A 55,900-nucleotide genomic window follows, 5' to 3' on the forward strand; every position below is an offset into this window, starting at 1 on the left:
AGGTGTAATAAGAACTCTAGTCTAAATAAACTGAGCTCAACAGATTAAAGAAGACTGCTGAATATGTACCTCAAAAAACTAAAAGTCCTTTATTTTAAAGTAGAAAATAAGTTTCACCTATTCTTCTATACACTATTTAGAACAGTACACAAGTGGTCCACAATTACTCTTTACATCTCTCCACATTAACCCTCCGAAATAAAGTCAACTATGTCCAAGCACTGTTTGATTAAAGTCCCCTATAATATGTTGAAATTAGTTCATCAAACCTGTTCGGACAATATCCTAAGTCATCATGGGGCTGTTTGTTTTGGTTTGGCATATGGCACGAAACCATTATAGTCATAAAGCATAGTAGATGAAAAGTGTGGTTTTCTCAGTAAACTACAGTTAAGGGAAACATACCATGGTGTGCAATCCTAGTCTCAATTTAATTTTTTTAAAATTTTGTGTATTTGTATCCTGCCATTATTATTTTTATACATAAGTTAAGGTGGTGAACATTTCGAATACTCCAGGGGTGTCCAAACTTGGGAACTTTAAGACTTGTGGACTTCAACTCCCAGAATTCCCCAGCCAGCATGGCTGGCTCGGGAATTCTGGGAGTTGAAGTCCACAAGTCTTAAAGTTCCCAAGTTTGGACACCCCTGGAATACTCCTTCCTCCTCCTATTTTCCTCACAACAACAACCCTGTGAGGTGGGTTGGGCTGAGAGAGAGTGACTGGCCCAAAGTCACCCAACCGGTTTTCATGTCTAAGGTGGAATCAGAACTCATGGTTTCCCAGTTTCTAGCTTGGTGCCTTAACCACTAGACCAAATTGGCTCTCAGTTTTTATACATTCACTTTTTACTTGTGCAATATTTAATATTCAAATATATGCCTCAATGCACTAAATTGGTCAGTTTCTCTAATGTGTTCATTTCCTCAGCCTGAATATTGCTGTTATGGATAATAATATCAGTTCCATGCCCTCTATACAGCCCTATAGGAGGCAAAGTTAAGCCCATCTGAAAATCACTTTCTAGTCTACCATGTTTCCCCAAAAATAAGACAGGGTCTTATTGTCTTTTGACCCCGAAATAAGTGCTTGGCCTTATTTTCAGGGAGGTCTTATTATTTTTGAGGTGCAGGAGGCGGCGAGCGTGGTTACCTCATGGCTGCTGCTGAGTTGCAATATTTTCAGGGAGGGATTATTTTCGGGGAAACAGGGTATATAGAAATGAAACCTCAGTGTAATAGTTGCTATGAATAAACTTAGCCTATTGAATTTAATACAAATTAAATGATATAATGATACAAATATTGGACAATGATATAATGTGTTGTCCTGGGGAGGTTTCTAATAGACTCCACAGAATTTAGTATTCACGCGCATTTCAGAAACAGCAGCAACAGAAACAGCTTTTTGAAAATTCATGAGAAAAAAAAACCCTGAAATTAAATTTTCTACATACACAGCATTCAACATTTTGATTTGTTTGAAGCTTTAAAAAAAATAACATACTTATCTCATTGTTATGAATAGCATGCATTCTTATGGCCTTATACCGTCATAAACTATTGGTTGGGTTTAGAATTTCCTGCCCTGAGATTTCAAATCAAATAAATAACAAGAGGCTTGAAAAAAATCCAGGTTGTCTCTAAGACACTGTTCTTATTGAAGAACATGTAAACATATCAGCCATTTGTCATTAATCCTACAAGCAGAGGACAGCTTTTCGAAAGCATGGCAGAACTCTCATTCAGGATTCTAGAGTCTTACGTTGACTGTATCCATTCCATGTACATTTCCAGTTGGTGATGATTTCTCGGGAAAATTCGAAGCACTGATTTGCATCCGTTTACCTCTCAAAATGTAGTTTAAACTTCAGTGCTCCTGTGTTTATTCCTGAACAGAGGAATGGTGGATGGATCTATGATAATCTTCCGAAGTGGTTATCTGTTCTGATATATCGTAGCCTCTCAGAAAAGGTCCGGTGTTTTGCTGGGCAAAATAGTACAGCTGCCTAGCAAACACTGGTTCAACCTTAACAACAAATCAGAAAATTAATCAGTTTAAAGGGTGACTACTGGAATAGTAATGTTCTTTAATAATAGTGTTCTGAAAATTTATTTTATCAATTTTATAGCAAACAGTAATTCATAAAAGTCTCAGCACAAGTATATAAACAAATACGTAGCTTGCCAAAACAAAGAGAATATATTATGATAGTAAGTACCATAGATATAGTTCTGGCAAATTCCAAGACTAAATGTATAGGGTTAAGAAAGCAATGTTGTACATTTTCCCTCTCTTGTATATTCCTAATCTGGTGTAAATGAATGAAAACAATAGCAAGTGATTGTCTGAGATAAATGCTTATAGCTTATAGTTAGAGTGTATTTATTTTTCAAGGATACGACCCAAGGAGAAGGAGAATTTGCAATGCAGAGCCATTGCCATCCTCTGAAGTGGGATGGGAGACAAATGGTGAAATGTTTGTGACATCTTGAGAAAAAAAATAACCCTAGTAATTTATTTACAGGGTTGCAACTGACATTGGTGTGCAAGTAAAGGCTGGGATTTGGGGATATATTGTAGCACTATTCCCTCATTGTACTTTGTTCTGGGTATCTATGACTAAACTCTTCCACAACAATGTATCTGCAGTTCCACTTTGTTTTTCTCCTTAGTTTCCTGGGATAGAGACTGGGGAGTAGTTTACAAGTGACATTCCTGGAGTGACATTTGTTCACAGTGACATTTCTGGAGCGAAGGATTAGCTGCCTTGCACTCACATACATGTGGTGATTCCAACTCAAGTAGACTGATTTCAAAACTGGGGGGGGGGGGGTTGGATTTGATTTTGTCATTTGACCAATGAGGATGAAAACAGCTAAACTACAACTGTCATGAATCTATTGCAGTGTTTCTCAACCTTGGCGACTTTAAGTCCTGTAGTTGAAGTCCATAGGACTTAAAGTCGCCAAGGTTGAGAAACACCGATCTATTGTTTCAGGGGTTCATTTGCTGAATGACAGCCACAACAATGACTATTGTCAAAATATGCTCAGTTTGCTACACAATCATGCATCCTTAACATATTGTTTGAATTCTCAATTTGTAAAATTGAATTATGTCTTAGCATGTTACACGAATGCAGCTCATAATTAAATAGAGAAATCACTTTTTAATGGCTCGTTGCACCCAGATGTTCAGACATAATTTGGCATTTTTATCCACCTATCGAGTCCTTTCCAAGGACTTGGGATAGGCAAATGTTGATGTTTTATGATGTTGGAAGTATCGTTGCAGGATGTAAGCCATTCCAAGTAAAGCTGCCTTTTGCAATGGACTGGTGGTGAATTTGTCAAAGCAAATGATGTTCAACTGATACTTCTGTTTCTTGGGGATTGCACCGAAGGCACCATTTTATTATTTTTATTATTACTATAACTTTAGGGGACACATCTAAGCTATCACCTGGATTACAGTGAAAATGTTTAACCTGTTTGCAAATTGCAAATTCAAACACACACACACACACACACATACACCAAGGATCAAGTGTAGTCTTTATTAAGCTATTCATTATTATTAATTTATTAAGTTATTCAAAATTATTTTTAGGGAACATGTTAAAAATAAATCAATCTAAATTTGGTGATTTCCAGTAGTGCAGTTTGAATCTGTAAGAAAATCAGCTGCAAGCTCAGACAGAGCATGGAATACATGATAAGTTCCATGTAAGGAGGTTGCAGTTTGGTGCCGATTTATTATCTGAAATTTCAAATTGTTTCTAAACATATGTTTAGCATTCACTAAAAGTGAAGATACAATTGTCAATTATATAGGAATTAATATTGTGTATGCATGGCAGTATAATTAGAGAAATTGTGATTATATTGTCACGCAATCTTAGTTGTATACATCTGTCGCTTTGAGTTGAGGTTGACCTGATGGTTTTAGAAGAGCTGAACATTCCTGAAACTGAAAATCATTTGTATTCTAAATATCGATTCATCTAGCATTTGAATATCGTAAATCAATTTCATAAAGCATTTATCTTAGAATATACTTACATGGGCTGTAATTTGCTTTCTCTGTCTTTGTGGATCAAGATACTCTTCTCCAAAACTTAACACAATCTGGAATCTAGGTAATGGACGTCCATGGTGGGAAAATATTTGCAGTTCTAGAAAATCAAACAGAAATATTATACTTTGGAGGCTAAATTTAGGACAGTGGTGCAATAATGCATGAAAAATAATCTTAAATAGATTCATCAGATTAAAGTTTTTTTAAAAAAATAAACCCTATTATCTAGCTGGGTTTGAAACAAATTGATAAACCCATTTCAGTTTGTTTTTTCTTCTATCTTAAAAAATATTACAGTTCCCTTCATCTTGTATGATTTCAGGGCAATATACAATAATAGAAAACATACTTTTTTCTTATAAAAAGAGAATAAAACATCCTATAGAGCAGGGGTGGCGAACACGCGGCTCGCGAGCCGCATGCGGCTCCCGGCCAAAATAAATGAGGCTCTTTGCCTCTTATCATTATTTAGTATACTGTGGCTCGGATCGCGCGTTAAACCCGGAAGTACGGTCGACGCGACGACGCTTGCCTGTGCTCCACCAGCTCGGCTTCCGTTCCCAGCCGAGCTGGTGGAGCGCAGGCAAGCGTCGTCGCGTCGACCGTACTTCCGGGTTTAGCGCCGAAAGGGAGCGCGCGATCCGAGCCTCCAGAAAGTCATTGTATCTTGTAAACCTTGCATTGAAGATAATAGGCAAGCTTTCATGTGAAATTGGCAGTATTCAAATATTGCAATTACACATTTGTATGATTGAACATCTAATACTGGCTGGGGAATTCTGGGAGTTGAAGTCCACCTACCTGAACATTGCTGAGAGTAAGAGATAGTGCTCTATATTATTCCCTAATTTATTTAATCTCTATCTCCAAGTTTTTTTCTCTCTCTGACTCTCACAGTTTAAAATTTTGGCTCTTTTTGTCGAACTTGTTCGCCACCCCTGCTATAGAGCTTACAGATAGGTAAGACAAAGTTAATAAAATTCTTAGAGAATGCAACAATTAAAACAATTTCATTCTTTAAATTCACATTCTTCGCAATCACTATTATAGCCAGATAATGCATAAAGTTCTAGGCTAAAGGCAAACTAGAATCAATAACATTATTTAAAATATTGTATAACATCCAATAATCACACTAATAGTTTTTTTTAATAAGGCAGTTTGGGAGATTATATATGTAAGAACAAAACTCAAAGTAGGTTATGAAGTAGATATATTTTCAGCAAGATATCCCAATTCTTTGTGACGCTGATAACAAAAACATCAAGAATTCAATAATTTTAATAATAGACTTTATACAGGAAGAGAGTACCTTGTAAATATGTACAATTTTAAGAGAGTGAGATCCTTGAATTTAGTCAAGAATTAATAGGCAATCCTGGGTAATTGGTTTAGAATTGTGTACTGTAGTTACATTTTGGCTAATAAATTGTGTACTTAGGTGAAGTTTATAAAAAATGTTTACAGGCACTAACACATCACAATAAACTTCAAACTAACAGATCATGAATAATAAAGACAAGATTTTAACTCTAAAGACAGCACTAGCTAGCAATCCATCATTGAATTTAACAGGACTTCTAGTAGCAAAAATTGGATTTCGGAATGTGCCTAAAATATGAATTCCTCTTTCAAGAGAAGTGTAACTATATCTTAAAATAGAGGAACTCAGCAGCTACAAATGGAAGAACTACCTGTTTGAAATTCTCATCAGTATTCAGCTCAGAGACATCTGCAGGTGATGGAGGACAAGTGGAGTGAATGACAAAATTATTAACACACTATTATAGCCGTACGGGTCTGGATGGATGACAACCGACTCAGGCTCAACCCTTCCAAGACGGAGTGGCTGTGGGTTTTGGCTCCCCGATTCAACCAGATAATTCCATCTCTGGCCATTGGGGGCATTCAACTCGCCCCCGTGGAGCGGGCGCGCAATTTGGGCGTCCTCCTGGATGCCAGGCTGTCCATGGATGAATATGTGACAGCCGTGGCCAGGGGGGCGTTCCACCAGGTTCGCCTGGTGCGCCAATTGCGCCCCCTATTGGACCGGGACGCCCTACGCACAGTCACCCATGCGCTGGTGACGTCTCGCCTGGACTACTGTAACGCTCTCTACATGGGGCTTCCCTTGAAATGCACTCGGAGACTGCAGTTGGTCCAGAATGCGGCCGCACGGGTGATTATGGGGAGTACTAAGTACTCCCATGTGACACCTCTCCTGCGCGAGCTGCACTGGCTTCCTGTGGTCTATCGAGTGCGTTTCAAGGTCTTGATTACGATCTTTAAAGCACTCCATGGCTCAGGACCTAGTTACCTGCGGGATCGTATTCTGCCCCATACATCCCTACGACCCATCCGCTCACACAGAGAGGGACTTCTCCAGGTGCCGTCCACCAGACAGTGCCATGGGGCGGTGCCTAGGAGCAGAGCCTTCTCTGTGGCGGGCCCAGCCCTGTGGAATGACCTCCCCCCGGATATTAGGACCACTACTGACCTCCGCTCCTTCCGTGTCAAGCTCAAGACCCACCTTTTCCAAATAGCTGGCCTGGCTCAACCATAACTTCGTAACGCTCCTGATGGGTTTTTTAATTTAGCAATTTTATTTAAGGGGATTTTAAATTGTGTTTTAATTGTCTTTCACTTATAAGTCAACTCTCCTCCATGCACATATGTATATGTCTCTGTTCTTTTTGTATATATGTTTGTCTTATGTGTATTTTTATTCGTTTTGATTGTATGCCGCCCCGAGTCCTTCGGGAGAGGGTTGCGGCTAATCAAATAAAATTATTATTATTATTATTATTATTATTATTATTATTATTATTATTATTATTATTATTATTATTATTATTATTATTATTATTATTATTATTATTACTACCCAAATATTCCCCTTTGTTCCATAAATTCTGGTGTCACATATATGTGTGAAAGGGACAGAGCTTGTATCCTAATGGCATCATGCTGCTATTGTAATTTTGACTAAAGCTTTCAACACTGTGGACACTTTAATTTAGCTGTATTTTTTGGCAGTCTCTGGTTCAATATGGGCACTAGTCCACCTCCTCCTTTCTTTTTTTAATAAATTTTATATCAAAGCTTTATTTGAGCTCCACAAGGTAGGCCACACCAGAAAATCAATTTTAAAGAAGGCTACGACTACTTTTATTCACATTGGTTATAACGGAATTTTGAAAGTCAGATTGTGCTATACCTTCTTCTTAAAATTCAGTGAATTATAGAGGTATCTGCCTGAGATACTTCGATATATTATCTCATAGATCTGGGCTTAAAAATGGTTCAGACACTTCTGCCTGGATAACTCTTTTTGTTCATCTCCATTAAGGTTATCCTCCTTGCTCTCTACATTTATGCATTAATCTTGGCAAAAATAACCAATAATGTGAATTATACTGAGAAAATGCAGAACACTATAGCAGAAACAGGAGATTGGCTGTATTAAACTTCACAGAAAAGGAAGAAAATGAGGCCCTTCACAGTTATTTTTCTGTGATAACCATCTGTTCACCTAATAAAGATTTAGCTAAATCAAAAAGACTATCCTCAAAGAACATGTCTAATGTAATATTTATCAGCTTCTAAAAAATGAATGTGACAATATATTTTAAAAATTTCTTGTGTACAATGCAATATATTGGAAAAAGGATTACATTCTCTTAATTCTAGAATCATCTGTTTCTGGGGCATAATAAGTCTTAATCAGAGTAAGAGGTTCGCCATATCCCCAACAGGGCTGGGTTTTAAAATAAATCTCCAAATTCTAACATCTAACATCTAAATGAAAATCAATAAATATTTAAAACCCTGATACATTCTGAATGTATGTATGCAAACGTCTGCCAACCTAGCAGTTCAAAAGCATAGAAAAATGCAAGTAGAAAAATAGGAACCACCTTTGGTGGGAAGGTAACAGTTCTATGTGCCTTGGGCTTTTAGTCATGCCAGCCACATGACCACGGAGACGTCTTCGGACAGCGCTGGCTTTTCGGCTTTGAAACGGAGATGAGCACCGCCCCCCAGAGTCGGGAACAACTAGCACATATGTGTGAGGGGAACCTTTACCTTTTATGCAAATGGGTTTCTCCACCACCAAAGCAGAGAAGCCGGGGAAAGGGTAAACAGAGACTGTGGAAGCCCAGAGGCTGGAGAATAGGATGGAGCAGCTGCAAATTCTATGTGTGGTTAGAGGAAACCAATATTTGAAACAGCAAAAGAACCAATTTTAAGGTCAAAATCCTACTTGCAAGAACAATGGTAACTTATATTTTTTTAAAAATTACCTGATAAAAATTTCTGAGTGTCAAAAAGCTTGCACGTCTGCTCTCTTTCCAGCTTGTTAGGCCGGTCATTGCAAAATGCCAGAGGCCCATCCCAATATATCCTGCTTTGACAAAGTCTCTTAGCATAGAGGCCATCGTGGGTCATCCAGAGTATTACTCCTCTTTCCAGGTGAGAAAGCAATTTTTCAGTGGTTTTCCTCTGGTTATGATCTTCTGGATAAGGGAACATAACTTGGTCCATGCCGGTGACCTCATAGCTATGACCGTGAGATATCCTACAGCCCTCAGGACTTGAGGTTGTGACTTCTTTTACAAGAGTTTCATGATAATACAAACAGATGTGCAATCGACAATCTGAAAATATATTTATGCAAAATTATTTTTAACATTTGGTATTGGACATCTGCATTTCCTATAGTTTAGCAGTATAATGAACTTGAGATATAAGTTTTCATCCATTCCTGATTTACTGAACAAACATTATAGCAAAACCTATCAGAAACAGGTCCCATTCTATTCAATGGAACTCAGAGAAAATAAAAGGCATAAGGCCCTATTCTGAATCTCAGGCTAACATTTACTGTGGAAATTATAATTATTTCTCCTTCAAAGATGCTGTGATAGAGATTATAGTGGATAAATAATAATTGAGTTCAAACATTACATAAAGTAATATTTAGTTTTGGTATAATTCATTGGGTGAACTCAAAATACTGTGGCTTACTCAACAAATCATTGTTAAGCATACTTTACCTTAGTATGAATACAATGAGTATATGTGCGTGTGTGTGTATATAATTACATGTTAAAATAGATAAACTATTCTATACAATATTTAATAAAGCTAACCACTGCTAAATTCAGTAATGCCAATTGGCCGTATTGTGTGGCCGTATTGAGTATAATTTCTTGGTTTATTAAGAACCACGCTATGGGCTCATTCACAGCACAAATGAAAAACGACTGAGCACTATCATGGCTTAAAGACATGTAGCCAAAGAAAATATGAGTAGTGTGAGAATAATCATAGCTTTGAATACTGCTACAAAGTAAAGGGCCTAAAATCCATGAAAAATGATTTCCTGCTCATTCACCAACTGACCTATTCAGTAAATATCAATTTTCCCTGTTAGGCAAGAGTGTAAACAGCTATGAACCATATTCTGGGTAATAAGAAAAGATCTATTTGTAAATTAAATTACAAAATTGCCAAGCAGAAGGAGATTACATTAGATGAATTGCTTCAAAAACTATGGTTATCTCAGAGTTCTGGACAAAATTGCATACTTAAGTAGGATCTTCACTTTCTGGTAGACTACAGAACAGCATTTATTTCTAATATTATACATTTTAATCAATTTAATATGAATCCTGTGTAAATAATATGTATATATATATATATATATATATATATATATATATATATATATATATATATATATATATATATATATATAATGTTGTATTTGTACTGATAAATAAATAAACAACATATATATATAAAAAGGCAACATTAAAAATAAAAATATGGGTTTCTGCCTGGATGGTTTTCTGTGATGAGCCGAAGGGACAGAAAGAGGGAGGAGTGAGCTCCCTCCCATATTAGGTCATACCAGGGGTTGTAACACAAACACACACACACACACACACACACACACACACACACACACACACACACACACACACACACACATATATATATATATATATATATATATATATATATATATATATATATATATATATATTCATAGTTTACAATCCACTTGCTCCTAGTAAAATCAGCTTGTAGCAGTTAACAGTATAAGACAGCATCAGTAGTAAATGCTAACAATTACAAAATAATAATTATATTCATAAAATGCAACATAAAATGCACCAATAATATCAAATAATAGATTTTTTTAAAAAAAAACTACAAGCACAATCCAATCACCATCCATAAAACCATAATCCTAAAGGGGGGAAATGGAGGTATGCAGGTAGATTTTTAGCCTCTTCTTGAAGGGAAGTAGGACAGATAGGAAGTGATCAGTATTACAAGTGGAAGGGAATGCCACAAAGCAGGTGCCCTTACAAAAAAGGCATTTAGCCCTGTATATTCCAACCAATCTTTAAAGTAGTCTTTCTGGCCATCAACCACAAGAAGCCCTTTGAAGATTCCTGGCACTTCTAATTTGAAATATAACATAATGTAATACAAATCTTCAAATAACTTAATCTATAATTACAATTTTCACTCCCCCCACCCAAATGTATTCATTTGTATCCTACTTTTATTATTTTTACAAATAATTCAAGGCAACAAACATATCCAGCACCCCTTCCTCCTCTTATTTTCTCCATAACAACAACCCTGTGAGGTTGATTGCGATGAGAGAGAGTGACTGCCCCAAAGTTCACCCAGCTGGCTTTCGTGGCTAAGGCTTGATTTGAACTCCCAGTCTCCTGGTTGCTAGCCTGGTGCCTTAACCACCAGACCAAATGTACTATGCATTCCTTTCTAAATTCTATCTGACATACAGAGTAACTTTAAGCCAGTTTTGATGCCTGTCAATTTTAGAGTCAATTTTTGACTCTGACAACTGCCTGGGCTAGCCCCTGCAGTTTTCTTGGCAAGATTTTGGAAGTGGTTCGCTATATCTAGCTTCTTAGGGATAAGAGACTGCAACTGGCTGAAGATCACTTAGCAGACCTCCTGCCTAAGGTGAGACTAGAACTCATGGTGTCCCAGCTTCTAGCCTGATGCCTTAACCACTACACCCTCTTTCAATTAAAAGTGCATGTATTTATATACAGAAGAACAAATGCAGATGAATATTCACTTTTCCCCCTTCTGGGCTGGTAGGGGAATATTTATGAGCATTTTTTTCAATCAGAAGTTCACTGTGATTCATTCGATTGTGATGGTGTGCATACCTGAGGACAAGGGAAGAGCTTCACTAGATCTGATGTTTCCCTCTATTGGGATTCCAGAAGTCTGCGTCTCAGGTGGTGCACAAGCATAAAAAGTCCCAGTTACTTGACAACCTACTTTCATACAAAATAAATAAACAAATGTTTTCACAAAGCAAAATGAACACGACCGAACAGCCAATAACACTCAAAACTTTCATATGCTAGAATGGAAACAATTATCAATATGTAATACTCTCATGCCTTTAAATATTTTTGATTGTTCATTCTTAAGATTGGTACATTTTCCTTATAAAATCATGGCTTCTTTGGTGAATCATCTGAAGAACTTCCCACTAACTGACTGTGTGAAACCTCTATAAATCATAATGCTTTTATCCCATCTGCACAATATTATGAACATAAGAATTGGGGTGTTGGGTAATGGGAAGAGTAAGTAAATAGGGGCACTTTATCCAGTTGAACTCATATTAGTACTATATTCATAACAAGATTGGATGGATCTTCTCCTTCTCTACTTTATCACAAGTAAAGGTCTTTGGAGTGACTTTCCTGGCATAATTATAATTGTGACAACTGTTACCTCCTGGAAACATATTCTTACCTGGTTATTTATAGGGTACGGTTTTAAATTTAACTGATTTTAGGGTTTTTAGAACCAGATTTATATTCTTCCGTACAGTTCTTTTTAAATTTTTAACCTCCTCCTTGTGTGTATTTATATCTGTATTTATATTTGTATTTGATACTTATTGTTTGTTGTGTGGACTGTACACCGCCCCGAGTCCTTTTCGGGAGAGGGGGCGGTCTAGAAATTCGAAGAAAAATAAAAACTTAGAGCTACCGCCTGCTTCAGAAGATAATGATTTGCTTTATGAAAATTATTTTAAGTTCAAGGGCTTCTGTCCTAGTATTTCAGTCTAAATGAAATCAATTTGCATAGTTTATTAGAATACCTTAAGTGTATATGCCAAAATTTGCCCCCATACATTGAAGGCCAATGAGTAGAATAGAATTCTTTATTGGCCAAGTGTGATTAGACACACAAGGAATTTGATTCTGATGTGTAAGCAATCAATGTACATACAACAATATAGATCATTAACATAATCTTGTCAAATACATTCATCATTAAAGATTAGATACAACACTTAGTCATAGTCATGGATACTGAATAAGCAATCGACATCAATCATACTAGGATACTAAGTAAACAATATAAATTGTAAGATATAAATCATAATGTAGGGTTTTACAGAATTATATTCTGTGCATTCTGTATTTTTGCTAACTTTACGAGCAAGTAGCTGGCCAAATGTAAAGACATCTTGTCTCAGTTTAAACCGGGCTGTCAAAACTTGGGAACTTTAAGACTTGTGGACTTCAACTCCCAGAATTCCCCAGCCTGGGGAATTCTGGGAGTTGAAGTCCACAAGTCTTAAAGTTCCCAAGTTTGGACACCCCTGGTTTAAACGATACAGCATGCCACAGAAGACTGAAATGGGATCAGGTGTTGGTTCATATAGGAAAGCAAATATTTTGGCACATTGTGTAAACATGATAACCACATTTAGTCATATTTTATTGTTGTGGCCTAGCATGTTACATGAATGTGCACATTCTTTACAAGGCTTTAGAGTTTAGCATATTGTATGAAGTCAACAATTTTTTTAACCTAGTGTTGGCTGAGCACCAGGATGTTCACTTTAAATTATAATTTGTGTCAGTTTTGGAAGCTTTTTTTTTTTGCTTCCTGACTGCCACGTATTTTAGCCTGGGAAATTGGGAGGGGTTTTTTTGTTGGAGCGATGGAAACTTAGCCATAACAACATTCCTTACCCTAGGAATGTCAAGGACATTGGCCTGCACCAGGATGGGAGTGACTGACGATTGTCTCCAGTGGAGTCTGAAGAATGGATTGGACCATGTGAGGAACCTGTGGGTGTGGGGGCAAGATCTTCAACTTTTAACTGGGTGGGGGAAACCTGGAAGCTTTCATATTTGGGGTTTCCCAGGTGTGCCAACGTGGCTTTCTTAATAAATCGGAACTTTGAGGAATTTATTGCCTTGGAGTTTTATTTCATTGGGGGTGTTTTTTGGAACCCTGACAATTTGCACCTTTCAAGCATTAAAGTGAAATTCCCAGAAAGCCTTGATTTTAGTTACAGATAGATTGTAAATGCAAGGATTGGTAGCAAAGTTCCTTTTCATCGCCATAAGTGTCAATGGCTGCTAAACAAGGCAATTGCTAAATGAGAACTACCTGTTCTTGATGCAACCACTTTTCTACTTGCAATTCTTCCTTCTGATAAATGGAATCTCCATATTTGGGAAGTCAGAGTGATATTAATAGGTGACAGTTCCATTAATGGCAGGATATTTGTCTTATACAAAAAAATCATGTTTGAAGCTCTGGGTGGTAAATTCAGACTGCAAGTGTCCATTTTCTCACCCAATAAAAGCAGAACATAGCATCATTTCTTTCCAGAATCCAGGAAATCTGTACCTTACCCAATCCTCCATTAATCCCTTATCATAAAATTTGCAGTTCGACTGCAATGATGGAGAAGTGCATAAGTATAAACCATTCACAAAGAATTATAGCGTTTCATTAATATCAGTCAAAAAATTGACAAGTAATTTATCAGTCACTAAAATCCATGCAGTTCAGAATTGCTTAATTTTTGTTGCACTGTGTCTAATGCTAGTTTATTTGTACTGCATTAAAAATGATCAGATCTGTTCATAAATAAGCATATAGAGAACAGATAAAGAAAGAAACAAAGCATTATTTTTGTCTATTCAGTTTTGTGCAACTTTTTAAACTTATGAAGGTAAAGAATAAATGATTCTCATGGTAACTAAAAACCTTGAATACATTCGTAATCAGCTGTTCTTCCTTATCTGCTTTGTCTTTTATTTTATTTTAGATTTGCACAGTGAAGCACTCCTATCTTCAATGATAATATAAAATTTGTTTTATACATTTGGTTGTCTGAATAATATAAACCACACTTAACTGTTTTAATAGATTTCAGGAGGCTAAACTAATTCAAGTCATTTTCCTTTCTCTGAAATTTGATATAAAAACACAAACCGAAGTATGCATGGCATTCTACAATCTGCTGAAGTCAACAAATCCAGTTTCTTAACATTTTTCTTTTCCTGGCTTAGATGCAGACGGAATCCGAAATCAGGAACCATCCGCTATTTATTTCATAATGTAAATAAAAATGCCCTGGCTGTAACTCTATTGAACACAATAAAAAAAATTCTTACCATTCTGACATGATGGACTTTGCCAGTGATGATTACGAGGTGGAAAAGAGACACTTGTACACTGGTATGGAAGATCAGGATGGGACTGCTCCGGTACGTATTCCCTCCAGTTACGGTCATGAGGTACCATGTAGTTTGGAACCTGCATATTTTATTAAAATATCACATGTCTTATTTACAGCTATTTACTAAATTAATCAGTGCTAAGCCGTTTTCAGCTTTCTAATTATATACCCTCTTCAGTATATCTGTAAAATGAAAACTCAGACAAACACAGTATTGAGCTTGCTTATAGGTCCGTGATGGGGAACCTATGGCACAGGTGGCACTCAGAGCCCTCTCTGTGGGCATGCCAACCATCGCCACAGCCCAGCTGCAGCGTGCATGTGCACGCCCCTCCCACCAGCCAGCTGGTCTTCAGGTCTCTGCCGCGCTTGCGCAGGGGGCGGGGCACATACACATTGCATTTTAGGGCCTCTCAAGGTGTTCCTGTGCTCTATTTTGGCTTCCAGGTTGGTGCAGGCTGCTTTCCAGGCCCAAATCAGGGCGTGGGGATGCGCGCCCCCCCATAGTCCGCTTTGACTTCCAGGTTGGTGCAGGAGGCCTTCCTGTACAGGGGCACATGCACGTCCCCCCTCTGTGGCCCATTTTGTGCTTGGAAGGTTTTCTGCACCAACCTGGAAGCCAAAACGAGGTGCAGCGGCACTGCACGAGGACCCCCACACCCTGTTTTGGGCGTGGAAAACCTCCTGCACCAATCTTAAAGCCAAAAAATGGGCGAGTGGGATGGGGCACATGGGGGGGTGTCATGCACACATGTGCAGGGTTGGTGTGCATTGGGGGATCATACACACGCATGCGCTTTCAGCACACGGCAACAAAAAGATTAGCCATCACTGTTATAGGTAATAAAGAGTCTCTGGAGAGACACAACTATATATTTCATTGATATACAAGCTTATGGATGTCTTTTCAAAAGTAAATCTTACTGCATTCAGGCACATACACCCCATTGAAGCTGAATCCAGATAATATCTAATATATCCAATCCAGTGAAGTCTCAATAATTCCTGAAATTCATTATGTGCTTGGAGAGAATAAACCTTTATTTTCCAGATGACAATGTTTCATTTCCTTGTCAAATGGTTGCTCTTTCTGTGAAGGCCCAGTTTACTGTAGAGATATTTGTAATGTACAGGCAATCCTTGACTTGCAACCACAGTTATGCCCAAAATTGCTAAGTGAGACATTTATGAAGTGAATTTTGACCCATTTTTTTCTTGCCACATTTGTTAAGTAAATCATGGCAGTTGTTAAGTTAGTAACACGGTTGTTAAGTGAATCTGGCTTCCTTGTTGACTTTGCTTGTCAGAAGGTTGCAAAAGGGGATCGTAGTGCAACTGTCTTAAATATGAACCAGTTGCCAAGTATCTGAATTTTGATCACGTGACTATGGGGATACTGCAATGGTCAAGTGTGAAAAACGGTCATAAGTCACTTTTTGCAGTGCTGTTGTCACTTTGAACAGTCACTAAACGAATCGCTGTAAGTTGAGGATTACCTTTATGTGCAGGGTTTCATGGAAATACAAGGGACTCAGAGGGGACTTTAAACTTATAATGTATTGAATATATAAAGTAAAAACTGCTGACAGTGAAGAATGTATTGGAGCAGTTGAACTATTTATGCCATGAATACAACTGCACAAATTCAATGCTGTTATTGAAATAACAATAAAACACTTCAGTTATAGTTCTCTAACAGGAGAAATGAAATGAAATATGGTAAGAGTTCTAATACTAATCAAAATCTATCACAAGAACATCTACAAAATCCTTGCAAAATATTAGTTTATATAGGATATTTTTGGCCATTTGTTTTCATCCTCATCCTCATGGTACAAGGAAAACAAACATGTCATCTCTACATTTTCATTCTCCAAGACACAAAGCTAAAACAAATTCAAGGGTCATACCTGAGGCTGTAGTGCAGAATATGATGAATTCAGAGGGAAAGTGTTGTTCATAATCATCTGTGGATCCTCCATGCTAAGTTGTTTTGATCCTGTAAATTATTTGTAGATGGAAACACCGTCATTTATGTAAAAAAAAAATAGCATCTTGGGAGTATTTAAAAATGAAATCCCTACTGTTAATTTCTAGCAGAACTAATCGTTCACACTTTGTAGATACAAAGTTCATTTGTATTGTTACAAAAAAGGATGAAATTTAAAAGTGTGCAATGAGAAAACCTACGTACATACATACAAATAGACATACCGTGTTTTCCCGAAAATAAGACAGGGTCGTATTTTCTTTTGACCCCCAGAATAAGCACTTGGCTTTATTTTCGGGTTGCTCTTATTGTTTTTGAGGTGCAGGAGGCGGTGAGCATGGTCACCTCATGGCTGCTGCTGTGTTGCAATATTTTCGAGGGAGGGCTCATTTTAGCACATGCGCTCAAAAGCCTGATTGGGCTTATTATCCGGGAAGGTCTTATTTTCAGGGAAACAGGGTACATACATATATACATTTATCCTCATCACATTTGACAAAAAAATCCGGTTGAGTATTCTTAGGTTTGGAATCCTGAATTTATTAAAACTCTGTTCACTCTTTCTTTCCCCTATATATCCTTTCTCACATGCAAGGAACTAGTAGAGTCATATATGTCCCCATCATGTCTTATAGGGCATCCAATCATCTTGGAAAGCTAAGTTAATTAACTAGCAGAGTTAATTGGCTGACCTCTTGTTCCACTGCAATATTTTACAGTGCTTTCTGTGATCTATGAATTGGGTAACTTTCTTCTCTTGGCAAATCCTGCTTCCACAATTCTTTCTCCTCTCCCTCTTCTAGAAGGTGGAGATTCTCCCCACTCTCTTTGATCCAAAAAACCTAAACATGCTGAGATTAAAAGCAAGGGTGTGGGCAATGTGTTGGGTAACTTGATGGGTTTGGTTTTTTTTTATATTTGGCTGGCCCAAGGAGATGAACTGCCGGGTGGAGAAAGCATTGGTAGAGCACTGTATAGTGGCACAGAAATTATTGTTATGGGGAGAGAGCAGGGGTGAAATTCAGCAGGTTCTGACAGGTTCTGGAGAATCAGTAGCGGAAATTTTGAGTAGTCTGGAGAACCAGCAAATACCACCTCTGATTGGCCTGAGAGTGGGGAGGGAATGGAGATTTTGCAGTATCCTTCCCCTGCCATGGCCACCAAGCCACGCCAACGGAACCAGTAGTAAAACATTTTGAATTTCACCACTGGGCGAGAGGTAACGCTGGTGCCCATATGGAAGAGGAATAAGACTCCAAATGTCTATGGAGATTCTCAGTCATCGAGGTCATGGTTGTCCCAAAGGTGCTTTTTGAACTGGACTTTCTCATTTTTCTTTGAAGACGTTTCACTTCTCATCCAATAAGCTTCTTCATGAGAAGTGAAACATCTTCAAAGAAAAACCAGAAAGTCCCAGTTGCCTCTTGAAAAAGCACCTTTGGAATAAAACTTTGAAAGGGGGAAAGCAGGTATTAATGTAACAGTATAACAGAGCTGGAAGAGATTTTTGAGGTCTTCTCGTCCAAACCCCTCCCTCTGCTCAAGCTGGAGACCCTGTACCATTCCAGACAAATGATTGTCCAATCTCTTCTTTAAAACCTCCAGTGTTGGAGCATACACAATGTCTGGAGGCACCGTGTTCCACTGATTAATTGTTCCCATTGTTGGGAAATTTCTCCTTGGTTCTAGGCGGGGTCTCTATTTAATCAGTTTCCATGTGTTACTTCTTGTCCTGCACACAGGAAATGGAGAGTAAGGTCAATCCCTTCTCCTCTGACAGCCCCTCAAATATTGGAAGATTGCTATCAAATCACCCATAGTCCTTATCTTCTTTAAACTATAGTTCCTGCAACCATTCATTGTATGTTTTATCCACCAATCCTCTAATCATCTTTGTTTCTCTTCTCTACACCCTTTCTAGATTATCAACATCTTTTTTGTAGCTCTAGGCTATTAACTAGTGTGGAGTATCATATGCAAATCCCCAATGAAGGATAAATAGTGACTGCTAGACGTTTTTAAAGCTCAGTTTAAGGTGCTGCCCTACCTTTTTTTGCTCCTTCCGGTACTATTCTATATACTTTATATGGATCTGATATGTCCAGTTGGCTTCTTTCAACCAGTTCTTCAAAATCATTGCTCTTGTTCAAAGCACAACGCAGTCTTGTCTTCCAAGTGGGAGGATCTGGTTTATCAATGCCTTCTTTGAACTTCCCTTTAAACAGAGCCCAGGCCTGAAAATATTTGCAGAAATTGATCAAAAAACCTGAATCCTCCAGAACAGGCTGTGGCATAATAATAAATATATTCCATATAAAAAAAATTCATAGAACTAACATGGAAAATGCTATGCGGTTTATACTTTCTTTCTGGTAGTTCTGTCTAGAATCTAATTGTCAGTGTAGGACAACCCTTGAGCAAATTCAGCAGTAAGGTAATTAGACACAGTTTCAAGATTCATTATATCTATTTCACTTCTATAAGAACTAGGTGGTGTGGCATTTTTCAAAGCTGAGTATTTGTGATACACCCTTCACCACTTCACTTCAAGTTTTCCTTGCAGGGATATGACAACCAAAGTAGGCACAGAAAACTTACAGCATCTTGTGTAAATTGTGTAACATCTAAACTAACCTTGAACCCAGATGGCAGAAAGTAAAAACTATAATAGAGAGAAAGCAATGTGTACTCAATAAACAAGTGTACTAATGTTAAATGTGATGGTTGAATAACTAAGGAGAAAGATTGTGCCATATGAATTCTACCAGTAGGGTATAGAATCGCTTTAAAAAAAATACTTACTATTAAAAGTAATTAGCTGAACTCATTTTAGCAGAAATTTAACAGCATTGCTTCAGGTAATACTCCTCAATAACAATATAAACAAGGGAGTTTTAGAAATAAATTCTTACTAAACAGTTATGGTGCTTGCTGAAGTTAATGAAAAAGTCTGTAATCCTATTCAAAATTATACACAAGTCCAATTGATATCTATGGGATTAAAGTATATGCAACTGTGATGAGGCTTGCAGACCTAATGAATTAAGCCTTGGGGCAATTAATCAAATGAGAAAAAAAGAAATTATACAGCGTGGTAGGAATCTGCCAAGTGTGACAGAAAAGCATTTTACTTCAGCAACATCTTGGATGTAAGTTGAAGAAAGAAAATAGGATAGTATTGTCAGTAATTTAAGTTAAGGGTGAGATCTCCCAACTGGAACTATATGCAAAATAGCAGCTCAGAAATAAGGGTGGATGCCCACAGAGGATTAAGGAGCAAGGCAGTTCTAAGTGCATTGCAATAGAGGAAATTGTTTTTAGCAACAAAACTGAGCTCATGCCACATTCATACAAAACCCATATCTAGTCCCCTTCCCTCAAGCTTTACTCATTAAAACACCCTGATGTTGAGGGTGATGGAAGTGCTATAAAGCCACCTGAAACTCAAAAAGGCCCTTTTGATCTACTGCAAATCTTAATCTATCTTTTTCTTGTGATTTCCATAACTTTTTGCTTGCAAGAATTGCCCTAAATGTTTTTTTTTAAGTTGCTTACTTCTAGTATTTGATGAGATTTTTTTTTCTTGTTCTAATGTGTACTCCTGGACAGGTTGTATTGTAAATACAATTTGTGACAATTCCCATTTTAAGCCCACAGTTTTGGAAAAGGTTTTGTTATATTGGGAAATTAATCTCACAATTTGAGAAACCTGGATTCAAATCCCAGATAAGTCATTTAATTTATTGGGTATCCTTTGTTAGTGAGCCTCTCAGGTCTTCTATCTTGTTCTGGGCACAAAAACTGGATTCATTCTTTGGGCACACTGAATTCACACCCATGCATGTGTGTCATTAGATATGTGACTTCTCTCCACTGGAAAATGTGATGTTTTATTATAGTCCCTGTGTGAGGGACATACAGGTTGAAATGAATCCTAGATTTCAAGAATTAACTCTGATGATCTCACCATTATTATTAAGCTCCATTTTACCTCTACTGCCAAGTAGATAAAAGCTGCAAGTCCCATAATCTCATAGGCTTTCTTTCTCTCACATAGAGTTAGTAAGTAAAGCAATCAGTTAAACTGACTGGCTTTGTCGACTCCAACCAATATCAGAGTACCTGGCCTTTCTCTTTTCACATTCATTTTTGGGTGCAAGGATAAACAAGATCCACCTCATGAGGGGAAAATAGAAGTATCTCATTTTCCAAAGTCTGTTGAAGGAAGATCATTCACCTACATGGACATTGTTCCCAACCAGACTTCCCAAACAGAGACCACCTCCTTAATGCCTTGAACTATAACTCCCATCGCCCCCAATCAGAACGAAGATGAGGCTACTACAGTGAGGAGGAGTACTCACTACTACTTCTTGGGGGAGCGTGAAGGGAAACCTGCAAAAAGGGAGCGATCTGACGCAGGTTGATCAAGACAAGAAAAAAGAAAGGAAAATTATAAAGAAAGGAAAAAATCAAGACCAAAGCCCAGAACACAAATAATTAAATTAATCTCAAGGGCAGCTTTCTGAGAATTAAAAAAACAACAACCCTGTGCTTTATAATAAAGAGCACAAGGTCACTGTAAAGGTAGCAGTAGAGAGCCAGCTTAGAGAAGGGCGTTGAGGGACGTTGCCTCCAACTTCTAAAAGCAGGTGCCACCCGGCTCCCACAGTCCTACGAACTCAAGTGGGTGGCCTGGACGAGCGATCGATTGACGGCTTCGGGCACTCCCCGTTGCCACCCACCCCCGCCCCTCCTCTCCGGTGTACCTTGAAGAGAGCGGCGTCTTCCTCGCGGTTGTAGTCCTGTTTGCCCGCGTGCTTCCAGGGGATGCGAAAGATGCTCTTCTCCTCGTTCTCCCATATCAAGCCCGGGTATTTAGCGCTGTCAATCTGCTCGATCAGCCACTGGCGAAGTTTCCCGTTGCCGCAGCTCACCGAGCTCATGCCGCCGCCTTCGATGCTGCTACTGCTGCTGCCGCCGCCGCTGCCTTCTAAGTTCATACCAGGCGCCCCGCTAGCCACGGCTCCGCCTGCTCCTCCCCTGACGAAGGGAGGAAGGAAGGGAGGGGGGAGAGGAGGAGAGAGTGAGCGGCCCCGCTCGGTCACGTGCCGAGCCTGAGCCCGGGCGCGCACGTCAGTTCCAGACAAAAGTCCGCCGCGCTTTCCCGCTCGCTGAGCCGCCTTTCTCCACACGGAGGCGGCGGCGGAGCTGCCGCCGCGTGCGAGAGAGGGAAAGCCTCGGCGTCCCCCGATTTTACCGTTTCCAGGAAAAGCTCCCCGCGCTCTCTCCGTTTCCGCCCTTCCCCTGTTATTTGCTGGGCCGCCTCGTCTCTGCAAGCGCGGTTTCAGTTAAAAAAACAACCTCGCCACACTAAAACCTCGCTCGGCTGCCGGGCTGGGAGCACTTACTTCATGGGCGTTGCGGTTGTGTGTCTGTGAGGATTCGAACTTTAGGGTTCGAGCCCAACAGGCTTCCTCTACCTCTATAATAGCCTTTGACCCGCTTGGGTTGGTGTTTATGGGACAAGTAATTGGAAAGGCCCGTCAGAATCCGTGCGCCTTAACAATTCACTTGACCGCGGCTTTTCGGGGCTTCCGAGCCAGCCTTGGTGGAGCTGTTTAAGCACCAAGCTACGTGGAAACTCGGGAGGCCGCGGGTTCTAGTCCCGCTTTAAACACCAAGCCAACTGGATGCCAACTTGGGCCAGCCGCTCTCTCTTTCTCTCAGCCTTAGGAAGACGGCAACAATGGCAAACCACTTCGGAAACTCTTGCCAAGGAAAACTGGAGGGACGAGTCCAGGCGGTCGCCAGGAATAAATAAATAAAATGCTAAAAAAATAAACCCAGATTTAGGCATTTCCTTCCATCCCAAAAAGACAATCTGGAGAAGACCCGTCCTTGACTCTTCTACGTGTAGCTGCCCTCGCTAAATCAGGCTCGCCTGGTTCTCTAGATCTACAACCCTGTGTAATGAGACGCGCACAAACACACAACAGAAGTCTTCAGGTTAGTTGGTGGTTGGCGCGATTTTCTTTTCGCTATCCCTCTACACTAGTGTTTCTCAAACTTGGCGACTTTAAGTCCTGAGGACTTCAACTCCCAGAATCCCCCAGCCAGCATAGCTGGCTGGGGAATTCTGGGAGTTGAAGTCCACAGGACTTAAAGTCGCCAAGTTTGAGAAACACTGCTCTACACTACAGCAAAGCCTCCGCCCCAATGAATCAATCAATCAATCAATGAGTCCAACCGCATCACCCGTCCTCCTCTTATTAAGTTTCAACGACCAGATCCATAGCTGTTTCTCTCCTCTAGATCCCTTCTTCCAGAGGCTGCAGGGCTTCCTTCAACCACCGGTTCCATCCCCACCTTCTCGCTCTGTAGGAGTAACTCGCCCTTTCCTGAACCGTCGCTTTCTTCTGCGCCTTTGCTTCTCCCCCCTCCTCTCTTTCTCTTCCTTCAAGTACGAGGAGCAAAAGACTTACAGTGGCAAAGGTGGTGCCCTAGCCCAAAAAAGCAAGTTCTGTTCTGCCGGGCAATTTCTGCTGAAATCCAGACTTTTTGCTTGCAAACCTGCACCGACGAGGCTTCGGCGTATTCCTCGTCTCTTAGCCTTTTTTCCCCATAGGGCGAAGCACTGAGCGCACAGTTCCCTCCTCTCCTACACACACATGCAACTTCCTCTTGACATACCTTGTTTAACGCTAATTCTCTCCTGAGACCTGTAGTTGTTCCTTTTTACCCCGGGACGTAAACACCCCCCTCTTTCTAACCCATCCACCTCTTGTCGTGTGTCAGTTTCTTGCCTCCCACTCTTCACCATTCCTCAGACAGAGCCCAGTTTTTCTCCCTCACTCACTCTCTTTCTCTCCCTGTCTCATTCTCTTTCTCTCTCTCTCCCTCCCTCTCCTTCCCTCTCACTCTCATTCTCTCTCCCCCCCATGTTCCTCTCATTCTCTCCCTCCCATTCTATCTCTCTCCCCCTCTCTTTGTCTTTCTATCTCTCTCTCTCTTCCTCTCCCTTTCATTCTCTCTCCCTCATTCTTCCTCTCCCTCTCCCTTCCACTATCTCCCTTTCTCTCTTTCGCTCTCCCTTCCTAGATTTGCAGGTCGCCCTTCTCTGTTTTTCATCCGCCAACCCCAGCCGCCGAGTCTCGCTACCTCTCCCTTCCCACGTACTGGCTTCTCTGCGGGGAAACTCCTCACATTTACCCGTCACAACGCCGACCGTCAATGCCTGTCCCTACTCGCGTGGTTAGGAAAGAGTGGCGGGGCTTCTGCCCTTTTCACAAAGCACACCTCCCGAAAGCGCCTCCGCGAGTCTCGTCCCCCTTCAGGACTCATTTCCTCGCAAGAGCCCGAGACTTCGGGGGATTCTCCGCTGCGGCTTTAGCGCCTCTGCCCCAGCAAGCTTGCCTTGGGGGCATTTCGGCCGAATTCGGCAAGATGAGTGTCAGGACTCGCTCCGCTGCAGGAAAAAGTGACAGGCATGTACCATCCGGAGCGCATCTTTACTGCGAATGTGTCAAAGGGGCAGTCCAGAAAGGATCGCAGCCCGCGTAGACACCGAGCACTAGGTTAGGGGGCGCTCCAGCCTTCCCCATCCCGCTCCTTATCAAACAGGGCCAAAATCTTGGCGGGACGGCTGATAGAGACGCGAATTTGTTGTCTCTTCGAGGGATTTATAAAAGCACGCATGGCTACGGCTGCAGTTTATAAAGCAACAAAACCCAGAAAGGGGGTTGGATTTCAAAGCAAAGCCCATTTCAATGGGCAGCTAGATACTTCGAAAACCTCGGTCTCTCTCTCCCCCATCCCACGCCTGAGTCCTTGGGTGGCTATTAAAAGGAAAGTTCTATCCGTGAACGTGGGAGGCTGCCCGATCAAAGTCAGAAGACTTCGGCCGCCTGAGTCGCCTGTGCGCTTTGATAGAGCCGCCTATCCTGAACAGGCGCCTTGCCCCATCAGGAAACCAGGATGGCGAGCTATATAGGAGGTGGGGGTTGGGGTTTCAACTTTGCAGCGAAGATATTATACAGCATTAAGGGAAGCCATTCTGGGAGTGGGAATAAACAGTTAAGAAGAGGCTGCCATCCTGTCTTTTTTTAAATCCTAAAACTCTGTGGGCAAAATCGGGGGGAGGGAAAGGAAAGTATGGATCAAGCTTCTTACACGGAGCAAATGGCAAGCAAGATGGCAAAGATATCTGTAGTGGTGTTGGTTTTGGGCTATTCCAAAGCCTTTTCAGTCCCCAGACACTTGGTTTCGGCCTGGGGCTCACCGCTTTTCTCACCCTGGGCGCTGCGGGGACTGGATTTCACCTTCACTATCCCAGGCCTGACCGCCTGTGAATTGGGGGCCGGTTTATTCATTCGTCGGTAAGGAATTCAAACGGTCGTGAATTCCACCTAGGATCATGGTCTATGAGGCGCTTGGGTGCGGATTTGGTTTCAAACACCCCTAACCCCGAGTTTTCATTCTTTCCTTCTAAAAGTTTTAAGTTCGCCCTGTTCCTACAGAGAAGGGAGAAAAGCTTCTGCCGCAATCCAACAGAGCTCTTTGAGATAGAATCCAAACTCACTCGGTCCAACTTCGAGTCAATTCCCTTCAGAGGTTCTGTTTCACCCAGCCCAACAACATGCATAGCGCCTTGCCTTCTAAAATAACTTCCTCATCCCAGCATATCCATACCTCCCAGATGGACTCCCAAAACATAATGGAATTATGGGAACATAATTCCAGTTAATTTCTGGAAGAATTGGAGTTTCACAGCTGGATTTTCTTCCAGTTCAAAACCTTTCTCCAAAGGAGCTCAAATTGGGCTTACAAGAACATCACCTCTCATTTTATGCTTTGGTGAATAAGAGCGACTCGCCAAAGTTACCCATGGCCAAGTAGGAATTTGAACCTGGCTATTCTGGAACTCAGTGGCACCGAAGAAAGGAAGCAGTATGGATTTCTTCTGGGTCTCTACAAGACTTCCTACATCTAGTATCTTTTTTCTGCCAGACGTTCTCAAACTACCCCAGGTGTTTTCTGGAAACCTATAAGCAGACTTGGAAACCAATTGTTCTCCCACTGTTTCAAGTAACCAATGAAGCCCAACGTTGGATGAAATCAGGCACCTATTCCATGGATTCATAGAACTCCGTTTCAAAGCCAGCGCTTGATCAGACTGATGCAATGGTAGCTACAGACAGAAAGTGCCTCAAAAAAAATGTCCTCACCTTACTTCGTGGAGGAACAGGATAATCTATTTATTAATATTTCTGCTGCAAATCGCCCAAAGAACAACAAAAAAAGCTATATCAACCATGACCGACACCTTTATATGCAACTGGATTCCAAAAGCTGTTGGACAGACTGCGCTGTTTTATTACCTTCACCTTGGCTTGGCCGGGCTTAATTATTGAGGGAGTGTTTCGATTTATTTTCAGAAAAAAAGTTTTGGAGATCTCTCACTAATATTTCTGGATGTTTTTCTTCCTCCTCCTTTCCCTGGGTGGAGGAAAAGCGATGGCTCCTCTCTGGCTTCTTCCATGAAAAGTGGCTAGACCCTGGCTTTGCATGGAAATTCATGGAATATATGCCTAACTAAATGGACCGTCCAACTTTGATATAGTTGGTTTCCAACCCTGCTTATAGAAAACATCTGGGGTTAATGGGAGGCCGCCTGGCAGAAAAAGATACTAGATGTAGGAAGTCTGGTAGAGAGGCAGGTACAAATCCATACTACCTTCCTTGCTTTGGTAGACGAAACCAAGCGAGGTGTGAACCCAGTTTAGTGACACAAGAGAATTCCAGATTGGGATTCATCCTTTCCTCCAATAAGCCTTACGGGCATACCTGGGGAAGCGCAGAAGCAACTAACTCTTCTTTCAATGAAATGTAGTCCTCGGCAGAGACTCGGTTATCAATAGGATGAACATATTAAGGGAGGCTATTTTAATACATTAAGTTCTTAATTGCTGTCGATAGGTCACACACACACATACACACACCTTCTTCGCTGTGCAGATACATCAGCGAAAGCTAATGACTCAGAAGCAGTAAAAACCCTTGAAGATCCAGTTTCCCGGAAAGCGGAGATGGGATGGATTACAAGGCAATACTAGATCCCTCTTTGGGCCAGTCGGGTTAAGTTTCAGCCCAACGCAATAAAATTTGGAGCAGCACGAGTGCCTCTTTCAACGGGCAGGAGGGCCTTTTGCATGTCAGAGTAAGTAGCGAACTATTCAAACCTGTTCCTTTCGCGGGATTCTGCAATTGTGGCTCAGAAAACTGCAGGAATCCCGAAAGGATCCCGAAAGTCAATTCGCCAACCTAGGAGATTTAAACCAGTTGTATAGATTGGCCATAAATGAACATGCGCGCGCGCGTGTGTATTCTCCTATGTTCCCCTCAACTAAACACGGGGGGCGGGGGGGATTTAGTATGCACAATATCATATGCGTTGTGCCTTGCCGTCCTAGCTTAGTGAAGGGTTAATTTGGTTTCTCCAAAAACTAGCAAGTTTCGGAATAACCTAGAATAAAATGTAGCCCAATTCCCCATTTTTTTCCAAGGAGTTTTAGAATCACCCTACTTGCGTTTGAGAGAAGAAAATCTTGCCCTGATTAAAACTCCATGCCCCCAACCGTACACATGTAAAGAAATAAGTCCCACTATTTTATGGGTCTAAATTTATGGGCTAACTCGACTGAAACAGGCGTGCAGACTGAGATGATATTTTGCAGGCACATCCCTGCAACTTTTCTGATTCTGCTCGGTTTCAGTTGTATATTCAATTTCCATAACCAGCAAAGTTGTCTAGAAACTGCTAGATCTGAACTCCAAAATATCCCGACGGGGCAAAATTAGCAAAATTATCTTAAAAGTAGCGGGGACCCAAACCGCCACCACCACCATGGACAAGGTTCCCTTCTGCGAGTTGAAAATTAGATTTAAAGCTGAGCAGAAATTCACCTCCAAGGGCGTAGATCTACGCTCACATGGACCAAGGGGGAAACTTCATTTCGCCCCCGGCGCCCCTTCCCCTCTTTTTAAAATAACTCCCACCACCAGGGACGGCCGTCTTGAGGTCCCTAATTCCAGCAAGTTGGAGCGCCGTCTTTTCCAGCCGGCGCGGATTCCTCAGAGTATCTACTACTCTGTTTCATTCATAAAACGCAGCGCTGCTGACCAAGGAGGGGGAAGTGAGCGAAAGCACTAAAAGAAGGTGTGCAACAACCTCGGAGGGGTCGCACCCGAAAGAAGCCGACGTTATTTTAGAATTTGGGATCAGGAGCCAAACTGAGCGACTGAATAATTTCACACCCCGGTACGAAATTAAAAGACTGATTTAAAAAAAAAATTGGGGTAGACCACAGCAGGTCTATAATATGAATCTGTACACCACCGAGCAACGCTCTGTTTTTGACCGAGCTGGGCGGCCCGTAGAAATGGAACAAATAAAATGCTCTGCACGCCAACTTCTCTGCGTCTCGTTTTTAATGCTCATATTATTCTCTCCCCCCCCCCCCACCGCGTGCAGGGAAAAGAACGGAGAAACCCGAAAGTTTGCAACTATTTTGGAAATTTTCGGCTGACACCCCACCCCTTCCATCAGTATGAAGTTCGAATCGGGCCAAACTTTTCCTTTCTTGAAGAGTAAGGAGAATTAAGAGTAAATGCCTTTGCTCGAAGAAATGGAGCAAGACCGCCTTCCCTTACCTGAAATTAGGAGCGAACAGGGATTCCCACCGTCCTCGGGGGCAGTTTCCCAAATTCAAGGCGGAAAAGGTAGGTGGGTTAACCTCAGCAAAGGTTGTTTTTTTTCCTGATTACAGGTGAAGCCGCTAGTTCAATTCTGGGAAGTGGGTGGGGGTTGGGAGAAGAGATCCAGCAAAGGGATCGACAGTTACAGGATCCTCTTTCTGGATCCGATAGACCTCACGATTGGTTTTTCTCTCTTCAGCCCTCAGTCCGTCCCTTTTGCACGTTTTCCCAGGGCTGGGATACAACTCGCTCTTGAGAGAAAGTATTCCCGCGTTTCCCCCAAAGCCCCTTAGCATCTCACAAGGAATAACTCTACGCGTCGCACCTCTCCCAGCCACCCCTCTCCCTATATATCAACCCAGGTCCTCATTTTGGTTGCTCCCATCTCCGGCTCTTCTCAAGAGGCGGTTTTTTCTCGATTCCCACTTTCCCGATCCGAAATAGCGGCAGAAAGTAAAGTCCCTTACCTCCGTCCCTTTCGCTCTCACACTCTCTCTGTTTCTGTCTCTCTCTCTTTCTCACTTCCTTTCCAAATTCCGGGAGGATGCAGCGTAGCGCCGCTTTCTTAAGACGATTTAAGAATGGGGGCAGAGAGGATGATGGGATCCGGTTTCAAATAAGAAAATGAGTTAGCGAAGCCCAAGAGGATCTTTAAAGTCTGAAGCGACAACGTAGAGAGGGGAGGGGCCTGGGGGCGGGGTTTGTACCCGCCTTCGGCCCTGCGGGGCAAGGAAGCGCCGGAAGGGTGAGGCGGAGTCGGTCTTCGGATGGATGGATGGATGGGGACTGAGGTGGGATGCGCTGGCCAGATCCTGAAGGATGGCAAGAGCTTGGTTTCCAGAGGAAGGAAATCCCAAAGCTCTTAGGCGAGCGCTTTGAAACGGAACCACGCGCATACCACGCGTATATTCTCCTTCACGCAACTGTCCAATTGTCTTTCCCGCACCCTAATAATAAGTCAGGTTTCAAGAATAAGGGCAACGGGGTTAATACTCTGTAGAACGCACGTTAGAGGGCGTACCAACATCACCTGATGCCCAGGAAGGCAAGAAGCTCCCTCAAACCCTGTCAAAATGCCAGAGATTGTGAATGTTTCGCTCTTCTCCCTGGAAGAGATGCCATTTAAACCCTCACCCCTCTCCCCCCCAAAAGTGGGTTCTCGTGTGTCTTGATGATAGTGCTATATTAGTGTCTTGAGACGATCTACAGCTCTGGAGCATCTCAGGAAAAAAACCTTTTTAGAACTTCGGGCAGCATAATTGACAGCAGAATTTAGTCCCCACTTTCAGTCGACTGAGTAGAGCAAAAATCTAGCGGGATACTCGGAGATGTCAATTCTGCTCCGAATTAACGTGAAAGCTGTCTTTTAGAGCCCAGTCGTGCTGCTCGTAAATTTTTAAGGGTTTAAATTAGTCACGTTTCTTCTTCTTCTGAAGAAGAAAAAATCCTCACAGCACCTGAACTGGAACAGCCGCCTTGCATAAAAAAAGCCCCTCATCCTCTGCATTTAGTCAGGAAGAAAATTGAGGGCAATGGAGGTGTTTTTTTTTAATGAATCATGCACATATTCTTCATTGTGCAGGATTGAGCCCCTCGGTTCTGCAAAGGTTTTCTAACTTTCCCGGAAAGAAAACAAGGAATATTAAAGTTATAATGTAGAATCTGTCTTCATCAGTAAGAGAAATATTCGGGGAAGGTATCGAATTCTGGTTCCAATTTGTTCATTTAAATCGATCAGCAAGGACCTTTCTTTTGATCCTGACCTGCTTCTTTCACATAAGGAACTCCTACATAAGGAAGTCCAACTCATGTCATTCCTAGCCAAGATTGCCCTGCTGAAGTCTGGAATATTATGGGGGCACTGAATTGGATAGGGCAGGGGTCAGCAACCCACAGCTCTGGAGCCACAGGTGGCTCTTTCATCCCTCTGCCGTGACGCCCTGTCGCAGGTCGGCTCCACAATTTGATAGGGCTTTCGGTTAGGACAGGTAGAGGAAAAAGGAGGCCGTGCTAGCAGGAGACTATGGTGGTAGAACCGGACTTCTGGTCAGCTCCAGAATTGAATGGGGGGAGGCTTCCGGTTAGGACCTTTGTGGCTCTTTGAGTGTTTAAGGTTGCTGACCCTGGGATGGGGGGAGGGACAGATTTTGACGCCATGCAAGGGAGAAGGTAAAATGGGAGATGGGAAGGAAACTTTTGGCACTTCATATGAACAAGAGCCCCATTCTTAGTATTGGTGAGTTTAAAAGAGAACTGGAATTGAATCAAATGCCTCCGTGGAGGTAATAGAAAGTGTCTACCGTATTTACCCTGAAATGTAAAATAGAATCAATTGTGCCTAACTTGAATCAATTAGTTTGACTCTTGAAATTAAAATGGTCTTATTCTCTTAATCTTTCTTCCGTATATTCATTGCACATGATTTTATAGTCCCACGAGTCCCATGATGTACATAGGATGGTGTCACCTATTCATCTACATATATGCAAACTGAGCCATTCAGCTGACTTGGCTGCTTTCCAAACCAGCCAAATCAGCTTTTCCAAGCCATGGGGTGGGGGTGTGCAAAGAGAGAAGGTGAAGGTCACGGAGGGTTACGAAATAGCTCCTCCTTAATGATCTCATACACATTTGTGTTCAGAATCAGAATCAGAATGGCTTGAGAGTGAATTAAGGAACTGCAGAATAAACCACACATAATGCAGCACACACCAGTTTTACCAAACTAACTCCAGAGGGCTTTGGGCTTTAACACCAATCATTGGGAGCCCAGCACATCTAGAGGGCACCATGCTGGGAAAGGTTGGTTTGGCCTCATCAAAGAGAAGCCCATGTTTTGAAAGCAAAGGCCATTCCTATAGGTCTGGAGTTGTCACTTCTGACAAATGTCCTGACCACAGTGCTGAGTTGCTGGAATCAATGATGGACTCAAGAACAAAAACATGTATCTTCCACCCAAACCATGCATTTAACTGATCATCATCTAGATTCGGCATAAGCATCTGAGTCTACTGTGCATCTTTCTATATTTATATCCACCATCGTCTGAAGGTGGCTTATATGTGGCTCTCCCTCTATTTTAGCTACCTTGTTCTATGTCCCAATCTGGACACAAAGATAAGTCTCCAGAGTTCTCATTCCCTCTTTTTATCTCTATGCCAAACTGGCTTTCTTTAGCCCTCCCATCCTTTATCAGTTCCCCAATTTCCATGAGTCTGAATGTAGGTCCTTGGAAAGGCTCCGTCTGTCCCTTTTTTTGCTGGCCCATCAGTTTAGAATTATTCCATGGCCTTAAAAATCACAGCTCTGCCTTGTACTGAATCCAGTTATCCAGTTATCCTTCCATCTAGTCTAGGAGTGACCACACAGGCAACCGATCCCCAAGCAAGAAATCTTCTATTTCTATCTAGAGTTGATCTTAGGTCTTTCTTCATGGAAAACATGGACCCTACCTTTGAAAACTACTCAAAAGCTGCAGCATGATTATAATGCAGAAGCACAGAGAATGGTGGTGTATTTTAGTTCACCTGTGTAATTCTTCTGGTATGTATTGTGCACTAGTTCCCATTGGGCTTCTGGGCACAGTTCAATGTGCCATTCATTATAAAGTCCTTTGTGGAATAGGACCTGGATATTTGCAGGACTACCTTTCTCCAATTGTCTCTGCCTACCACATAAGATTAGACAGAGTTGGCAGCCACCTATCCATTTCATCTTATGGGACTCACAAAATGTGTCTCCTCTGTTGCTCTGCTTGCCTGATGATGCAGCATTTTCCACATGGAGGTCTGCATGACCCTGACTATGTCTTCAAAAGAGCCTTGACTCTTCTCACAAGCACATGGCAAGAGGACATCATGTAAATCCACCCCTGAGATTCTTTTGTCTGTTTAATTTTTTACCCCCCCCCCCCTCTCCAGCAGGGTCATTTTTATTACTTCTTATTAACTGATCATATTGGTGGCTTTAAAACTCCTAACATGTGTGACAAGTCCTATACATCTGGGTAGTTGTAAAGTTAACTTAGTAACTAAATATTCTGGATTGGGTGCATCATGAAATCATATTTGCAGGTGTCACATTGTTTTTTGCTAAATGGCAACATCTAACCACTTTGGCTGAATTGGACTTGAGAGATCACCAGAAGAAAAGTTGAGAAAACATCCTGGGGGGGAAAGCAATAGCAAACAATTCCCAGCTGCTTTCAGGAAAAGTACATAAACCTGTTGTTGTAGTCATCAACAGTTAAGCTTGCTCAAATGACGCTTTTTACCTTTAGCACTTGCCTCTTCTAACAAAAAGTCAAAATACTAGCCTTTCCAACAGAACAGGATTGGTCACAACTTTGGAGGAACACAACCACTAGTTAAAAAGTCAAGGGAAGGGGGATCAAGCAACACAAATGCACGTGCACACACACACACACACACACACACACACACACTCCATTTTATTTGATTAATTTAGGGTACCGAATATGGGTGACATTTCCAATTGAGTCTCTTTGGTCTCTTTGCATTGAGCCCATTCTCTATGTCTTAAGTTTGGAATATTAGAAACATTTAAATATGTTATTATATAACCATCTCCCTGCTGCCTCCAGGTCTGTAGTTTGGTTGTACTAAATAATAATTTTAATCATTACCATTTCCAGGAATTGGTTGCAGAGTTTTCTTTTAGTACCATCAAATTTTCCAGTGCAGTGACACTGTAGGGCAGGCTTATTCTAAAACAAGATGGGAAATGAAATTATTAAAGAGTCCACCTCTTGAATTGGTTTAAAGGAGAAAATAAATAGGTCTGGTTAGGGTAAGTTGTTTATATGTGCAAGTGGTTGAATGAGAGATTTGTGGAGGAAAATCCACTGTGTGGTTTTCTTATAATCAGACTGTTAACTACTAATACACTTGCCAGAAAACAGTTTATGTTTCTATTGCTCTCATGTTTTCAGAATGCAGCATAATGAGTTAGCAAGCAAAGGAGAGTCAACTTTGACTGGATTCTATGAAACAAACCACAGGCAAGAATTCAGCAGGTATCACTTTCCCTGCCCCACCAAGTGGGAAGCTGCACCTATTGATTTTGTATTTCTTTCAGTTTTTAAAGCCAGAAGAGTCCTTCCCAGAATTAAAGAGCATAATATCTGGTTTCAGCCTTTTGGATTTTTGCTATCATTTTAAAATTCCAGAAGAAGCAGCCATCCTTTTCTCTTTTCTTTCCAAATTTTTAAGAACTTTTTAGATTCATTTAGATTCATTCACGAAGCCTGGATAGCTGTGCTTTTAGAGACTTTATTTTCCTGTTATTTATTGCAGCTATAGGACTGCTATTTGACATGAAATATCAGAGCAACAAAGGAGAAAAAAATTATTTCTCCCTTCCTGGTGAGTATGTTTCTCAGTCTCCAGAGTTAATTTGGAGAGGACATAACCCCTGCCGCCCAGCTTAGATTATTAGCTGGGGGGGAAGCAAAAAAGGGGAAAGGATAAGAATATATTTTCTACATAACTTGTTGGCCATTTCAACTCCTGCCTTAGCAGCTGCGTAATTTACGCATCTTGAAAACAACATAGGTTAGCACAAAATACAGTTGTGTCCTTTTGCAGAACCAGTTTAAGCTCCACCCCACCCCCCCCAAGATTACCAATGTATGGCTATGGATATTAATGGGCCCATAGCATTTATTTCAGATTGCCTCCCATTTCTAACTCTTTAGTTAGTGACTGGTCATTCCAGGAGAACTTCCACAATGTGCAACCACAATGTTCTCAGCAGTCCATATTGCTACAGGCCCCAACGGTTGGGGCAGGATACATGTTCACTGGGGATAAAGGCCCCTTGAAAACACATAAAGTACTGTAAGGTAAAGAACATGGGGTTCTTTTCTTTAGTGTGCTTCAGCAAAAATCAGTCAAATGATCTATTCATTAATCAAAGGCCTTGGCAACAAAGGAATTAATTATGCCTGTGAATGGTTGATTATTAGGTGTGATGCAAACAGCTATTCAAATGGACTATCACGATCATTTTCTAATGTGTCTAAATTATTTTATCTTGATGACCAGAAACTGCCTGCATAAGGTCTTCTCCTACCACCAGTTGCAACAACAACAAAAAAAAGGATACCAACAGAGGATATGGGGGGGGGGCTCTCTTTCTTTGGAATAACTTGCTCACACTTTCATAGCATTCCAGGAAGTTGTAATGATGATGATGATGATGATGATGATGATGATGATGATGATGATGTTATCCATTCAGTCATGTACAACTCTTGGCAATTCTATGGGCTAGGTCTCTCCACCGCTTCCAATCTTGCACTACTTGTTGGAGATTTTCTAGGTTCTGGCTGGTGTTGACTTTGATGGTGTCCAGCTACCATTATCTGTGGCGGCCTTGTTCTTTCACTGTTAACTTGCAAATGCTTTTCTATCAGGTTTTGAGGATTCATCAGTGTGAAGCCAGCAGCATTTGAAATGGTTTTACAAGGTGTATAATTTATTTTGTACTGTAATCTATCTTATTATCTTTCATTAATTTTGGATGTTGAACATCATGCTACTAGCTGGAGACCCGGTCAACTAAGGCAATAAATATGTTTCATAAATACATACATACATACATACATACATACATACATACATGTTGTATTTGTGCTGATAAATAAATAATACCTACATAAATAAAAATACATACATACATACATGCATGCATGCATACATACATACATACATACATACATACATACATACATACATATATATATATATATATATATATATATATATATATATATATATATATATAAATGTCTTTATTTACAGTATTCTTTGTGAAGACCAGGACTTATTCACCAAACTCAGAGAGCGATAGACAGCAGCTCCCTTGGTTTAATGAACTTCCTGATTCTGTCACCTGTCTAGGACTATTAAAAAAAACAGGAAGTTTGCAAAAGCACCTGCCAACCTGGCCATGTGTAGCTGGAAGAATCCGGTTGGTTGGCAGATCCCACCCCCCCCCCCCCCATTGCACAGATCTGGCAAACAGGCGTGAAAGAGAAATTTCCCCAGGAGTTTTATACTTTTCCCCATGATGTAGACATGACTTTCCTTAGAAATTTGGGTGGTTTCAGGAAATTTCACCTATTCCTCTTTCACATATTTGAAATGATTGGTTTTTTTTTTTAAAAAAGAAACTATTTGCGCACGTTAAACTCCTACAGTTTTGTCAGATAAAATAGAATTTCTGCTTATCCATCGTATTCACGATGAAGAGCTTTTGAAGGAAATGGAAATAGTAAAAACTCTGCTGAGTTTGATAAATAGCTATCTAGTACACCCTCCCTTCAGCAGTTGACAGGGCGATGCAAGGAGTTTGCTTCTTTGCTTTGCCTCAACAGTTAGGGTTGGCCTCAAAATCCATCCCAATGTTCTTTCCATATGATTGTCTTCTACAAAAGCCAGTTTGGTCTAGTGGTTATGACACCAGGCTAGAATTAGGAGACTGCGAGTTCAGGTCCCGCTTTAGCCATGAAATCCAGCTGGGTGACTTTGGGCCAATCACTTTCTCTCATCCCAACCTACCTCATAAAGTTGTTGCTAGTGGGGGAAAAAGGGAGTTTGTGGGATATGTTTACTGCTTGAGTTATTTGTAAAAATGATAAAGGCAGCACAAAAATAAACATTTTGCATCAAAATATAAATGCCTGTCTAACAGTGGTTCTCCAGAAATTTGACTCACCACCTTCATAACTGGTCTAAAGAGATAAGCTAGAGAGATCATGGACAAAATTTGGGATCATCTACATCGGGGGTGTTAAACTCAAGGCCCACGGCCCAGATGTGGCCTACAATGTGGTCGGATCCAGCCCATGGGGCCATCCTGGATAATGTAAGGGGTCGGCCCATGTTGCTTCAGCCCGGTCTGCCCACATCACTTTGGCCTGGTCTACACACATTGCTTCTGCCCAGTCTGCCCACGTTGCTTCAGCCTGGTCTACTCAATGCAAAATGGAAATATGCCAACAGTTTAGAGGGTGGTGTCAAGATGGCCATGCCCACCTAGTTGGCCATGCCCCCAGTTGGCCACACCCAGTGAGTGATGTCAAGTTGGCCACGTCCAGCCAGTTGGCCATGCCTGCCCAGCCCCCCAAGGTCAACCACAGCCCTGATGTGGCCTTCAATGAAATTGAGTTTGAAACCCCTAGTCTACATGCTCAGCAAATGGTTTCGTGTCCTTTTACCTTTCATATTTTTTATCAGCTTTCTTTCGGGGAACTCAACCTTTTCTTGATACCCTTCTAGCATCTCAATTTCATCATCAGTAGGCTAGGTCAGGAGATAGTGTCTAGCAATCCAAAGAAAGCCAGTCACTTTCGTGTTAAGAAAGGATCAGAATCTAGATTTCCACCCACCTCATCAGATCTAGTGTAAGATTGCTGGGTATTTAAATATTTTGTACTATTTCTGTAACACCCCGCCTCGTCATTACCATAACTGAATTTTTCAAAGGGTTTTTGTGTTTGTTTGCTTGTTTTGCTTTTTTTTAAAAAAGAAGAAGAACATCTTCACATTTGGGTTAATATAGATTTAAAGGAGGAATTATGCAGTATTATCGACTCAGTAATACCGTTATGCTTTTGAAATTGCTGCTCTTTATGAGTTGCCTTTTAAAAATCCCTAATAAACAATACATATACATACCACAACTGAAGCATCTCAATGAAGTCATCTGCTTGCACAGTCAGGATCACCAGAAACACCATTGTGGAAATTCCAAAGGTGCTTTTTCAAGAGACAACTGGACTTTCTTGTTTTTCTTTGAAAACGTTTTGCTTCTTATCCAAGAAGCTTCTTCAGCTCTGACTGGATGGTGGGGAAGGGAAGGATTTATATTCCTTGCAGACAGCTGATCATTTGCATTCTTTTGGAGAGTCCTTGAGGCTATTGGAGGTTCATCTGTATCTTCAGGATTGCCTGGGTAGTGCAAATAGATGTGGAGCCTTCCAGTTGCCTCCTGAAAAACGAATCTTTGGGACAACCATGACCTAGATGACTGAGAATCTCCATAGCCATTTGCGGAAAGGAAGGATTTTGCATGGTGTTTCAATTATGACCTTACCTGGATTAGGATAATCTGTTTACTTTCACTTATATCTTGATCCTCCCTTGTTTGGGCTACTGTAAATTGGGGCTATCCTTACTAGCTTCAGCTAGTCCAGACTGCAATGGTTGAAGTGATTATGGGTGCCAGTTGGTTTAATCATATAACATAATTGCTTTGAGGGCTTACCAGTTTGTTGCAAATACAATTTAGGGAGCTAGTAATCATCTTTAATCTTTGGGACCACCTACTTCTTCTGATGCTTTCTGCCCATTTATTAAGATCCAGGAAAGGAAGAGTCAACCAGGACCCTACCTCTAAAGAGTGTCATTCGGGAGGACCATAGGAAGAACCTTCTCAGCTGTTGCCTCCTTCTCTGAAAAACTCAATTTCCTACAAAACCCAAGGAAATCTTCTCCTGGAGATGATATCACCTTCAACACTCTTCAGTTTTCAAAAAGCAATCAAGGCCTGTTTTTTTCAGGGAATATTTGATGGCTTTTGAGCCATCTACAGAGGAAAAGGAAAAAAATTGTAGAGCTGTGCCTTGGACAGCTTGTTATGCATTTCTGTATGTTAATCTTAACCTTCTTCCTGGAATTGGGTATGTGCTCTAAGAGTTGGTTATAATTGGCATTATAAATAACCCTTGTGAATACCAGACCATACTGGTTAATAAGGATCTGGAAATTAACCAAAAAGTTAGACTTAACAGAACTATTAATTTTGGTAGGCGCACTTAAAATGTTACGTGTTTTAGATGAGAGTTTAGATGAGATCCTTCAATGGTTACTAAACATTGCAAATAACACAAGATGCTAGTGATGACATATCATTAGCAATCGTTGGACAGCCCTACATTATCCATCACTGATCTAAATCCTTACATTTTTTTTTTTACTATGATTATTCTTGTTTCTATATTGCTTTACAATTTGAATCCTCATTAAACTCTGTTGGCAGGAGCATTCAGTCAATGGACAAGTCAAAGGAAGAGTGGGGTCACAAAGACTAATGCTAATAGTGAGAAAAGCCGCCCTTGTCTTTCCAAGGGAGACTTTCTGGTAAGTAAGGGAAATGAAGCGTTGATCAGGAAAATATTTTAAAAATACATTTTTTTTAATTTTTGGGATTTGATTTTTATGCCACCGTTATTTGGTCCTTCCACTGCCTGGTACACCATATCCACTCAAAATTATACTCCAGCCTCCCTCCCAGTTTGCTGCCACAGATATGTTGGTCTTTAGTTTCTATGATGTCCAGTCAGGACAGTCAACATCTAAATTTGGAAGCATCAGCCAAAGAAGAGCAGACAGGCCAGTATCTTTACTTTCATTTTACAATTTATATGATTGGGCCTTCACATTTTTGGAACCAGTGATCCATCTGCAATTTTGTGACTGCACATTGGGTATGCCTGTATACGGGTAATCCTCGACTTACAACCACAATTTAGCCCAACATTTAGGTTGCTAAGTGAGAAATTTGCCCCATTTTACAACTTTTCTTGCCACATTTGTTAAAGAATCACTGCAGTTGTTGAACTAGTAACACCGTTGTTAAGTGAATCTGGTTTTCCCCATTGACTTTGCTTGTCAGAAGGTCACAAAAGGGGACAACATGACTCCAGGACATTGCAACTGTCATAAATATGATGTCAGACCTGCAGCCATGTTTTCTTTTGGATCTTTGGCCTGCAACACTTTCTATTATTCTACTATGCCTTTTCTATTGTGGGAAAATGGGAGGGGGGATTGTACGGAGTTAGATGATATGTAGCCATAACAAAATTCCTTTCTAGAATGTCAAGGTCATATTCTGTCTCTGTGCCTCTGCACCTGACTGGAACTGGATGGGTGGAACTGCCAGCATAGCAGTGGAAGATTAGAACATGTGATGGACTTGTGGGTGTGGGGGCAAGATCATGAACTTTCAACTGGGTGGGGAAAACCGGGAAGCTTTCAGATTCGGGTTTTCCCAGCTGTGCCAACATGGCTCTCTTAATACATTGTAACTTTGAGCAATACTTTGCCTTGGACTCTGATTTAATTTTGGATGTTAACTGGAACTCTGACATATGAACCAGTTGTTAAGCATCCAAATGTAAGTCACATGACTGGAGGGATGCTGCAATAGTCATAAGTGTGAAAAATGATCATAAGTCACTTCTTTCAGTACTGCTGTAACTTCGAATGATCACTAAATGAACTGTTGCAAGTCAAGAACCACCTGTAATGGTTGCTACAATAGATGTGGCCTGTCACAAAACACCCATCAACCAGATGACAAAGAAAGCGCTTGGTGCAATGATGCTATTTTCTAAGAAAGCCTCTGGGATCCATGCATACCAGTTCCTGCCTGAAGCTGCTGCTTTGCTTTCTGCCATGCAAAGAAGATTAGGGGACTGGGGGCTAGAACATATGAAGAAAAGTTGCAGGAATTGCGTATGTCTGGTTGAATGAAAAGAAGGAGTAGGTGTGACATGATAGTGTTCCAATTTTTAAGCGGCTGCCACAAAGATGAGGAGGTCAACCTATTTTCCAAAGCACCTGAAGGCAGTACAAGAAGTAATGGATGGAAACCAGTCAAGGAAGGATTCAGACTAGAACTTAAGGAGAAATTTCCTGACAGTTAGAATAATTAAACAGCTTGCCTCCAGAAGCTGTGGATGGTCCAACATTGGAGGTTTTTAAGAAGCGGTTAGACAACCATTTGTCTGAAATGGTGTAGGGTTTCCTGCTTGAGCAGGGATTTGGACTAGAAGGCCCCCAAGGTCCCTTCCAAATCTGTTATATTGATATTCATCTCCTTAAAATTAAATATCAAGAAACATGTTGATGGACCCACAATTGTCCTCAGTCTACAGGTTGGGAACTCAAGCTCTACAACTTGGCTTAACGGCTGAAAAATACAGTAGTTTGAACTGAGGACTTTTTTCACCAGTCACACCAGTGTATAGTAACAGGATTAGACATATTGTTTCTTTAATCTTAATTCAGGGGCTTCCCCACCTCAGCTTCAACTACCTATAAAACCCCCAGGGAATTGAGGGAAGTTCTCAACTTATATGAGAAGAAACCCATATACAGATCTTTCTATTCGTCTTTGCATTAAAGCACTTTCATTATTGGTTTTATTTGCTGAATTTAATGTTACTATTTATACATTTTAAAATTCCTATATACCCTGCTTCTTCAGCAAATTTTTCTATTGCTCCTTAAGATTACCATATTATGGTATTAATATTCTGAAGCAGTTATGTTTCACTTTATGTTTTCCTTTTTTCATCAATTCATTCGTTTTTATTTTTTTAGTGTTCTCTCAATAACTACAAACTACACCTTGTTTTTACTTTTTCCCAATTTTCCCATTAAATCTAAATCTTTGAGCTATTTTGGACAGTAAACAGAAGATGAGATGGAAATTTCCTCAAGAAGTAAAGTTAAATGTAATGGTGTAGACAAGAACAACCATTGATGTCCTGGATTCATCTGAGTCAAAATCTGATCTTGCATTAATTATGTCAAAGAAAATATATAATATAATATAATATAATATAATATAATATAATATAATATAATATAATATAATATAATATAATATAATATAATATAATATAATATAATATAATAATATAATATAATATAATATAATATAATATAATATAATATAATATAATATAATATAATATAATATAATATAATATAATATATTTCTTGTTCTGATTGTTGGATTGTACTATATTGTCAGTTTGTTTATTCAGTACTTGTGTTTTTCACATAATTTGAGAATATCTAAATTGGGAAGATCTAAACATAAATAGAGCCAATTTTGGACTACGGGTCCTAACACTGACAATTACACGCAAACATTTTGTTTTGGTCCAACTGTATATTTAGATGAATCTCTAAGTGAATGAAGCTGACACAAACTCCATGAGGAATAATGGTAAACACTTTATCTTTATGTAGACTTGAATGCATGCTTACTATTCATGTACAGTACAGCTGTTTACAACTTCAAACTAAGGTACCAAAGCAGACAAAGGCATTATAAATGTAAAACAGATAGCCTTAAAGGGGTTTGATCATCTCCATCTCTTTCAAACTTGATAGCTTTAAGACTTGTGGACTTCAACTCCCAGAATTCCTCCTCTCGCTCTTCATCTTGATGATGTGCAGATGGGCGGGGGGGTGGGAGCTGGAACCAGTTCTAAATAGCTCTGTAGATTTGTGGAACCTCTTCTATAGAAGAGGTTATAACTGGCAGGAACCCACCCCTGGAATATTCACTATAATATTATTATAGTTGGAGAAGACGAAAATATTTAGTTTGTAGCAAAGTGGGGAAAGCTCCCGCAAGATATGTTTTCTGAAGAGAATAGAAGCTGTAGTCCAATGTAACCTTTGAGACCGTAACCTTTGTCAAGTTTCCTCCAGTCTTTCTGTGAGGAAGCAAATTCGTGAAAATGCTATTAAACGACAGACAATCATCATTTTAAGAGCAGAAAAGTGTGTGAGGTAACTTAGTGGTAGTACTGTTTCCACTTATATATCCTGACCCATTTTCTACGGCTGCAAAACATCATTTAAATTAAAAAAAAATCACCCTCCAGCAGTGGTTTGATCATTTTGGCCCTGATCTACACTCCCTCTCTGATTTAACCTTCTGTCCTTTTCTCAGTAAAGCCTATTACTGGAAGGAAGACATCCCTATAACTTAGAGAAATGAACCAAGTTCACTGAGGAGTGGGTGGTGTTAACCTGCATAAAAACCAAACTGTGGAATATGCAAAAGAGAACTCAAGGCCAACAGCGACCATTTCATGTGTCCAAAGCCTTCCAGAAAATGATGAGTCACTGTCTTCAACAACTTTGGGGGAAATGGCATGTTTATACAAAAAAAAAAAAAGCTGCAAACTGAGAGGGGCCTAATTGTGCCCTATGTGTCATAATGGGTGTCAGGGACTTTTATGTTGTTGGTCTATAGGCTAAGGCGAGTCAGAGATACAGCATCAGTTGGTTTTCCTAGGGGAAAATGGGTTTCTTATTTTAAAGAACGGGCTTCGCTTTTTTTAAGGGTTTCACCAACCTCCAGGGAAAGCAGGCAATTAATTAACAAAAATTGTCCCTTAAAAGAATTTTTTTAAAAAAGTTTCCAATTATTTTTCAAAACACTGAAATAAGAGTAGGCAGCACATACAAAACTTTTGCTAGACCAATTCTTGAATACAGCTCATCTGTCTGGAACCTGCCCTGCATATCAGACATTAATACAATCGAATGAGTCCAGAGATATTTCACAAGAAGAGTCCTCCGCTCCTCTGCTTGTAACAGAATATCTTATGCCAGGCTTGAAATTTTGGCCTTAGACAACTTAGAACTTCACTGTCTTCGACCCGACCTAAGCGTAGTACATAAAAACACAAGAGCACACAATAGATACAATCTTATGGTAAACTGCTCCAAACCTGATTGCAGAAAACATGACTTCAGTAACAGAGGTGTCAATGCCTGGATTGCACTACCTGACACTGTGGTTTCTTCCCCAAACTCTCAAAACCTTAACCTAAGACTGTCTACTGTCGACCTTACCCCATTCCTAAGAGGTCTTTAAGGGGTGTGCACCAGCGTGCCTACCGTCCCTGTCCTAATATCTCCTTGTATTCATATTCATTTCATGTATTCATAATCATGTATAGACTTATATCTGTTATCTAATTCATGCTTGACAAAAATAAATAAATAAAATAGAGTAGGCTTATAGGTTCATCCAAATTCATCCAAAATCTATGTGTATCTTGATCGATTATGCAAGTACTTTCTGAAACTAAATGGGTGATAATCATATGTATTCTCATAAACAGCTGGAAATATCCCCATGAAATTTATTTCTTCCTGAGGTTTATAAGATTACAGACTGAATCTGCAACACGTGTCTTAGACTTAGACAAGAAAACACAACAAGTACACATATAGACTGGGTGGAGCCAGGCTTAATAGCAGTAACTGTGAGAGGGATCTTGGAGTCTTGGTGGACAACCAGTTAAATATGAGCCAGTAGTGTGAGGCGGCAGCCAAAAAAAAGCCAATGCAACCCTAAATTGTATTAATAGAGGGATTCAATCAAGATCATGTGAGGTACTAATATTACTCTATAAAGCCTTAGCAAGACCACATCTAGAATCCTGCATCCAGTTTTGGTCACCACACTATAAAAAAGATGTTGAGACACTAGAAAAAAGTGCAGAGTAGAGCAACCAAAATGATTAGGGGATTGGAGATTAAAACATAGGATGAACAGTTACAGGAACTGGCCATGGCTAGTCTAGTGAACAGAAAGACCAGGGTAGCCATGATAGTGTTCCAATATTTGAGGGGCTGCTACAGAGAGGAGGGGGGATCAACCTATTTCCCAAGGCACCTTAAGGCCAGACAAGGAATATTGGATGGAAACTGACCAAGGAGAGATTCAACCTAGAAATAAGGAGAAATTTTCTGACCATGAGACAATCAACCAATGGAACAGTTGCCTTTGGAAGTTGTGGGAGCTTCATCACTAGAAGCTTTCAAGAAGAGACTGGACTGCCATCTGTCAGAAATGGCGTAGGGTTTCCTGCTTGGGCGGGGTGTTGGGCTAGATGACCTACAAGATCCCTTCCAACTCTGTTAATCTAAATTCTAATCTAATCTAAATGTGTTTCAATAAAAAACTGCAATGCTTGCAGTTCAGCTGAAGCTTCAGAATCAATCTCCTATCAGTGTGGTAGTGATAAGAATGCTGCTCAGCAGAGAGGGACATGCAGAATCAGATTTGTTTTTTATTGCCTAGTAATAAGCCTATTGAAGCCAAGCTATAATTATCAGTGACTATCTCTAAATCACAACACACCCTGCCATCTCCAAAATGTTATTATGATAGTTATCCTGCTCAGTACAAGAAAGACTGCTGGAAAGTTTTGACAATTTTTCCCATGAAGATTTCCCAAGATTTTCTGTTGAATCTGTTCTCTCTTAGCATACATCCAAATTTTCCTTTGTAATCTTCTTCAGCTTGGATCAGAGGGCATGTTCACATTTCAAGGGGGAAAAACACCCATACAAGACTGCTATCCCAAACTGAGCCACGGTGGTGCAGTGGTTCGAGTACAGTACTGCAGGCAATTCTGCTGCCTGCCGGCTGCCTCCAATTTGGCAGTTCAATTCTCACCAGGCTCAAGGTTGACTCATCCTTCCATCCTTCCGAGGTGGGTAAAATGAGGATCCAGATTGTTGGGGTGGGGGGAATATGCTGACTCTGTAAACCACTTTAGAGAGGGCTGTAAATCACTGTGAAGCGGTATATAAGTCTAAGTGCTATTGTTATTGCTTGTGTTGGACTTCCTCTTCCTTACCGAATGGGGTTGGGAGAGTTGTGACTTTCTACGTGTTCTGGATTCCAATTTCCATCAGCACCAATCAAGCTGGCCGATAGACTAAACCCCCCTATAAATAAAGATATTATATTTAAAAAGGGGGAAATCAGTGTGCTTGTTTGTTTCAACAGTGGCAAGTTAAGAAATGAGCAGAAAAAGTGTGGTTAATATTTGAGTAAGAGATTGAAGCTGATGTGGTTACTTATACGTATTATCTCCTGAATGGCTGAGGTTCTTCAAAATCTTTTTCTTTTTTTGGTCTGGTCGGTTTCCACATTAAAATCGGCAGATTTTTGCAATTGTAAACAAACATAACTATGGTCTCCAGATGTTTCTGGTACTTAGTCTGTGCAGAAATTAAGCAGATTATTATTTTTCCATTCACTGTAGGGTAATATAAGGGGAAGCTTGGCTTTTCTTAAGCATCAGGCTATAAAGTTCACAAAATTTTAATGATAAAACATAGACTTCATTGTAACTGCAATGACTATGAAGTTGTGAAAGCAGCAACTATTATTTTATTATTTTCAGATGTAATGAAAAGGAAGCTTCATCAGCAAAAATTTCAAGAGAAAAAGAAAAAATAGGCTCATATTTTAAGCTATCGTTTACTTACTTATGGTTTATTGAATACATCACAATCAATGAATTCACCAACTTGGGTAAATGTGGTGTTTCCTAACTATCTAGAAATGATGGACTAGGGCTTTTCATCCCAGTATATCTGAGAATGTTTTGCTATTAAATAAGAACACATTTTTATGGATGTTATTTGGACTATTAAAGCTGACTGCATACGTTCAATGAGTGCGAATTAGAAAATATTTCATCAGCTGCTGGCCGTCATTTAGACCTGATAAGAATTATAAGCTAATATGTGTAAAGAGAATCATCCTAAGTATATTAGATTAACACGATATTTTCTCCATTCAAGACATGTTTATGTCTCAAACCAACCTGCAATCCAAAAATTTGCAATAGCTGCACTCTCAAAAAAGATATGTTCTTAAACGATATGTGGATCAACCTTCTGAATCTGAAGGCATGATAGATTCAGTGGTGGGATTCAAATAATTTAACAATCAGTTCTCTGCCCTAATGACCAGCTGGGTAGGTATGGCTTGGCAGTCATGTGACTGGGTGGGAGAGGCCAACTCAACATCACTCACGTTGATGGGCGCTTCGCCTTAGCTGTTACAATGTAATAAGGGTTAACTGGAGAGGCAGTTTCTGTAAGCAGGGCAATAAATATTAGGCTAGAAACACCACCAGAATGTTTCCTTCCTGCTTCCTTCCTTACAGGAATAGCTCTGTAAAGTGAAAAACAAAACAAAATGAGATTTCTTCCAACAACCAGTTCTCTGAACTGCTTAAAAAGTTAACAACCAGTTCTCCCGAATAGGTGCGAACTGGCTGAATCCCACCACTGGATAGATTGGTTATCGCAGATAACTTGATTGACTGTCAGGGCTCCTAGGAACAATTCACATACCACAAAGAGGCACAATTTGAAAAGTAAACAGTCAAAAGATTCTTTTTAAATTTACAAATCTCCAAGAATGGGGAAATGATTTAATGTTATCTTTGACATGGGAGGAGTAAAGAGAAGTGAATATTTCATGATGAGAAAGATTTAATTGTCAGTTACAGTAGTGATCATGGAGAATTTGGCTACTTTTCTAGATTTTTTACAGATGTATACTTTTTTTTCTCTTTTAAAAAAGAAGGCAGAAGATATGTGTTAAAATTAAATATGTATATTGAAAAGGAATTATAAATACCATCAACATAAAACAGAGCTCGCTCAGAAGCTGAAATACACCAAGCAAATGAGATGAAGTGTGTGACGTAGAGGAGAAAGGTAAGGGGAAAAGAGAGGGATAGAAGAGAGGGCCGGCGGGAAGGGAGAGGAGGAAAGGAGTGGAAGGGGAGAGAGGAGAAGGAGAGAGGAAGGGGAAGTAGAGAAGAGAAGGATGACAGAAGGAAGAAAGGAGGTAGGGGGGAGGAGGAGAGCAGGAGAAGTGATGGATATGGTACAAATATGGTGTATGGAGAGCAGAAGAGCCAATAATTGTTTTTGGGAGTGTTGATGGTAAGACGAAATGATGTAAACATCTAATAATATAATACGATGTTGGTTATGTAATAGTATACATGTGGTTATTTGTTATGAAAATGAAAAAAATAAAAAACTATATATATATATATATATATATATATATATATATATATATGTGTGTGTGTGTGTGTGTGTGTGTATATATATATATATATATATATATATATATATATATATATATATATATATATATATATATATATATATGTGTGTATATATATATATATATATATATATATATATATATATATATATATATATATATATATATATATATATATATATATATATATATATATATATATATATATATATAAAAATATATAATAAATCAGTGACGTTCACAGCATTCTTTTTTGCTGTGTCTTTGAAATAAGGTTCTCTCAGGCTGCTACAGGAGAAGAATGCCAGTCAGGGCAAGTGCAGTGAAGAGAATAAGCAGGGAGTCCACTCTAGATTCCCCTCCCCTATCTAGCAAGCTTCATGGGGGGGGGGGGAATGGGGAGGTCTGATGAAATGCAGCAACAGGGATTATGGGTAGTTATAGGGAAAGGTACCTGGCAGAATATGTCCACAAGGTAAATATTCCAACCAAAATCAAGGAGGAGAAAAAGGAGGAGGGGAAACGGGAAAAGAAAAGAAGGAGAGGAAAGGGGAGAGGAAAAGGAGGAGAGGGAGGGGAGGAAGAGTAAGAGAGAGAAAAGGAAGGAAGGAAAGAAGGAAGGAAGAAGGGAAGGAAGGAGGAAGAAGGTAAGAAAAAAGAAAGAAAATCAATCAATCAATAAATAAATATTGCTAGGATGGTTTTGTGGTCTTTGGCAGCCAAGGCAAAACTGGTCATAGAGAGGGTGTTCCTGCATTAGACTACTTGAAGCCTCCCTCAGTCTCCTCCTCCAGGTGAATCAAAATGCTCACAAAGGAAGACTGTTTTGCACTTTCAAATGGAAGACAACCTTGGATCAGATTGACACGATCGCCACAAATTGTTAGCAGGCCATCTTGGCACAAGAGCAGGGAGAATGAAGTGGATGAGGCTTTGTTTCGGTTTCATGTTGGCACCACTAATCCTGGGTAAAAATAACACTGGATTGAAATGCTAGAGCAGAGGTCTTCGAACTTGGCAACTTTAAGACTTGTTGACTTTAACTTCCAGAATTCTGGGAGTTGAAGTCCACAAGGAGTTAAAGTTGCCAAGTTTGAAGACCTCTGTGCTAGAGTATCTAACTTCTAATTTAATACCATTTTTCCTAAGAATATTCAAAATTATTCCAAAAGGCTTAGGAAGCAACAAATCTCTTATTAAATATCAATATTGACCAGAATCATAACTGACTGAGCTTTATATGAATGTGTAAAGAAGATAGTCAGATTTTAAACATAACCAGGGACTAGATACGTTCCAAGGAACTCAAAATCTAGATCTTAAGATTCTGGATTCAAACTCTTCAAGGACTAATGCATTTTGGAAATATACAAATCTTGGAACTTGAAGCAAAAATCTACTTGCTTGAACTTTACAGACATTTATAGAAGCGGCTACATAATTATTGCTACTTTGCTACTCCACAAAATTCAGAATGGCATTAGTTGTCCTATCTCCTATGAGCTGATCAGTAAAAGCTTTTATTCATCCACACCAGGCAAAAATAATAATTTCCAGATTTTAGTCTCAAATATTTCAGTTTGTTCTATGGGCATGTTATTTATTTGCCAGCAGTGGATGCAGTTAGCAAAACTTTTTTTTAAAAAAGTTTTTATTTTTTTGACTTAGATAATTGATGATAAATGTTTCATCCTTAGAGCAAGAGCATGAAGGCTCCACTTTAATTCCTGTTGGATGGTGAAGAGAATAGTGGTAGGATGAAAGGAAACTGAGTTAGGCAGTTTAATAGGTAGGTAGACAGAAGTTAGAAAAGGGCTGGGTAGGTAGATAGATACTGTAGATAGATGATAGAACAAATAGATGATTGATAGATGATAGATAGAGACAGACAGACACACGGCAGACAGACCAAACTAGATAGATAGATAGATAGATAGACAGACAGACAGACAGAGCTAGATAGCTAGATAGAAGAGAGAGTGAGTGAGTGAGTGAGAGAGAGAGAGAGAGAGAGAGAGAGAAACAGACAGAGCTAGATTAGATAGATGATAGATAGATAGATGATAGATAGATAGATAGATAGATAGATAGATAGATAGATAGATAGATAGATAGATAGATAGATGATAGAGATATTTGAAGTACTTTACCCAAAGTTTATCTCTAGGAGTAGAATGCCATCTTTAAATAAATAAATAAAAACTTCTAGATCATTTTCCCCTGCTATATGATTTATCACTATGAATGTATCAAACATAGTTTATTCCTTAGTTTCCTGATCAGCATCTGTTACAGGTTTTCATCAGACAGTTTGATAATTCAAGCTGGGAGAGTAATAGGATGAAAATTTGCCAGTAAATATTTAGCTTTTAAAAGAATGGAACTGTTCCTGAAAATTCATCTCAAGTCACCTGTAGGAAAAGTTTATGAATCTCAGCAGAGGATATATAGGAAGACAATCTAGAAGTCAGTAAAGATGTCTCAAGAAAGTAAACAGAGCCTGGAAATTGCAGACCAGACTTTGGGGAAGAAGTGTTCTAAAACAGGCCAAAAGAAGGCTTTTGGAAAGAAATTCACTACATTACCAGAGCTAAAAAAAGGCAAGGAATTCTTGACAATCTGGGCTTGTGTCCACTGGTTGTATAAATGAGTTTTTCCTCTTTAGCAGCAATTTATAACCTGTTTTGCAATTAAAGTCCTGACTCTGACAGGTGGTGGACATTATTAGCTCTATAAACCCTTTGAGCATTAACTTAATTCAACTTTTCAATTGCAATTTGGAGTATGGGGACTGTTTCATAATTACACAGCAGCCCATATAGGTTTATGCCACTTGCTTTGAGTCATAGAGCCACTGAACCCAGTAGAATAGTTAGATAAACAAGTTTTGGATAAGGTGCTGGAAGCTTTTATCTGGATAGTCCTCTACAAATGTCTTGTTTTCCAAAAGCCATTGTCCTTTCACAGTTATCTGGTATGAAAGAAAATAATATATAGTATAGGAAGCTGAATTGTACAGAAAGCTGAAGAGATACAGAGCAGACGATCTGGACTTCAGCATTATCTCATTTCACAAACACAAACCATTGCATCAGGGGGTGGAAAATGGTGCAACATGCAGAGAGGAGTAACTCCTCCAAATTATGGCCATGTCTGATATACAGGTAGTCCGTGACTTATAATCACAGTTGAACCCAATGTTTCTGTTGCTAAGGAAGACAGTCGTTAAATGAATTTTGCCCCATTTTACAACTGTTCTTGCCACAGTTAAGTGAATTGTTGCAGTTGTTAAGCTTTGCAATTGTTAAGCTTCCGCATTGACTTTGCTTGTCAGAAGATCACAAGAGGATCACATGATCTCAAGACACTGCAATCGTCATTGATATGAATCAATTGCCAAGCTCTGAATTGAACATGAAGATGCTACAATGGTTGTATGTGTGAAAAATGGTCGTAAGTCACTTTTTTCAGTGCTGTTGTAACTTCTGATGGCCACTAAACAAACTATTGTAAGTCAAGATCTACCTGTACTATCTAGTATATACCATAATAATATGTACAACTATCTGTTTTGATTTTATTATAATTGCATAGTTTACAATTAAGCCAGGGGTGGGCTGTTACGGGTTCGGCCGGGTTCGGGACAACCCGTAGCTAATGTTATGGCTGGTTCAGAGAACCTCCAAATCCCACCCCTAGCTGCTCCCCCCTGCCCACCCCACCCCACCCCTCCCCTCCCAGGAGTCTCCATGTGACCCGTTTTGGATGCAAGGTAAGTGCCAGGCCTGTACAGAGGCCTGGGGAGAGGGAAAAAGGGGGCCTCCTGGAAGTTCTGGAAGGCCAGAAATGGGCTGTTTCAGGCCTCCAGAACCTGGGGGAGGCAGTTTTCTCCCTTCCAGGGGCTGGAGGAAAGCCTCCAGAGCCTGGGGAAGGCGAAAACTCCCCCCTTCCCCATGGTTCAGGAGGCTGACTAGGCCACCGCCACCAAGGCCATGGCCACCAGCAACCAGGTAGCGAAGCCATTGCTGAAATTTTTGAAGCCCACCCCTGAATTAAGCCATAGAAAATATAACACCGTGTCCCACTCTTCCCTTGCTGCAGGTGTGCAGGTATGTATGGAACAAACTCCCCTAAACCCCAAGCCAGAGTAAAAGAAAGAGAGGCTTGATAAATAAGAGAGGAATGTGAGTCAAATGAGAACTGGGTGGGCTACCAATAGGTCGAAGATCCTCATTCAAACTATGATACCGTTTTACCAATACAATATATTCCAGCCATAGCAATAGCATTTAGACTTATATACTGCTTCACAGTTCTTTACAGCCCTCTAAGTGGTTTACAGAGTCAGCATATTGCCCCCAATGATCTGGCTCCTCATTTTACCCACCTCGGAAGGATGGAAGGCTAAGTCAACCTTGAGCTGGTCAGGATCGAACTCCTGGCTGTGGGCAATGTTAGCCTGCAATATTCTAACCACTGTGCCACCACGGTTCCATGAGATGTGTAATGTATCCAACCCAAACCTATGCATGTGAACTCTGGGTTTGGTCAAATCAACCTCAAAAGATTTCTTTTGAAATACAGAGAGAGTAGATCCTATACCATATATTAATTTCACTTCAGTCTTCAGCAGCTCCTGAACCTGTAAAAAATAAGGCACTCTTTCTTGGCACTTTCCAATGTCATAGCAGACTTCTTCCCTTCGACTGACCACTTCACTGGAATTGTGCCAGCAGAGATGTTTTTAAAGCTAAGAAAATACAAACATGGAAGACCACCAAAAGTCCTCCTTATGAGGTAAACTCAACCAGGCCAAGGCTCTGATAGGTACAAGGCACTGCTGAGGGGTTTTCAAGTCAAAGGAAAACATCTCTTTGCGAATTTTCACAGGTCTAGCAAACAGTGGTGGGGACTGTACCCTGTTGTAGTCTTTCAATCTTACTGGAAGAAATTCATAAATAGTTCTGAACAGATTGTTACATTTGTCTGACAGTTAATATTGATGCACATTTTTTCCCTCTCTAAATAGCAGCTGCAATAACTGTTGACAGCTGATAGAATCGTAACTGCATCTCATTAGATCCAACAGTGCATTGCCTTGGTCTTTTCACGAACATGAATGCTGCCTGAACGCTTGGCTGCTCCCGCGAACAGGAAGAATACTTGAAAGGCTGAGCTCCGAGCATGGCTGAACATGCCTCTCTCTATCTCTTAAGAAAACCCATAATATTTATTTATTTTTTTAAAAAAAGAGCATAACTCTACGCACATATGCATAGAGAAAACACAGTAAACAACTAATGAGAAGTGGAAACTTGTCAGATTTTTCTAACAATGAAAACAGGCAGAAATCAATTTCCTGAAGGGAAAAAAAAAAGCTATCAAAAAAAAAAAAAACCTGTGAAAAGGGGCATCTACTTTTCTGCCTTACTTTCAAGATACTTGAACGTTGTATGCGGGTTATTGCAAGATGGCACAAACTGCTACAATTGGTTTGTCCTCTATTACGTCCCTCTCGCTCTGCTGTCTTCCCGGCTACCCACGCATCCTGTTCTGAAAATTATTGCATGGGGGGAGATTCCACTCTTAAATGTCTTCTCTTGAGGTGGGATGATTTTGCACAAGAGTTATGATAGATTTATTTATTTGGCACTTGGTAGATAGTTCATACTTCTTTAATCACGCAATCACAGTTCGGTGGAGTTCCTAAAGCAGGCTCTGCACCCAGACCTGTGTAGAAAAGTAATCTGGGATCTGGGTCTGCTCGCTACAATAATTACAGCCTTTCAATGTACAGTAAAAGAAAAAGGGGGAATTTACTGCTACCTTGTTTTTCCTTTTCTTTTTTTTCCACATTGGCTCTGCAGCAAGCAATGATCGTTTATTTGCTGCATTCATAGACTGTTTAGTTGCTAAAAGCAAAAAAAAAAAGTATAGAGGTAATAAAACAGCATAAATACAAAGCCTATTTTAAAAGGCACAGAATAAAAACCAAATAAAGTCAACCCTAGCCCAAGGACATGAACAAAGCACCAGCTCATTTGTTTTAAAGGCAGGAACAAAAGCATGGTTTTCATTGTCAAGGTAGTCCATTACTCAATGAACAATTACTCCTCAATTTTGTCGTGCAGGAGGAAAATCTCTTTCAGAGATCACTATTTCTCTACTATAATCAATGGGAGAAATAATAAGATCTGGAAAATTCATAGTTCCTCCTGTCTTGGATCAGGGTTGCACTTGACCCTTCTATTGCTGCATTTTTTTATGCAAAGGGAAACAACATTTTCAGGCACATACGTTATCATGCATGTGAGCAAATATACTTTTGACTACACAGATCCCCTAATAATTGTTGGCTGTTATGCAAATAAGCTGATTTTTACAGAGATCACATACCATCAGCTGAGTTAAGAACGTTGTAAATCACTTCCTGAATGCACCAACTAGCGGACTTTGTGGGGTGGTTCTCTTAAACCCTCCCTATGGCAAATTTTCTATTCTTCAAACTTTCCATGAGGTCTTTGGAAGTGCACAGAGCTATAACTTTATTGATAATTATAGATAGGGGCGTGTGCATGCTTATAAGCCCTCACACCATATACTTTTGAACCTAATTTTTCTTCTTCTTCTTCTTTTTACAAAAAGTTATTAAAATGAGACATCTTTTCACTTTTATAAAAGAAGACTGCTGGATTTAAGAAGGGAAAATGCTTTTGCACTTTACTGATAACAGACACCATTCCATACAAAGAACGTTTTGATGAAATGTGGCAACTCCTCACAGAACAGCAACTTGCTGTAGAGTTGAGTACTACTTTGTTACTATTCAGTGAAACTAAATTATGGCTTCTAACCTAAACTAAATCCTAGCCTTCTATTATTGAGTAGGGTAACTTCCAACACCTAGTGCCATTGCTATCCAGGAATGATGGAGTTTGTAATCTTGAGCACTTGGTTGAAGGATATAACCCATAAGGTTGTCAGCAACTAATTAGAAATTAAAGTTCTAATTCTTGTTCTTCCAATAACAGTATGATTTTTGGCCATCTGTGGGTGGAGCTTATCATAGCTTATCATTTCCTTTGATCATCCATTACTTTTTCCTCTGCTTAAGACATAAGCTATAATAGCATCTTGGCATCTGGCTACCCTCTGATACTTATAGCAACGCAAGAATTACTAGGTGGCTTATCTCTTTACTAGTTACATCCTTTGCTTTCTGTCTGTGCTGTAATATATTTCTTTCTTCAATTTATATCCATCGGGCTGCCATTAAATACAGAAACAATAGTATCCGTGTAAAAGTTGGCAGCTAATAAAAACTAGAATTCAATATGAGCAAAGAAAAACTCTCTTGCTTTGGCTGAAGGAAATGTTGCTGATCAAGCATTAATCAAGCATTAATCTAATTTCAAATTAAGAAGGGGAAGGGATGATCTTATGGCATTGTTTTGGTATATTAGATTACCCAGTCAGCATCAGAAGTATGGATTGGAACAAATTGGCCAAACAAGAAATGCAATTACATGAGCATTGTACTCAGTTTTATTCTGCCCCCTGACTATGGACAAAACTGGGAATAGTTCATGGGCCAAAATAAAAGTTTGGTTTACTGTTTTGTGTATCTTGTAACTCTGAACTCCAGGAGTAACTGATTAAAAGATTAACACATTTGGAAGGGACCTTTTACGTCATCTAGTCCAACCCGCCCAAGCAGGAGACCCTACACCATTCTGACAAATGGCAGTCCAATATGTTCTTGAAAGCCTCCACTGCTGAAGCCCCCACAACTTCCGAAGGCAAGCTGTTCCACTTGTTGATTGTTCTCACTCTCAGAAAATTTCTCCTTATTTTTAGGTTGAATCTCTCCTTGATCAGTTTCCATCCATTATTCCTTTTCTGGTCTTTGGGTACTTTAGAAAATAGCTTGACCCCCTCCTCCCTGTGGAAGCCCCTCAAGTATTGGAACACTGCTATCATGTCTCCCCTGGTCCTTCTCTTCACTAGACTAGCCATGCTCAGTTCCTGTAACTGTTCTTCATATGTTTTTGTCTTCAATCCCCAAATCATCCTGGTTGCTCTTCTCTGCACTTTTTCTAGAGCCTCATAATGATAACATAATGATACTGCTAGTAGAAAGATCATCATCTAAGTAAGTCTCAAGAAGATGGAAGTTGGAAAGACATAGCATCAGCAGACCCAGCTTTCTTTACATGCAGAATTTTATTCCTTTTATTGATCTTCACAGGAACAAAATGATTAGAGGTAAACAAATGACTGGTCATTTAATGACCAATTAATGGACACCCTCAAAATCTATTTACAACCTGATTTTGAAATTATAATAGTTGCACACACGCCCTGCAGTCACATGATCAAATTTTGGGCATTTATACCTCTAATCATTTTATAAATATTTACAGCATCCTGCAGTTGCATGACCATGATTTGTGATTTGTTATTGTTGTTGTTGTTGCAGCATTTGCTTCCAGTTGTCAACAAACATCCATTGAGGAAAAGTTGATTTGGTCAATGACTGTCATGTTCACTTAACAACTGCTGCAAAAAAAATGTAATTCCAGTGTTTAATTATGGTCATAAATCAAGAACTATTTTATATTTTAGAATGAAAAAAAATTAGTCTTTGAGAGAGTTGCAAGGTAGAGAGAGCCTCCCCCCCCCTCTTTTGTAACAAGATGGCTTGGTTGCCCATCTTCCGTGATCTCAAGCTGCTAGCCCGATATAAGCACCTTTCTCTGGGGGAGGAATGA

General features: G+C 40.1%; 1 protein-coding gene across 3 annotated transcripts; it reads right to left on the minus strand.

The window, feature by feature from the left end:
• Positions 1–656: 656 nt before the first annotated feature.
• Positions 657–28,986, minus strand: IRF4 (interferon regulatory factor 4). 3 transcript variants are annotated; one of them, XM_081952531.1, is made up of 9 exons: positions 28,859–28,986; positions 21,404–21,677; positions 18,682–18,868; positions 16,555–16,643; positions 14,580–14,721; positions 11,304–11,414; positions 8,385–8,738; positions 4,065–4,177; positions 657–2,028 (listed from the first exon to the last, which is right to left on the minus strand). In XM_081952531.1, exons 2-9 carry the CDS (start codon positions 21,635–21,637, stop codon positions 1,885–1,887), a joined length of 1,374 nt encoding a protein of 457 aa, XP_081808657.1. In that variant the 5' UTR covers positions 21,638–21,677; positions 28,859–28,986; the 3' UTR covers positions 657–1,884. The 3 variants fall into 3 exon arrangements, with proteins under 3 accessions (XP_081808657.1, XP_081808655.1, XP_081808656.1); XM_081952529.1 differs by having other exon boundaries at positions 11,304–11,417; XM_081952530.1 differs by lacking the exon at positions 28,859–28,986 and adding an exon at positions 23,004–23,458 and having other exon boundaries at positions 11,304–11,417.
• Between the last annotated feature and the right edge of the window lie 26,914 nt (positions 28,987–55,900).

This window comes from Natrix helvetica, assembly GCF_964273705.1.
Source record: "Natrix helvetica genome assembly, chromosome: 4".
In the NCBI taxonomy this organism is placed as follows: domain Eukaryota; kingdom Metazoa; phylum Chordata; class Lepidosauria; order Squamata; family Natricidae; genus Natrix; species Natrix helvetica.

Coding starts and splice junctions, on each gene's coding strand:
- IRF4 (XM_081952529.1), bottom strand. CDS start 21,637: ATGAACTTAGAAGGCAGCGGCGGCGGCAGCAGCAGTAGCAGCATCGAA. Junction 8,739..11,303: donor AGCTCTTCCCTTGTCCTCAG/GTATGCACACCA, acceptor ATATATTTTCAG/ATTGTCGATTGCACATCTGT. Junction 2,029..4,064: donor GAAAGCAAATTACAGCCCAT/GTAAGTATATTC, acceptor TTTGTTGTTAAG/GTTGAACCAGTGTTTGCTAG.